The sequence below is a fragment of the Trifolium pratense genome, linkage group LG3 (genome assembly GCF_020283565.1).
Source record: "Trifolium pratense cultivar HEN17-A07 linkage group LG3, ARS_RC_1.1, whole genome shotgun sequence".
Lineage (NCBI taxonomy): Eukaryota > Viridiplantae > Streptophyta > Magnoliopsida > Fabales > Fabaceae > Trifolium > Trifolium pratense.
In genome coordinates this window covers 20,315,614-20,387,702 of record NC_060061.1, presented here as the reverse complement: position 1 = coordinate 20,387,702, position 72,089 = coordinate 20,315,614, and the positions used below count along the sequence as shown (strand labels likewise).

The following is a 72,089-nucleotide window of genomic DNA, read 5'->3' as shown; positions in this document are numbered from 1 at the left end:
AAAGATGAGGAGGAAGAATTAATAAAAGTTGAGGATGATCTAGTGGAAACTCGAAAGTTGAGACTTTTGAGTAGTGAATATGTTGAACAAGAAATTTCTCAACATAAAAACATTCCTCAAATTTTTTTTAGCAACAAGGTAGAGAAAAAAGAGGAGATTGACGAAGTTTTGGATGACATTTATGCCTTGTTCTTCAATTTCCACCTGAAAAAGTTATGGAAGAAGCATCATCTATATCTCAAGTTCATGGAGTTCCTACCCAACAAAATGAAGAAGAAGGATGATGTGTTCTTTGTGTCATATATGCCACCTTAATAGTGGTTGATGTGTCAAGCTAATGACATTAAAGAAGCGCTGCATGGGAGGCAACCCATGAGAGGTAACTTAGCTTTAATTTCAATTTTATTTTCTTGTTTATGTTAGTTCTAAAATTGCCTGTTGAGTCTGAATAAATACTTTTGAGAGAATTAGTCACGTCCCGAATTTGATCTGTTTGAAATATTGATTTTCTTGTGTGGTTTGATTTTGAACACTTAACTTGATTGAACTGTTAGTTGGTCTCTATCTTAGAAAAAACTGTTAGCTTGCACAATTGATTGCTTTTTGATTATATTAGTCTGCCGATGATTTTGATGGAATAATATCTTTTGTTTGACATGATGCCTATGCTCTTATTTCTCTCTATTATCCCAACTGTGAACTTTTGAGCCTAAACACCTGAATTTTTTTTCTTGATGTGTGATATGTCCAGACATGTGTTTTTCCTTCAGAACTTGCATTTATTCTTAACGGCATTGCATATGATTTTTGCATTACACTGAGGCATGTTGTTTGGTACCTTGAGCCTTTTCTGACCACCCTATGAATAATATTATCCTTTGCTAAACCCCTTTGAGCCTGATACCCTTTTATTGTGTTACTGAGCCACATTACAAGCCAAAGACCGAAAAAAAAATATACCCACCTTACTTGGAGTTAATTAGGGACTTCTCATTGAGTCTTGGTAAAATTTTAAGTTTGGGGTTGCTCATGGGATAGCAACCTTTAAGTTTGGGGTGACAATTGAAAGAAGAATGAATGGTTTTGGGGAAAAGAGAGCAAACACAAAAAAATTGAAGAACTGTGAAAGAGAAAGAAAAAAAAGAGAATTGAAAAAAAAATGAAAGAAAGAAAGAAAAATTGGAAGAAAAAAAAAAAGAAAAGAAAATCAAAAGCCAAAAATATGCATTTAAATTTTTGTGCTAAAGGTTGTGATTAGACAACAGTTCTCTAAGCTCTCAAGTTTTATCTTATTAAAGGTTTTGGTGTGAATTGTAACAAGTGGACATATTGAGATAGTCTATCTAACTCCAAGTCTTTAGCCTACTATCCAAAAATATATATCCCACCTTCACCTAAGCCCCGTTATAACCTGAAAAGTCCTCTAAAAGTGTATGCATAATTATTTTGTGATTGCTGTATAGAATTTTTTCAAGCTTATGGTAGGCGGATGCATGATCTAGGATTTGAGTGATATTCTTAACCCTTAAACACTTGAGAGAATTTTGTGAGATTGTGTGAAGAGAGAGATATGAGTTTGATGGATAAGTGTTGAATGAATTGCATTGCGTTCTTGATCGATTGTTTGTGGATGAAAGTGATCTTGAGTATGATATTTTTGTTTGCTGACATGTTTGCTAATATTGATTATGAAGATAGATTGACAGGAAAGTTTGGTCACGTGTTTGAAGTTTAATTGCACACTCACTTTTTGAAGTTTTGTTCCTTGAGGACAAGTAACAGAATAAGTTTGGGGTTGTGATTACGTCTCGTCAAATGTAGTTTTTAGAGTCTTTTTAATTAAGTTTTAGTTTATTGTTATTAGTTTAATAATTAATTTAAGGGAAATTTGAATAAATTGTGGTTTTGAAATATTTGTGTGACTTATATATGTTTTCTTTAGACTGATCTCTAATCCGCCAAAGTTTAGTGTTTTATTTGAATTGTCAGCAGGTAAGAAAGTTTGAATGAAAAAATAGTCAATTTAAAGTCCCATAATTTTGTACAAAACAAGTATATATCATAAGTGCAAAGTCTTTGTGGGGTGAGAATAGAAAATGTGAGCCTGGCCCATGTCACAAAGTGAAAAACATTTGGTTGATTATTGAAAAAAAGCACTACACGGAACTGGAGAGAAAAATATAGGTCTTGGCTACTTGTGTTGATATATAAGGGACGAGTACAGGAACCTAAGGGGATCCACGCACAGACTGAGAGAAGAGAAGGCAGCACAGGACGAGAGAGAGAGAGAGGAGAATCTCCTTGCACTTTGGAGAACAATTCTTTCGACCATTCAAGTGCAATTGTGTAATTCTTAATTCCTCTTTTGATTGTTATGAGTAGCTAATTTTCTATTGTTAGGGATGAGTAAATCTAGATGACTATTCTTGTTCTATGATTTGATTTATGATTATTGAAGAAGTTTATTGAATTATTTTACTTATCTCCGCGCTTAATGCTTTTATCGCTTGGCCGCCGTTAAATTGATTTGTGGTTCAACAGTATAACGCGATTCTTGAGTTCGACACTCGGTCTTACCGTTTTAAATATATTACTTGCACGATTCAGTACACTTGCTGAATTCGCCATCATTATGAAATTGGAGTAAGAAAAATCAAAGAACAAATAAAAGAGTAGAGAAGATGAAATAAGAAGGAAGTGATATGAGTGATATATATAAATATGTTTAATTTGATATTTGAAATTTGAATATTAGAATTTGGCTCCCAAAATTGATTCATTGTGACAACTTTTGACATCATTTGCCCTCATTTGGAAAACATGACAATTTCTTAAGTAAGGACAATTTTGACTTTACGAGGAGTATCACCTTTCTTATATTGTTATGGATAAAATCTTTTATTCATACAAAATACATATTTACAAATTCCTCAATAGAAATCCACGTGAAAGTCTATATTAGGGTGAAACACAATGAAGTGAATAAACCGACAGATAAACAAGATAAACATGCTCTTCAACGCAAATTTTTCCATCTACTAAACACTAAGCACAAATTTTCACACCACACACCTTATAATGAAAAGTAATTAGAGAGAATCTACCACTAACACAATGCAAAAGCTCAATTGAAAATGCAAATGTTTTTATATGAAAGTATCTGATGACTCGTTTTTTTTTTTAATTAATATTGATAAAAATTTATTTTAATTTTAAAAAATTTATATTAAAATTGGCAGAAAAATTCTTGGGAGAATACCTGTGGAGTTTTTTCCGCAGCAAAATCTGAAGGAAAATAGGAAATTTCTAGTCGTGAATTAATTTGAATTAAGAAATAAAAACATATCTTTTTTAAGGCCTCTCAGATTACTTCCTTGGATGAAGAGGACTTAATTATTACATGCACAAAAACATGAAATCACTGTCATGCATTATAACAACATTATAAGCTTCCTTTTTTGTAAGAAAATTCCACTGTGTGGTTTTGCTTCATATAAGCAATTAACCGTTAGATAATATAGTTATTATTAGTTATCATGAAGGGTAATTTAGACTTTTCTATTTCCGTATTTCCCTATTATATATTCTTATTGTAAGACTTGCATTTTGATTTTCTAATGAAACCCTAATAGTCTCTTTTGTCATTCTCTTTGTTATCTCTAGATTTAACATTAGCAACAACCCGACCTTAACCCCAACCTCAAGTCATTCAACCTCAAGTTACTAGCCAAGATAGTTCAAGTTTTCTTTGACTTATTTACGGTAATTAAATCTATTCACACCTAGCACATATTCAACTTTTCTTTGACTTATCTTTAATTTTTTTTTTTTTTTAACAGAAAACATTTACATGGCCGCCGAAACACAAAGACAAAGTGAAACGCAATTTTGAAAAAAGGGGTGCAGCTAAGATGTCTCAGATAATGCAAGAAGTTCGGAAAGATTTTGAAGATAAACCAAGTTGGATGGGAGAGGGAGTGTGGGATGACTTGACGCAAATTTGATGAAGATTTAGAAGATTTGTAACTTAATGATTAAGACATTTTAATGAAGACTCTTTATTTGTAACTTAATATTTAGGAAATTTTGGGATTTATGTTTTTTGACTATTGGCTTTGATGATTTAATGTTAGGATAATCGTAGAGAAATTCAATTAAATCGTTATTCAATATTCATTTTGATGTTTCCTGCGAATCAAAATCGTTATTTAATTACCCACAAAAGTTTTAGCTGGGAATCAAAATCGTTTCCTGCGGTGTTTTGGTCCAAATCCGAAGGAAAACATCAAATTTCTAAAAAATTAATTGATATAAAGTAAAACAATATTAATCATTTGTTAATATTTTTGTTAAAATTCTAAAAAATTATTTGTTAATATTTTTTAAATCTTAATCATAATTTTTAAATAAAAAAAAAATCAAAAGCTACCTGTGAAATTTTCTGAAGTAGTAAAATTAGCAGGAAAATTGAATGCCAAAATTCACAGGAAGATCGTTGGGAATTCCTGCGAAATTTCCTAAAACTAAAGAATCCGCAGGAAATTGCTCAGAGTGAAAAATCTACAGGAAAAATATTAGGAATACCTGCGGATTTTCCTGAAACAGAAAAAATCCGCAAAAAATTGCTCGTAGTGGCAAAATCCACTTGAAATGCCTTGGAAATACCTACAGATTATTTTCCGCAGAAAAAATAAGCAGATTTTTTATAGTGTAAAAACTTCATATTTGTATCATGGTAACAAAAATATATTTTAGAACTACTTTAAAAGATCTAGTTAAAAAATATATAAAATTAAATATTCAATCAATAGTATAAATAACTAAAATTATACTTTAACATATGAGTTCGATGAATATCCATCCATTAAAAATATAATAATAGATATGAATTTTATGTTTAATAGTTTTTTTTGTTTATGCGGAGAGCATTTAGACATTAGGGAATAAAGAAGACTTTACCACATCATTTGTCTATATGATCTTCTTGTTATAAAAAAGGAAAAAAAGTATATACAAAAACTAGGGGATATAAACCTAACATAGTGAGTCCATAAAAAATGGAGGACTATTCAAACAAATAACTTCTAGGTAATCCTAAAAGATTAATTAGAAGTCTATAATCTAGTGAATGAACCAATCATCAGTATAATCTATCCAAGAGTCAACAACTCCCTGCAGCCAGCAACAACAACAACAAGTAGAATAGCTTTTTTCGGTAGAATAGCTTTTTTCGGTCCAACACTCTAACATCGAATAATGAGGATATCAAATCATTTCGGAATCAGTCACTAGGACTGGTATGGATAATCATAACCACATAATCAAACCTGAATGGGTGATACATATGCAGAAAATGTTTAAAGCTTTTGGGAGTTCTTTTATGTTGTTTTTATTTTGTATCTTTTTTTCTTTTTTCTTTGAGTACTTCTGGTACTTTTGTACTCTGACTTCTTTTAACTATTATATATATACCTATTTGCCATTAAAAAAAGTGTATAGGTGAATGAATCAACTGCTAACACATAGACGATTTATGCAAGGTTTTAAATTGCGGTCCGCATCCGCAATTGTGGCTGCAGTATTGCTGATGCAGTAGCTACCGCAACCGCATCGCACCGCAATTGTGGTGTGATCTTAATTCACGTGTACGGCCGCATCAGAAGCCGCATCACAACCGCATCGGAAGCCTCATCAGTTGTTTTCGGCGATGTTCCTTCAAATTTTCTTACCAAAAAGTAAAATTTATGAACTTCAAATCCTAATTTGTGTCACATTAATGAAAAATCTTACTTTTAACAATCTCTCAACCGTGTATTTTAAATACATTCAAATTATTGTTTATAGAATAAACTAAGACTATGCAATGGTGGATAAATAGTGTAGTTACATATTAATTTGATTTTATATAGCTTGTGAAATTTCAAAAATCACCAAACTTCGCGCAACCAATTCACTGGGTTTGATTCACAAATCACCAAACTTCGCGCAACCACCAAATGAGCGACGAGTAGAGCACAAAGGACGAAACAACCACGGCAACAAACACCCAATCCATCTATATTTTTTAAATGAATTATATTGAATTTTTTTAAAATGAATTTTTAGAATCCATCGATTTTATACCATCTACATCTCATCCAATCCATCTCTTTTGCCACCCTAATAATACAAAATCATTATACTTTTCACGTGTTTCAATTGTACTACAGTCTACATCGTGTTTAGAATAGAGTTCACCATGTGGCATTATTGCTCTTTAGAATTGAGTTTACATTTTATGCCCTAAAGAAAATTTTGTATAGTGAAATAAAAAAATATCCCAACTTGCATGGTTAATATTGTACTAGTTACTAGTTAGTCTAGTTAGTTAGCCTATAAATAAGTCATTTCACTACGAGAAATTAGCCAGTTTGCGACGGTTCTGCAAGCGGTTAGCGGCGGTTTTGAATAATCAATCAAAACATACAAATCTACCAAAACACTCACATGAATATATAATTGGAATACCTAATTTGAATAATCAAAATATATACCTAATTACCAATTTATTAATCAGAAAGAACAAACATGTTCACAACCTGCCAAACCAGAAAACTTCGGTATTGTAAAACCAAAATGCAGCAAGCAAACCTTATTCATGATCAAGCCAGACTAATTAATAGCACAATAGCGTCAGGTAAAAAAGAGCAGCTTACCCAAAATGAAGCACTCCTTTCTCTGCATAAGTCATTGAATTCTTACGAGGTCCTATCTTTGTACTACCGCTGCTAAACTTAAGGAGTGAAATTAAAGTGAATGGAAGCTCAAAAGAAAGTATCATATGCAAAACAAAGAATCCTAGTTAGTGTTCATGTACTACAATTTAATGCAGCATGTGTGATTGCATATCCACTATTACTATTACTAATCCTTCAATGAGTACATAGACCAAGTATGACCAGCTATTGCAAATTTAGTTTCATTTCAGGGTCTGTGAAATATGATAAATCAGATGTTGCCAATTAGGAATTTGTGTCATATCCTAATTATTGGCAATGGTAATTAACATTTACAAAATTCACATTCATAAATTTTATCAGATGCTAATTATTGGCAAAAGTATAAATAATGGCATGTCATAGGATTAGGACTATTGTCTTCATGGTAGGAGCAGAGAGAGAAGTCAGACCTGTTTTGTGGTGACAATGTACATTGTACACTCTTGTGCTTGCAAATTTTAATGCATCAGTAACACCAGGATAGAATCTGGAGGTAAATCATCCACAAATTAACAATTTGAACTTTAAAATTCATAACAAGATATGTTTATTTAGTAAGAATGTGCAGATTAGCATGTAGAGCTCAAGATACTTGTGTAAGAACAAAATCTTATTTTAATGTAAGATACTTGACATTATTTTGTACTAAATAGAGTACCATTGAAGAACAACAGTTCGTGTAAAACCGCAGGCCCAAGATGAGATATTGAAGAACAACAGTTCGTGTAAAACCGCAGGCCCAAGATGAGATCCTGTTACACTAGAGCAGTAAGTATATTCAGTCTTCAGTTGTTTCAAAAGCATAATTTAAAAATTCATAGCAGTAAAACTCTAGATCATGCAGGCTCATGAACAACTCAGTGTCCTAATAATCTAACATCTTAACATCCTCATCAAACTAACATACTTCAAAACAACACAAAAATGATCAAAACAAATGCAGAAGAGTCCAAAAGAAACTGAAACATGAAATTTTGCAAAAGCAAAGTATTGATCCACAAAGTTATTGAAAAAGGTCATTGACATTCATTATAGGTATAAATTAGTCACTTGATTGGAAAGTGAAAGTGTAGAAAAGCAAAACCAAATCCAAAATACCAACATCACTTTATCTTCTATTTGCTTCATATTTGGTTCAATGTCAATAACAATACTATAATGTTAACCCATATAGCTCTTATTAGATCAAAAACTTATAGTAATGTCAACTAATGTACCTGAGCTTATGAATCTCATTTGGTACAGACCCGGAAAATTAATTTTAAGCTCAAATAATGGTCAAGTAGTGATTGAGACTAATGAGAAATCACAAAGGAAAACCATTAATTTTCACTATTAATTAATAGGAACAAAACCCCTATCCATCAAAACACAAATACAAAACCAGAATTCAAAACAAGCAAATAAGCTTTAATTTAGATGCAAACCTTTGTGTAAAGTTCGAGCTTTGATCTATGTCAAACAACACGATTCTTTATTCCACTACCTTCCTCCAAAATCTATAAAAGAAATGAATAAATGATATCATAGGTTAGTGAGATAGAACACTGATTTAAGAAACTAAGATGCAAAGAATTTAAGCCCTATCTACCTCAATATTGAAAAGCTCATTACAGTGTGAATTAATCATTTCATATTAGCTCTGTTCATATTAGCTTTGTCTCAACATTGCGGCCGTCGGAAAGTTTGAAATACCTAAGTCTTCATACTCAATCAAAACATACAACAAAGCAATAAATAAATTTTTCAAACCCCTAATTATTCATACTCAATCAAAACATATAACAAATGAATAAATAAATTTGATATACCTAATTACCAACGAAGAATTTGAAGGTTAAATGAGTGATGAACCGTGAACGATTCCGAATGAGATAACTGAAACACAATTGAACAACTCTGAAGTTGAACGATGCTGAAATGAAGGATTTCTGAGAAACTGAATCGAAGCTTTGTTGAAACTAGGGTTGAACGATTTTGAAACTCAATTGAACAATTCAAGTTGAATGATGCTGAAATGAAGGATTTCTGAGAAATTGAATCGAAGCTTTGTTGAAATGAAACTAGGGTTGAACGATTCTGAAACTCGATTGAACAATTCTGAAATGAAGGATTTCTGAGGATGATTTATTGTTGAAGGATCGAACGATTTGTGAATGGAAGCCAAATTTGTGAGTGCAAAAAAAAGAAGAGGGAACAAGGAAAGGGTAGCACGTAATATTCAGATATGACGACGACGGTTTAGAATGAACAGTCGCAAACTCATGAAAACAACATAGCGACGACGGTTTTAGTGAACCGCCCCTATCATTCTGTCGTTATTCACAATTTTTTTTGTAGTGTTTGTACCTAATTTTTTCATAATTGTAACTATACTCATTATCAGTGACGGAGCTAGCTCAAAAAATTGGGGAGGACCACTATAAATATAAATCAAATATACAAAAAAAATTACTAAAAGAAAACATCACATTGATGGTGTCTAATATGGGTATTTCAAAAATAGTCAAAAGGTGGACTATTACTATTTTTAGTAAATAAATTTTTAAAATATATAATGAAATATATTTTATGTCAATTCATGTGTAAACTTAATACTTTTAATTAGTTCTTGTAATTATATTTATAATATTATATTAATCTCTCTAACAAAAATTTAATTATTTTTAACAAAGATTGATCAAACGTGAATTTTTATAAACTAAAATTCTATTTTAAATAAAAATTTTGAGTAGTTTTTTCTCAAAATAATATACTTGAATATATACTTTGACAAAATGAATTACACATTTTAAAACATTTATAAATTATAAAACAATAAAATATTAGAAGGGACACTTCAAAAAGGCACACGAGAATTACTAATAATAGAGATTTTTTTTTTTGCAGAAATTTAAAGGAGGTTAATAACCTGGTAAATTATAATATCAACTTCCAAATAGTGGGGGTTATAATCCCCCGCAAACTGGAAAACACTAAAAGAATTCTTGGTCGTTCAATTAGAGGGGGTTTGAAAACCCCGCAAACCAAAAAGCTGTCAAACTACACATACTATTAACATCAATAAAAGTTTTCTAGCTTTTCTATAGATGCCATGTTTCTTAACACAAATTGTCTCATTTGTTATAAGATAAGGATATGGATACATTATAGTGACTTGTTGACAATTTCTTTGTGGTCCATGTTCATTTATTATTTATGAACCGTCGAGAATTTCTCTTGGACCATTTTCGTTTTATTATTTATATATAATATAATATATTTGTTATAAGAAAAATTATGAACGCAATGGATATGAATGTATGAATGGTTGGTTTTGCTAACTAAAGGCTGAGTACTTTCTTTGCAAAATAACCAAACTAATGATTTGCGTAATTTTTTTTTGTTCCACTTTCTTTCCATCATACTAAACGAATCCTAAAATTTATCTCTAATCTCTAAGTATACTTAGTTTACTTAGCATTTGTTTAATCTAATTGAATTTTTGTCTAGTTGTCTTTGATACCTTCAAATTAAAACGAGAATAACAATTAACTTATATTTCCAAATGGTTATTCATCTGTTGAAATTTTTAATATTTTTAAATATTAATTGATGTAGACCACTTGTAAAGATGATTAATATTAGAATTTGTCCACAAATAAAGTAATTAAAAAAATTAAAATTATGAGGCAGCATTGATGACACACTACTTAGATGTGTTAACGTATGACGTACAGGTCGTAATCACGCATGCTTCAGTACAATGTTGGACAGTTATTAATCCATAATTGGTAGTACTTGCATGCACCACATGCAGTGTTATACCATAATTGGTATTGTGAAGTGACTTTCCTTGATTGGTACTCCCTCCGTCCCAAAATATAAGCAAAAATTGGTCAATGAAAGTTGATGTATTTGGTTTAAAATTTAGTCCAGATACATTCACTTTTGTTGACCTCCTTTTGCTTATATTTTGGGATGGAGTAGTATACAAAATAGATATTTTACTGTGCGTTTCAAATACTAATTAACTTGTCTAATAGGTTGTTGGTTAAAACTTAAGAGCTAAAATCACCTAATTGTAATCATGCAGAACATGAATTTGAGTGAATATGCATGTGATGCTTGTGATTACAATTGTTGATCACACCCTTAGGTATTTATGCTTAAATATCTCGTGAATTGATTTCTATATAAGATTTCCAACATTTATGATTTATTCATAGTGGTTGTTGTTTAAATTTGCATGTCATACTTTAATTAGGCATCTCAATGCTCTCTTCATGTATGATGTTAAATTGCAATGTTTGCTCGCATGAAACTCCAAACACCAATGTATCCCTATTGAAGAAATGAACACACCAAAGTGGCCATGTTTTCCTCTATTTTGTTTTTAAATATGAAAAACTCTAAGCTGGAGGGTTCTAATCAAATTTATTTATTTTTTCATATCGATTCAAAGCTTCAAAGGAACAAATTGATATTGTTAAAAATTTGAACAGTACTTAAACGAGAATCACACTTTAGACACAAACCAGGAATTACTCGTTATGGTGGAGGGACATCTATACCATTGGAGGAAGGAACGAGGGTAATATCGGATGGTTTTTTTCGAATATTAATTGTGTGTTGGGAAAAGGTACTATTAATTTCTGGCAAGATAAATGGGTTGGGAGAACACCCCTTTGTATTGAGTTCCCTCATATTTTCGGTTGTGCTCGGAATAAGGAGGTAACAGTCTTTAACATAGGCAGGTGGGAGGGCGGTGAATGGGCTTGGATTTGGGATTGGACGGAGGATTTGACCACGTCAGATGCTGCCGAATTGTCAGAAATTAGAAGAAGTGCTTCAAGGCAAAAAACCGAACTCTATTGAAGATGACAGACGTAGATGGACGGCAGACCCTTCAGGTAACTTTTCGCTTAAGTCTTGTTATGATCTTATAGCTTCTAACAACCTTTCTGATACGCTGGACGACAACCTAGTGATGGCTCTAAATGAATTACGGATGAACGATATTCCATCTAAGATAAGCGTTTTTGGCTGACGTTTATTGTGTAACAAATTGGCCACGAGGGAGGAACTATTTAATAAAGGGATCATTACTGATGTTATTAATAAGTCTTGTGTGTTCTGCTGTTGCATATCGGAAAGCCACACACATCATTTTTTTTAATGTCCCTTTGCGTGTAGATTATGGAACGCTATTTATGATTGGTTCGACTTTTGTCCTCCTACGCAAGAAGCTGGATGGGCGCACTTCATTGCATTTGGTGAACCTCTTAAAGCTATCAAATTTAATAAGCTGAGACAGTTGGTTTGGGGTGCTACAACTTGGAGTATTTGGGATCTTAAAAATAATGTTATTTTTAAAGGTGCAATTCAATCATTCTAAGTAATGCAGTAGATAGAATTAAACACTTTTCTTTGTTTTGGTTTGTTAGTAGGAGTGAAAAGAATTTATGATATTCCTATACCAATTGGTGTACTAATCCTTTAGATTGCCTTCAAAGCATCTAAAATTTTCTCTTGTATTGGTTGAAATACCCTTAATACTTTCCTTTATATAATTCTATTTGCTTATAAAAAAAACACACACACCCACAAACAAATTTATCCACCCTTTAGCTACAATTGAAGTGAACTGATTCACGTGTAATACAAACAAAGCTATTTATTATTTGTTAAGCAGCAAAAAAGACAATTGATAGAGACAAGTTTCCACTTTTGCATGATTATTCATTTGTGGTTAAAAAATGTACAAACAAAGCTATTTATTATTTGTTAAGCAGCAAAAAAGAAAGAAAGAAAAAAAAAAAACACAAAAGAGTATCTTTGATCCGCTAAAAAATAAGGAGCTGAACATGACAAGTTTTGTTATACTAACTACATCATGACAGATTTTTCACAGCGGCCAAAGTTATTGGCAAATGCAAAAAATTGATCGAAAAGAACTTTGCCCAACAACCCAAAAGTTGCTTCATGTTGTTGCGATAAGTTCCGTTGCAAAAATATTTGCAACAAAATTTAGTATTGTTGTCGTTATTAATTTTACCAACAACAATATTTGTTCCCATTTTTATTGGGATAAGTTAATTTTTTCAACCAAAATTGTTGTTATATTTAACTTATCGTAGTAATTAAATTTGTTGCGATAAAATGTTTTCTCTGACAATATTTTTTATTGTTATATTTTTATTTTTCTAAAAACAAAAGTTGTATCTATAATTTGATATTTAAATATAGGGTTAAATATATATATTTTTTTTAAAAAAAACTAAAATGAGATATATTAACACAAACAGCCTTCCCAATTCTGGCTTCGGAGGTTTGATTCGGATCTTTGACGGGGCGTGGGTGCACGGTTTTGCTGGAAATATAGGCTTTTCGAATATCCTTCATGCGAAATTATTGGCAGTGTTTCATGGTTTAGTTTTGGCGTGGGAGCTGGACATTAAGGATTTGTGGTGCTATTCTGACTCCAAAATCGTGATTAAGCTGCTATCTAATCATGTAAATGAGTGGCACCACGATGCAGCGATTATCTATAACATAAAGGATCTTCTCACTAGAAACTGGAAGGTTAGATTGGTGCATACTCTTCGTGAGGGGAACACTTGTGCAGATTTCTTAGCCAAGTTTGGAGCTCGCAACCCTGAAGCTTATTCTCCTATAGTTGTTCTGCCGGATGGAATGGGTCTTCTTCTGCTAGCTGATGCTAGTGAGACTATTTTTTCTAGATAATTTTTTTTTGTCTTTTCTTTTTTTCTTCATCTTGTACATTAAAAAAAAATCTTCCCAACACAAGACATACCGAGGTAGACTACAAAAATTTAGAAAGAATCGGAGAATAGTTCCTCTAAATATATATCAAGTTTTGTTTTTTGTCCCTCTAAAATTTTCCATCTCTAAATTTGGTCTCTACCATTAATTCTTACTAATGAAATCCGACATGGCATTGACATGTAGATTGATTACAATTTAAGTTGATGATTAAAGCTATTAGGTTTTATCTAGTGGTGAGTGATTTGGATATTACGCTATAGGTTCTGGGTTCGATCCAGCTTATTGTTAAAAAAAAAATAAAAAAAAATAAAGTTGACGAGTACACATTATTTTTATTATATTTTCATTATTATTAAAACTAAATCAAGATAAATCAAATGGTTGATATCTTAAATTAATCCAATTGTTGACATTCTCCTTCATAACCTTATCTCTCTCCTCGTCATCATTCTCATCCACCATTGTTGTGGATTTGCAATTCTCTTCACTTTTTCTTACAACTTCATTTCTTTTGTTTTTTTTACCAATGTTACCTCCTCTCTAATTTCTTTCAACCATCTTTATCTATCATGGTTGCCACACTCCTCCGACACACTCTCCCACCACCACCACCACAAAAGACATTGAAAATACTGTTCGGCAGGGGACAGATGTCGTACACGTTGTCTAGGACAATTGTTCTCTTTGTATGATGTTTGGGATAACATGTATAACAATTGTGATGCAGGATATAGATAATAAAAGCAAGTAAAGGACACGATCAACTGTTAACCCAGTTTGGTGAAGACACCTACTTTGAGGATACCAATCCAGAAAAGGAGGACCACTACGTACGTCGAATTAGTACTTAGTGTTACAACGCACAACAAAGCCTATTTTTGTGCATGCCTTTTATTAATCCTAGTGCACCTTCTACTTAGAGGTTTACTCCCCCCTAAATATGAGAGCCAATTTATTTTTCCACGATCACCCTACGTGAGTAATCGCAACTCTTCTATCACGAACTAATGTTGGACAATCTGTTTTAACTTAAACAATACCTAACTCTATACCTTAGCACCTAAGTTCTAGAGAAAATAAAGTGACCTTGCACAGTGGACACAAGATCTTTGACTCGCAAATTCTAGCTTTTATCTAGAGATTTCTTCAATTGTTGCAGTTACTGAAAACGTTTATTTGAGTCTTCTATTTATAGATGATGCAGCTCCTTGAATTTGCTTGAGTTTAAGATGCACCAAAATAGATTTTTTTTTAAAAAAACAAATTTTGTTTTAAAACTAACTCTATAAGATAAAGATTTAATTAAATCCTCTCTTAACATATAGGTTTGTTAACAATCTTCTGTAACAAACCTTTTATCTTTAGGCAATCTGTAAATTGCGCCTTTTAACAATCTTTGGAGATATTCACTCGTGCTTCCTTTGTCTTTTGCCTGTACACGATGTCCTACTCAAGCTGAGACATCCTGTTCAACATGTTGTTCCTGAACATCTGTCCTTAACATGTTGATAGTGTTGTACAAGATGTCCTACTCTGAATAAGACATCTTATCCAACATGTTGCACTTTGTACAAGATGTCTTACTCTGAATAAGACATCTTATCCGGGATGGTGAGGGTGGTTTAGGGAGCACATTTCGAGAAAGGTGGGGGATGGGTCGGGCACTTTTTTCTGGACTGATCCCTGGGTGGATGGGAGGTCGTTGTGTGAGCGGTTTGAGCGGCTGTTTGACCTGGCTGAAAACAAATCGGCTTCTGTGGCTGAGATGTTTATGCAGGGGTGGGGGTCTGGAGGGGAGGCGTGGGCTTGGCGGCGTTAGTTGAGGGCGTGGGAGGAGGAGTTGTTGGGGGAGTGTCAGTCTCTACTTCTCACCATCTCCTTGCAGGATCATGTTTCAGACAGGTGGCATTGGCAGCTTGACCAGAAGGGCAGTTATACTGTTCGTGGTGCATATCAGCGGTTGACGACACATGATACAGTTATTTTGGATGCTGCGACAGGTCTTATTTGGCATTCTCAGGTTCCTTTGAAGGTGTCTATTTTCGCTTGGCAACTCCTGCAGGATAGGTTACCTACCAAAGGCAATCTGGTCTCTAGAGGGATTTTATTTGTGGAGGCCCGTCATTGTGTTTCTGGCTGTGGAGAGGTTGAGTCGACTCCGCACTTGTTCTTCTCTTGTAGCATTTTTTGTGCTCTTTGGCCCTCTTGTCAGCTCTTGGATTGGCTCTTCATTGGTGACTGCTCAGGTTCCTTCAGAGCATTTTGTTCAGTTTACTGTTTCAGCGGGTGGTCTTCGAGCTCGACGTTCCTTCATGCAACTCATATGGCTTGCTTGTGTGTGCGTTGTGTAACACCCCGAACTAACTACCCTTAAAAACGTGATCTTAAAAACTTTTTAAAAATAAGTAGCCGGAGCGCTACGGAAAAACATTTTCAAAACGATCGTGCACATGACACGAAACGTCGCAGCGGAAAACATTAAATAAAGGATTTTCAAAGCGATGAACAAAATAGTTCGAAAGATAATTCATTAACATAAAACATAAGTTAAGATGTTCGCATCGATATACGACGGAATACAAACGATCCCCGACTCGATGTTACAAAATACCAGAGCACTAATATACATCACAACCCAACTAAACTTAACAAAACTATACAAAGGTAGCCTACACTAGCTCCTCACCAAAAGTGCTCCATGTAACGACCCAATTTTCATATTATTAATTTTAAGGAGTTAAAATATTTTATTTAACGTGACATTTTAAATAAGTTAATAACTAGAGTTATTTATCGAGTACTTTAGTTATTAGGCGAGTAGTGAGAGTTAACGTGTTATTGGGCCAAGCCAATGGGCTTGAGGCCCAATGGGCCGAGTAAGCTTGAGTGGGGCGGCCATATGGCCAAGTCCAAGAGGGAACATTTCATTATGTTCTTGTTCTTGAGGTTGGAGAGAGAAGAGAGCTCAAGTGGAGCTAGGGCAAAGGAAAGTGAGGAGATTCAAGATCATTCATCGAGTTTTCTTCGAATCCAGGTATGAGAGTAGTTTGCTTAATCGTGGGTGATCCGAGGAAGGGGAGAATGTCGATTTCTCCTCACCCGAACTTCCTCCACCCCATTTTCGTTTTAGATAGGAACGGATTTTCTTGATGAAATTCGTTCCTAAGGTTCTTGTTGTGTTTAACATACTTGTAACATGGTTAATGAACGGAAATAATGGTTGAAAACGAGTTTTCTAATGGATTAAACTCAAGAACTTTATGTTCTTGAGAGTTTTGATGAAATGGTGTTAATCCTTACTTTTTCGATGATAACGATGTAGATCGGGAAAACTAACCGTCCTTTTATGCTTAAACATGTTTGTTACACTTGTATATGAACTCATTTGGGATTTATAACATAAAAATGGGATTTTTGGGTGATTTGAGATGAAAATCGCAAGGTTTGAACTGTCCTGACAGGAAGCCTTCGCCAGGCCTTCGCTCAGCGAACAAGTGGCGAATGGTTCGCCACGAGCTCGCTGCCGGTTCGCCATGCACCTGTAATACCCTGACCTAGTTCGCTACAGCGAACGGAGATTCGCTTAGCGAATAGTTCGCTACCTGTTCGCTACGGGTTCGCTTAGCGAATAGTACTGATTCTGCAATTTTTGTAGATGTTTTACAGTGCTTGTATGCAATTGTAACTTGGTTTAATGATACTCTTGCATGATTGTTGATGCTTGTTGATGATTGTTGATGCTTATATCGATTGTTAATCATGTATGAAGTTGTAAATGACGAATATTGAGGTTTTGTTAATCTTGATAATGACGTATGTTGGATAGTGTTCCACATAGTAAAATGACGAGCTTTATGCTAAATAATTGTTGGTGAATTCATGAAAAACATATACATGCATTCATGAATTTTGTTGTTGTATATTGGATATTCCAATAAAGACGGATATCGGATTATATTTATCCGATAAAGACGAATATTAGAGGTGAGATACTCTAATAAAGACGAAACGGTACCACATGCATTAGATATGTCTAGGGTGACATTGCATGAAGTTGACGCATTAGAATGCATTAGGTTATGTGTACATTTATGTGATAAGTGATATGTGACACATACTTGGCTAATTGTGATAAATGATGATTGATGTTGGATATTCGATTTTATGTGTTTATATACTTATAATTGAATGGTAGCTTGTTGATGAACATGTATGAATGTATGATATATGCATGATTATTGAAGAAGTGTTTAAGTACTCTTTTACTTGCACTTATATTTTGATTTTGTGATCTAACTCTCATGCTTTGTGTTATGTGCTGGACCGTTGGGGGTTCAGATTCTCAGGTTGAGGATCCCGATCAGAGTTAGAGGACTGTTCGTGCTCGTGCTTAGTGTAGCGCTTTTTGGTGAGGAGTTTAGCCTAGACTACTCCTTTAGATATATTTGTATATCTCTTTTGATGGGTTGTATAGAATTGCTCTGATTAGGTTTTACCGGGTCGGGTTATTCGTTTGAATTGTATTAAGCCCGTGATGGCATATTGACCTTGCTAATACTTTACTCTTTTGTTGTAAACATAATATCCTTTGTTGATATGGCCTAGAGCCTAGGGATATTGTGTGAACAATTATGATCATTGTATGATTTACACTATGATAAATTTCGCTTTTAATTCCGCTGTGCTAGCATGATTTAATTATGCCGAGGTTTTGTTTTATTAACATGTGACGCCTAGATTTTCTTAAGTGTTTTATTTATTTATATTTAATAAATACGCGTTAAGGGGTTGGGTGTTACAATAGTGGTATCAGAGCAAGGTCGGTTCATGTGGAATCAATTAGGATTAGTTGCCCATATATTCAACTTGTGTAGAGGTAACACTGTTGATATTACCTTTCTAAGTTTGTTCTTGGATTGGTTGGTTGTTCAGGATCATGGCGGCTAGGGCTAACAATCAGATGGCAGATGCGATAGCTACTTTGACTAACATCGTGGCTAGAGATCATCAACCCGGGAGGGAAGATGAGATGAGGTTGGAGCGGTTTATGAAGCATAATCCGAAGCTTTTCACTGGAGGCTATGCTCCGGAGGCTGCTGTCAAGTGGATAGAGGAAGTAGAGATTGTCTTTGAGGCTATGAGGTGTACCGAGGAGAGTAAGTTGACCTTGGGTACTTATGTACTTCGTGAAGAAGCTAACAAGTGGTGGAAGAATGCTAAGCTGAGGATGGGAGTTGGTGGTGTGGTAATCACTTGGGAGATGTTCAAGGGAGAGTTCTTGAGGAAGTACTTTCCGGCTGATATTAGGAACAAGAAAGTGGTGGAGTTCATGGAGCTCAAGCAAGGGAACATGTCTGTGGCGGAGTATTCCGTGAAGTTTGAGGAGCTATGCGCGTTTAGTCCGCACTACAACACCGTGGAAGCTGAGAATGACAAGTGTGTCAAGTTTGAAAGTGGGTTGCGCCCGGACATCAAGCATCTTATCGGATTTTCTCAAATCCGAGACTTTGCAACTTTGGTGGATAAGTGCCGTATCTGTGATGATGATGGAAAGGCCAAGACTAACTACTACAAGGCCATGAGTGACAAAAGAGGAAAAGGTCAAGACCGTGGGAAGCCCTATGGTGACAAAGGAAAGAAAGTTGTTGAGACTAGTGGTGGGAGGAAGAAAGGTAGCGGTCAATGCTATAGGTGTGGAGAAGTGGGCCATAAGTCTTATGAATGCCCAGGGAAAGGAGACAAGTGTTTCAATTGTGGAAAGTGGGGACATAGGTCCGATGTTTGTCAAGTGAAAGTGACTTGCTTCAATTGTGGTGAAGAGGGTCACAAGAGTCCTATGTGCAAGAAGCCGAAGAAGACTATGGGAAAGGTGTTTGCTTTGAGTGGAGATGATGCGGATCAGGGGGATAATCTCATTAGAGGTACGTGTTTCATCTATAACACTCCTTTAATTGCGATTATTGATACGGGAGCAACACATTCTTTTATATCCGTTGATTGCATGAAGCGTCTTAGTATACCTGTGTCTGAAATGTCTGGTCGTATGGAAATAGAAACTCCTGCTAATGGTTCTGTAACTACCCGTCTCGTATGTCGTGACTGTCCCGTAACCGTGTTTGGTAGACACTTTGGAATGGACCTAGTGTGTATCCAACTTAGTGGTATAGATGTTATCTTTGGTATGAATTGGTTGATATTTAATCAAGTCCATATCAACTGTTGCGAGAAGACTGTTGTGTTTCCTAAACCGGAGGAGAGTTTGCATTTGATGAATAAGAAGGAAGTAGTAGAATCGCTGAAGGAACCTGTAGAAGTGTATGCGTTGTTTGCATCCTTGAAGATGGAAGGTGAAGTTAAGATGGAAGAGTTACCGGTTGTTTGTGAATTTCCCGATGTATTTCCGGAAGACGTGTCAGATGTACCGCCGAAAAGAGAAGTAGAGTTTACGATCGATTTGGTACCTGGTACTAGTCCGATATCTATGGCGCCGTATCGAATGTCAGCATCAGAGTTGAATGAGTTGAAAAAACAACTAGAAGAACTACTTGAGAAGAAGTTTATTCGACCTAGTGTATCGCCGTGGGGTGCACCTGTGTTGTTGGTTAAGAAGAAAGAAGGGAGTATGAGATTGTGTATCGACTACCGACAGTTGAACAAAGTGACGATCAAGAATAAGTATCCACTTCCGAGGATAGATGATTTAATGGATCAATTGGTTGGAGCTTGCGTGTTTAGTAAGATTGATCTGAGATCTGGTTACCATCAGATTAGAGTGAAAACGAAAGATATACCAAAGACTGCTTTTAGGACGAGGTATGGTCATTACGAGTATTCGGTGATGCCTTTTGGTGTGACCAATGCACCTGGTGTTTTTATGGAGTACATGAATAGGATTTTTCATTCATTCTTGGACAAGTTTGTTGTTGTATTCATCGATGATATTTTAGTTTACTCAAAGTCCGAAGAGGAACATAAGGAGCATTTGCGGATTGTTTTACAAGTTTTGAGGGAGAAGAAGTTGTATGCCAAATTGTCGAAGTGTGAATTTTGGTTGAAAGAAGTAAGTTTTCTTGGTCATGTGATTTCAAGTGGAGGAATAGCGGTTGACCCAGCGAAAGTTGATGCCGTATTGCAATGGGGAACGCCGGAGTCTGTTTCTGAGATAAGAAGTTTTCTTGGATTGGCTGGTTATTATAGGAGATTCATTGAGGGATTTTCGAAGTTGGCTTTGCCTTTGACGCAATTGACTCGGAAGGATCAAGCGTTTGTTTGGGATGGGAAGTGCGAGGAAAGTTTTCAAGAGCTTAAGAAGAGGTTAACTACCGCGCCTGTGTTGATTTTGCCGGATGCTAAGGAATCTTTCGTCGTGTATTGTGATGCTTCGAAGATGGGACTAGGAGGTGTGCTTATGCAAAAAGGTCAAGTAGTAGCGTATGCGTCGAGACAACTGAAGGTTCATGAGAGGAATTATCCGACACACGATCTTGAGTTAGCCGCAGTTGTGTTTTCATTAAAAGTATGGAGGCATTACTTGTATGGATCGAAGTTTGAAGTCTTTAGTGATCACAAGAGTTTGAAGTATCTATTCGATCAGAAGGAGTTGAATATGAGACAAAGGAGATGGCTCGAATTTTTGAAGGATTATGACTTTGATTTGAGTTATCACCCCGGAAAAGCTAATGTGGTGGCCGATGCATTGAGTAGGAAATCATTGCACATGTCATCACTAATGGTGAAAGAGTTAGAGTTGATTGAAGAATTTCGAGACTTGAGCCTAGTGTGTGAAGTGACTCCTAAGAGTGTGAAGTTGGGAATGTTGAAGTTGACGAATCCTTTTCTAGAGAATATCAAAGAATGTCAAAAGACGGATAAGAAGTTAATGGAGAAGTTGGCAATAGTAGTTGAGGAAGGAAAAGAAGCTAATTTCAAAGTTGACGAGAATGGAGTCGTGAAATTTCATGGAAGAGTGTGCGTGCCCGATGTGCCCGAGATAAAGAAGATGATTTTGGAAGAAGGTCATAGGAGTGGAATGAGCATTCACCCTGGAGTAACCAAGATGTATCAAGATTTGAAGAAGTTATTTTGGTGGCCAGGAATGAAGAGGCAAATTTCTGAGTTTGTTTATGCTTGCCTAGTTTGTCAGAAGTCGAAGATAGAACATCAGAAACCGTCTGGTTTGTTGCAACCTTTGTTTATACCGGAATGGAAGTGGGATAGTATTGCGATGGATTTTGTGGGAGGTTTACCCAAGACTACTAAAGGTTATGAAGTGATTTGGGTGGTAGTAGATCGTTTGACGAAGTGTGCGCATTTTGTTGCTATTAAGAAAGGTACCTTGGTACCTAAGTTGGCCGAGATCTATGTGGAGCAAATTGTGAAGTTGCATGGTATTCCGTCGAGTATTGTTTCGGATCGAGATCCGAGGTTCACTTCGAGATTTTGGGAAAGTTTACAAGAGGCTTTAGGGACTAAATTGAGGTTGAGTTCGGCTTATCATCCTCAAACGGATGGCCAATCGGAAAGGACAATACAATCTTTAGAAGATTTGTTGAGAGCTTGTGTTTTGGAGCAAGGAGTAAGTTGGGATTCATGTTTGCCGTTGATCGAGTTCACGTACAACAATAGTTTTCATTCGAGTATTGGAATGGCACCTTTTGAGGCTTTGTATGGAAGGAGGTGTAGAACACCGCTTTGTTGGTTTGAATCCGGAGAGAGTGTGATTCTTGGTCCGGAGATTGTGCAAGAGACTACGGAAAAGATTAGAATGATTAGAGAGAAGATGAAAGCGTCTCAGAGTCGTCAGAAGAGTTATCACGACAAGAGGAGGAAAGACATTGAATTTCAAGAAGGTGATCATGTTTTCTTAAGAGTTACATCGACTACCGGAATTGGACGTGCTTTGAAATCGAGGAAGTTAACGTCGAAGTTTATTGGTCCTTATCAGATTTTGAAAAGAGTGGGGAAAGTGGCGTATAGGATTGCTTTACCGCCATCATTGGCAAAATTGCACGATGTGTTTCACGTGTCACAATTGAGGAAATATGTAAGAGACCCGTCACATGTGATTGAATCGGATGATGTTCAAGTGAGGGATGACTTAACGGTCGAGACTGTGCCTTTGAGGATCGAAGGTAGAGAAGTGAAGAGGTTGAGAAATAAGGATATCGCCTCGGTGAAGGTAGTATGGGGAGGACCCGCTGGTGAGAATGCGACTTGGGAATTGGAGAGCAAGATGATGAGTTCGTATCCAGAGTTATTTCCAGGTAATTTTCGAGGGCGAAAATTCTTTAAGGAGGGTAGAGTTGTAACGACCCAATTTTCATATTATTAATTTTAAGGAGTTAAAATATTTTATTTAACGTGACATTTTAAATAAGTTAATAACTAGAGTTATTTATCGAGTACTTTAGTTATTAGGCGAGTAGTGAGAGTTAACGTGTTATTGGGCCAAGCCAATGGGCTTGAGGCCCAATGGGCCGAGTAAGCTTGAGTGGGGCGGCCATATGGCCAAGTCCAAGAGGGAACATTTCATTATGTTCTTGTTCTTGAGGTTGGAGAGAGAAGAGAGCTCAAGTGGAGCTAGGGCAAAGGAAAGTGAGGAGATTCAAGATCATTCATCGAGTTTTCTTCGAATCCAGGTATGAGAGTAGTTTGCTTAATCGTGGGTGATCCGAGGAAGGGGAGAATGTCGATTTCTCCTCACCCGAACTTCCTCCACCCCATTTTCGTTTTAGATAGGAACGGATTTTCTTGATGAAATTCGTTCCTAAGGTTCTTGTTGTGTTTAACATACTTGTAACATGGTTAATGAACGGAAATAATGGTTGAAAACGAGTTTTCTAATGGATTAAACTCAAGAACTTTATGTTCTTGAGAGTTTTGATGAAATGGTGTTAATCCTTACTTTTTCGATGATAACGATGTAGATCGGGAAAACTAACCGTCCTTTTATGCTTAAACATGTTTGTTACACTTGTATATGAACTCATTTGGGATTTATAACATAAAAATGGGATTTTTGGGTGATTTGAGATGAAAATCGCAAGGTTTGAACTGTCCTGACAGGAAGCCTTCGCCAGGCCTTCGCTCAGCGAACAAGTGGCGAATGGTTCGCCACGAGCTCGCTGCCGGTTCGCCATGCACCTGTAATACCCTGACCTAGTTCGCTACAGCGAACGGAGATTCGCTTAGCGAATAGTTCGCTACCTGTTCGCTACGGGTTCGCTTAGCGAATAGTACTGATTCTGCAATTTTTGTAGATGTTTTACAGTGCTTGTATGCAATTGTAACTTGGTTTAATGATACTCTTGCATGATTGTTGATGCTTGTTGATGATTGTTGATGCTTATATCGATTGTTAATCATGTATGAAGTTGTAAATGACGAATATTGAGGTTTTGTTAATCTTGATAATGACGTATGTTGGATAGTGTTCCACATAGTAAAATGACGAGCTTTATGCTAAATAATTGTTGGTGAATTCATGAAAAACATATACATGCATTCATGAATTTTGTTGTTGTATATTGGATATTCCAATAAAGACGGATATCGGATTATATTTATCCGATAAAGACGAATATTAGAGGTGAGATACTCTAATAAAGACGAAACGGTACCACATGCATTAGATATGTCTAGGGTGACATTGCATGAAGTTGACGCATTAGAATGCATTAGGTTATGTGTACATTTATGTGATAAGTGATATGTGACACATACTTGGCTAATTGTGATAAATGATGATTGATGTTGGATATTCGATTTTATGTGTTTATATACTTATAATTGAATGGTAGCTTGTTGATGAACATGTATGAATGTATGATATATGCATGATTATTGAAGAAGTGTTTAAGTACTCTTTTACTTGCACTTATATTTTGATTTTGTGATCTAACTCTCATGCTTTGTGTTATGTGCTGGACCGTTGGGGGTTCAGATTCTCAGGTTGAGGATCCCGATCAGAGTTAGAGGACTGTTCGTGCTCGTGCTTAGTGTAGCGCTTTTTGGTGAGGAGTTTAGCCTAGACTACTCCTTTAGATATATTTGTATATCTCTTTTGATGGGTTGTATAGAATTGCTCTGATTAGGTTTTACCGGGTCGGGTTATTCGTTTGAATTGTATTAAGCCCGTGATGGCATATTGACCTTGCTAATACTTTACTCTTTTGTTGTAAACATAATATCCTTTGTTGATATGGCCTAGAGCCTAGGGATATTGTGTGAACAATTATGATCATTGTATGATTTACACTATGATAAATTTCGCTTTTAATTCCGCTGTGCTAGCATGATTTAATTATGCCGAGGTTTTGTTTTATTAACATGTGACGCCTAGATTTTCTTAAGTGTTTTATTTATTTATATTTAATAAATACGCGTTAAGGGGTTGGGTGTTACACTCCACACCAAAACGATCTGTAGCTAAAGCTCGTCGAGACCTCGACCTGAATACCTGAACCCCCAAAGGTCCAGCACATAACAATTAGGTAGAGAGTTAGTAAACATAATCACATACATACGAATATAGAAACGCACCTATATTCAACCTATCACGTATTACTAACTCACACACATGCCTCAATAAGTAATACACCAGATAATACATACTCACAAATACTCAACTAGATAGTTTCACGTCGTTTCGGACAACACAAAGAACTCACGTAACACATAACACATAATTGCACATTTACTCAAATGCGACTAATGTCAAACATTCAATGTCATGCCAACCTAGACACGACTAATGCATGTGGTACCATCTTCTTTATCAAGGAACTTACCATTGATATCCTTCTTTATTGGACAAGTCCAATATCCTTCTTTATCAGACAAGTCTGATATCCCTAAATAATGCATGAATTTATGAATGTCATGCATTTACCAAACATATGATAATCACTTAGCACGAAGCTACTGCTCGCTACATGGATAACATAATCCATTAAACTTCTTTATCAGACAATCTGATATTCTTCTTTATCGGACAACCCGATATACAAAAATACATATACTTCTTTGACATTTTATATAAATGCCATCACACAACACAATTATTAAACATACTTTAAACTGCAACTTATCGCATACACGTACAAATCATATAACGATTAACCATAAGCATTAACAGCATCAACGTGTATCAACAATCATGTAAGGATACCCTTAAACCATGTTACAAGTATCTAATTACACTTACAAACATAAAAAAAAATTGCTGTCACAGAGGCCTTCGCTAAGTGAAACCTCAGCGAGACATGGCGAACCTCACCAGGAAGTCACCTGCTCATGGCGAGCATTGGCGAGCTTCAGCGAACATGTTCGCTACAGCGAACTCCTGGTCGCTTAGTGAACTACACCAGAAAAATATATGTTCTTGAGTTTTCTAAGGCGGTTTAACATGGAATCCACTCAAAAATCCATCTAGACATGTTATAAATTCTTATAAACAGCTAATTCAAGCATATATGGTATCAAGGAACATTAATCATCCCTTCCAAACATCCAAATACATCAAACGATCAAAATCATGCCAATTTCTTGCAAAATAAGCAAAGTTGCATAAACATGCAAAACCATCATCAAACATATACATATTCCCTCCTAGATGTTCATTAAGCATACTAAGATGAAAAGGACATGTTTATGATAAAGAAATTTCACCCAAACCCCAAAGAAATTGGGTGAGAGAGTTTGGGAATGGAGGCTAGACACCTCCCCTCTCTTGGATCACCCAAGCTTATGCTTAACCACTCTCACCTTAGATTGAATGATGATTCTTGGCCTCTAAATCTCTTCTCCTTGCTCGTGTTCTTCTTCTTGCTCTCCTAGGGTTTTGCTCTTGCTTCTAAGCTTACAAACTTCTAACTTCTCATGAAAAACAAGTTGTGATACTATTCATGGGTTTAACTTGGTTACTTATACCACTTCCTTAGTCATGAACCAAGCCCAATGGCTTAGGCCCATTAAGCTCTATCACACGCCCAAGCCCACTAACATGGCAAAGGTTTCGCTCACAAACTTATGTTCGCGATAAATAATTATACGTCGCGTAAATAAATATTTAACACTAACCCAAAATATATGCAAATATATAAAATATCGATTTACTAAAAATCGGGTCGTTACAACTCTACCCCCCTTAAAAGAATTTCGCCCTCGAAATTACCTAAGAGATAAAACAGGGAACGAACTCTCAACGCGGCATCTTCGGTTTCTTGCATACCGGACTCTTGTGACCTTCCTCGCCACAATTGAAACAAAACACTTTCACCCGACAAGCATCGGCCTTGTGCCCAAACTGTCCACAGCTGAAACACTTGTCGCTTCTCCTCGGGCAATCATATGACATATGACCCCGCTCTCCACATTTGTAACAACTTCCACTTCCTTGCTTCTTCTTTCCACTTCCATTGCCCTTGTTCTCATACGGCTTGCCACGATCCAAACCTTTTCCTTTCCTATCATTCAGAGCCTTATAGTAGTTGGTCTTGGCTTTGTTATCTTCATCACAAATCCTTGCCTTGGTCATAAGGGTCGGAAAATCCCTGATTTCAGAAAATCCAATCAAAAGCTTGATATCCGGACGAAGTCCACTCTCGAACTTGACACACTTATCCTCTTCGGCTCCCACCGTGTTGTAGTGTGGACTAAACACACACAAAGCTTCAAACTTAGCCGAATACTCGGCGACCGATAAATTTCCTTGCTTGAGCTCCATGAACTCGATCACTTTCTTATTCTTCACATCAGCCGGAAAGTACTTCCTTAAAAATTCCCTTTTGAAAGTTTCCCAAACGATGGCAACACCGTCCACTCCTATCCTGAGTCTCACATTCCTCCACCAAACGATTGCCTCCTCTCTAAGGGCGTAAGTCCCCAAAGTAGTCTTGTTCTGCTCAGAACAACCCATTGCTTCAAAGATGATCTCAACCTCATCTAACCACTTGATAGCCCCCTCCGGGTTATAGCCCCCGGTAAACAGAGTTGGTTTATGCGACATAAACCTTTCCAATCTTCTCTCACTATCCCTTTCCGGGTCATTATCCCTTACCACCAATGTAGTCAAAGTAATCAAAGCTTGTGCAATCTGAGCGTTGGTCCTAGCAGCAGCCATGATTCCTGAACGAATCACAACTCGACGTTAGAATGTATTAACAGTGTACCCAACACATGCTTCATACAAGAGAAAGAAAATCCTAATGGCTCACATGAACCGACCTGCTCTGATACCACTATTGTAACACCCCGAACTAACTACCCTTAAAAACGTGATCTTAAAAACTTTTTAAAGATAAGTAGCCGGAGCGCTACGGAAAAACATTTTCAAAACGATCGTGCACATGACACGAAACGTCGCAGCGGAAAACATTAAATAAAGGATTTTCAAAGCGATGAACAAAATAGTTCGAAAGATAATTCATTAACATAAAACATAAGTTAAGATGTTCGCATCGATATACGACGGAATACAAACGATCTCCGACTCGATGTTACAAAATACCAGAGCACTAATATACATCACAACCCAACTAAACTTAACAAAACTATACAAAGGTAGCCTACACTAGCTCCTCACCAAAAGTGCTCCACACCAAAACGATCTGTAGCTAAAGCTCGTCGAGACCTCGACCTGAATACCTGAACCCCCAAAGGTCCAGCACATAACAATTAGGTAGAGAGTTAGTAAACATAATCACATACATACGAATATAGAAACGCACCTATATTCAACCTATCACGTATTACTAACTCACACACATGCCTCAATAAGTAATACACCAGATAATACATACTCACAAATACTCAACTAGATAGTTTCACGTCGTTTCGGACAACACAAAGAACTCACGTAACACATAACACATAATTGCACATTTACTCAAATGCGACTAATGCCAAACATTCAATGTCATGCCAACCTAGACACGACTAATGCATGTGGTACCATCTTCTTTATCAAGGAACTTACCATTGATATCCTTCTTTATTGGACAAGTCCAATATCCTTCTTTATCAGACAAGTCTGATATCCCTAAATAATGCATGAATTTATGAATGTCATGCATTTACCAAACATATGATAATCACTTAGCACGAAGCTACTGCTCGCTACATGGATAACATAATCCATTAAACTTCTTTATCAGACAATCTGATATTCTTCTTTATCGGACAACCCGATATACAAAAATACATATACTTCTTTGACATTTTATATAAATGCCATCACACAACACAATTATTAAACATACTTTAAACTGCAACTTATCGCATACACGTACAAATCATATAACGATTAACCATAAGCATTAACAGCATCAACGTGTATCAACAATCATGTAAGGATACCCTTAAACCATGTTACAAGTATCTAATTACACTTACAATCATCAACAAAAATTGCTGTCACAGAGGCCTTCGCTAAGCGAAGCCTCAGCGAGACATGGCGAACCTCACCAGGAAGTCACCTGCTCATGGCGAGCATTGGCGAGCTTCAGCGAACATGTTCGCTACAGCGAACTCCTGGTCGCTTAGCGAACTACACCAGAAAAATATCTGTTCTTGAGTTTTCTAAGGCGGTTTAACATGGAATCCACTCAAAAATCCATCTAGACATGTTATAAATTCTTATAAACAGCTAATTCAAGCATATATGGTATCAAGGAACATTAATCATCCCTTCCAAACATCCAAATACATCAAACGATCAAAATCATGCCAATTTCTTGCAAAATAAGCAAAGTTGCATAAACATGCAAAACCATCATCAAACATATACATATTCCCTCCTAGATGTTCATTAAGCATACTAAGATGAAAAGGACATGTTTATGATAAAGAAATTTCACCCAAACCCCAAAGAAATTGGGTGAGAGAGTTTGGGAATGGAGGCTAGACACCTCCCCTCTCTTGGATCACCCAAGCTTATGCTTAACCACTCTCACCTTAGATTGAATGATGATTCTTGGCCTCTAAATCTCTTCTCCTTGCTCGTGTTCTTCTTCTTGCTCTCCTAGGGTTTTGCTCTTGCTTCTAAGCTTACAAACTTCTAACTTCTCATGAAAAACAAGTTGTGATACTATTCATGGGTTTGACTTGGTTACTTATACCACTTCCTTAGTCATGAACCAAGCCCAATGGCTTAGGCCCATTAAGCTCTATCACACGCCCAAGCCCACTAACATGGCAAAGGTTTCGCTCACAAACTTATGTTCGCGATAAATAATTATACGTCGCGTAAATAAATATTTAACACTAACCCAAAATATATGCAAATATATAAAATATCGATTTACTAAAAATCGGGTCGTTACACGTTGTGTGGACCGAAAGAAACTACAGGTTATTCAAATGCTCAGCAAACTCTTTACATTCTATGTTGGACAAGATCAAGACTTTTTCCTACAGGTGGTTGAAAGCAACGAGTAGTTCCTTAGCTTTGAACTGCCATAGTTGGTGGTCTAGTCCTATGCTTTGCTTGAGTCTTATATAGTTTCTTTCGATTTTGTATTTTGACTCTATTGTATAGTGCTTGCAGAGAGTTTTTGCCTCCATCCCCGTCCTCACGGAGGAATATTTCTCCTCATCCCCATCCCTACGGTACCCGCGGAGATTTACAGATATCTAATATTAACAAAATTTTTATATTTTTCGATCAAATTTATGACAATAGGATGACGTTATTTTTTCCTATTTTATTTATAAAAAAAAAACAAATATTACTCAGTCTCTCTTGGCACGCCTTGTGCTGGGAAGATTTTTCTTAATATATATATATATATCATTTTGGCTTGTTAAAAAAATAAAAAAAATTAAAAAACAATTAACTCTTAGATAGAAAACTCCTAAGGCGTCCTTGAGCTAGACCGAGAGCCACGAACCCCCAAATCACATCAAACAGTTAAAAAGAGACAAATAGAAGAAAAAAAAGAAGAAAAAAAATAGTTATATATTATACCCATAAACAACAATAATTCTATGCTGAGAGTGAGAAGCAAAAAACCAGGAATTCTTTTCTTTCTTTCTTTTTTTTTTTTTTTTTTTTTTTTTTTTTATAATAAGGAATTCTATATATGTGATTACACAGTGTAATAAGATTGGAAATAGACTTTAAAGAATAATAATGATGGAATGACTACGATACTGCTTTGTATTCTTATAATTTTAATCTTACACAAGGAACAATAGAGATAAAATGAACACATCTCTTACTTGGATTCATAAAACTCCCCAAAGACCATGATTGTTGAAGTCCTTCAATAAATTGTATATATTTGGTAATATGATATTTTTATATATTAAAGTTATAATAAGGAACCAAATTAAAGTAATATATAGGGTCATGCTAAACAGTGCCCCTGGGGCACTAGTTAAGCATACTAAAAAAGGAAACAAATGATAAAGTTAATGATGAGAGAGAATAACTTTTCACATCATTAAAACATTGAATGCACAATTTACGAGATAAAACTTCTATATTTGTATCCTTAATTAGTGCCCCGGGGGCACTGTTTAGCATTTTCCTATATTATATACATTTTTTTTCAAAAAAAAAAATATTTTTTTTGGTTACGACCAAATTAAAGTATATAAATAAATGAAAGAAACAATGCAATTTAACAATGAAGGAAGCTTTCTCATTCCCCACCCCGAAGTGTTTGCGGAGAGTTTTTGCCTCCATCCCCGTTCTCACGGGGGAATATTTCTCCTCATCCCCATCCCTACGGTACCCGCGGAGATTTACAGATATCTAATATTAACAAAATTTCTATATTTTTCGGTCAAATTTATGACAATAGGATGACGTTATTTTTTCCTATTTTATTTATAAAAAAAAAACAAATATTTTGCATTTTTTTTATAAATAAAAACAACACATAACGCATTATAACCAAAAAACATTGCTGGCTACTAATAATCATACAAAACCTAATAGCCAAAATATTTCATAATGTATAGCAAAATATGCATAATCGTACAAAAATTCATAACCAAAATATCTCAAAACTGTTGGAGAAAATAATTGACACACTCATTAGTTACTTTTTTATTTTTTTAATAATAATATTAATAATAATATAGTTAAGTATATATGGACGGATTAGAGGGATCCGCGAGGACGGATGTGTCTTCCCCGATCCCCACCCCGAAGTGCCCACGAGAGAATTTTTACCTCCATCCTCGTCTCCACGAAAATCCGCTTTGACGGACGCAAATTGACATCCCTATTTTAAATGAACAATAATAAGAAATAAAAAAAAAATTGTTGTGATAAAAAAAAGAAAAAGCATAATGCTTATTATTTCATATAATAAATCAACGAAAACCCACGAATGAATTTCAACCATTCCTTGCATCTTCAATCCTTATGTGTATTCCGCCACGTTCCATAATGTTATTTGATATATCTTTTAAAGAACAATTGTTGCATTTCGTGAGCCTGAGTGTCAGTAACAAATAGCGATACCCAAAAAAGGGAAAACATTTTTCTTAAGAAAATTTAAAGAAATAGATTAAAGTGACATCATCTTTTAAAATACTATCATGTGTTAATTCTTGCATTTTTTCTTTTAAATCATTCATAACAAATAACATCTCTCCTCAAAAAATAAATATAATATTAGACATGTGCCCACCTTAAGCGCTAAGGTGCTCCCAGTTAATTTGTAGCCAAACGTTGTTGCCAAATACATCCATATTTTATGATTTGTTGGGATAACTTTATTTATCTCAACCACAAAATTGTTGTTTAAAAAAATATTATTGCTAAAACGTTTTATTTGGCAACAACATTTATATTGTTGGAAAAATATCGCTGCAAAAGCATCGTATTCTTATATTTGGCAACAACGTTTTTATTTTAAAATTGTTTTTAACATTGAACAAATTGAAGGTGGATGGACAGGACAAAAGACAAAAATTCACTAAACTACGAAACAAATTTTTATTCTCTACACAAGTTGTCTAAAAAAGAAATGATATTTCTCACGAAAGACAAACTCACGAATTCATCCCAACGTGTATTCCGTATAACCCAATTTTTATTGCGTTCAACTATTTTTTTCCAACCATCCGTGATTTCCGCTAAAAGCTTCTTTTTCATTGGCTTATTTATACTTCGGGAGAAATTCGGTAAAAAATATTCGATAAATATAGCAGCATTGTGTCTAAAATATCAAAATAACATTTTGACCATCAAACATCAAACAAGATAAAAAACAAAATTAATACCATAAACTTTATCCCGTGATGTTTTGTCAAATATTGTATTATTCAGTACTTATATTTTACGTATCAAACGAAATGCAATAAGTTCATTATTGTCTAAGGTATCGACTTGTGCTATTGTTTGGTGCAAAGACGAAAATTCTTATAACCAAATTTTAAACAAAATCTTCAAATGTTCATCCCTAAAATTATTCAATTTTAACCAAATCTTTACAAAATTGTAACCAAATCTTTAAACAATATCTTAAATCTTCAAATGTTCAACTCTAAAATTTACTTTTAAATTAAAGGAAAATGCTAAACAGTGCCCCACAGTGCCCCGGGGGCACTGTTTAAGGAACCAAATATAGTAATATCATATTGAAGTTTGTGCAGTCAATGCCTCGAAAGTCTAAAAAGTGTTATTTTCAATTTTAAAATTTCATTTTTTGGTTTCCTTAACCAGTGCCCGGGGGCACCGGTTAGCATGACCCTAAATTAAATTGTTCAATTTCTATTACCAAGTGTATTTGAGTATTTCTCTTCATCTCTCAAATTACTTTAACTCATATCACTCCTCTATCCAATGTCGTAACACAATCACAACCACAAGTACCAATGCAACCTCAATCTACGAGGTTCACCAAATTAAACATGGTCTTCCAATGTATAACACTATAATACCATCTCCAATGGTGTACTACCTATTAGGTATTTATGGTACTTATTAGGTACGATCATTGGAGTATCACCCATTTGAGTACCTATTAGGTACTACTTCTAAAATAAGAACTATCTCTCCTCTTGGACCCACCTTATTTTTCATTAAAATATTCTTTTCATGGGACCCAATTTATTTTATATATTCAATTTGAATTAATGTATATTTACACAAAAATACAATTGTTTTTTTTTTATATCACAAAAGCACAATTTTTGAATTGGCATGCCTATAAAAAAATTTAATGACAACCATATAGACTTTGGTGCTCTGTTTGTTTTTCTTTTACCGTTAGAAAAAATAAGTACATAAAATTTGGAAATATTAGTTTAAATTAAATTTCGAATTTTAATTATTTTTTCGAATTATAAAAAAAATAGTACATACTAATTTTGTAATTTTATCATTAAATCAATTTATATTCTAAAATAAATAATTAAATAATAAGTTATTGTAATGATGTGAAGTTATTGATGAGACCCATTTTAAAACTTTTTAAAAAGTGTTCCATTGGAGGAGTTGAATACCTATTAGGTACTATTATTAAAAAATAATAAATTAGTGATGTATCCATGTGAGACTCATTTAAGTACTCAAACTTAGAGTGCTCTATTGTGGAAGTTCTAACGAGTTCAACATCAATGAAGATGGAAAGTTTTGGATACATTCAAATCAAGCTTGTAACGCTAAGTTTAAGGAGTTACATTATGATCGAAGTGTAACTGGATCTTTGAATTTATGGAAACATCGATGGTTTAACCGGTTTAAAAGCTACTATATGGTCTATCTTTACGTTGGGATAGGTAACTAAATTGGTTGAACTAGTTGAACTACGGGTTAAAGGAGTTGAAGTTCTAGAATTCATGTTCCGGTAAGGTATAAAAAAAACTAACATAACAATTAACATATTCACCATTTGCCAATAAAAAAAAAATTGTATGGTCTATTTGAAACTCTAGGATTGATGTTATCTTTGCAAGGGGGACTATTTCTATAGAATCTTTGGTTAAAAAAAAGTGCCTAAAATTATGAAAAAGTCTAACAAAGGTTGATAAGTAAAAATTCATGACTCCCACTATCTTTGCGGCTAAAATATTGATATAATTGAAGTTATAGCTTGATACGAGTTAAATATTTAATTTCTATCATGTTGGTATCGATCAAGTCATTTTTTCAATCATAAAAATGAAAATGAACATTAAATCATACTTCTAAATAGCAAAATATGTCTTTGTTGAAATTTAAATATTTTTAAATAATAGTCTACGAAAAACTACTAGTAAAAATTATCCATATTAAAATTTAGCCATGAGTAATATAATTAAGAAAATTAAAATTATGAATGACTAAGTGAAACAATGAATTTTTTTTAAAAAAAAAAAAGAAGAAGAAGAAGAAAATAAGTATCGTCCAATTAATTGACTACCACATTTATATTTTGGTGGTGGGTATAGGTGAGCAATTCCTTACTGTAGAAATTCGCAGCTTTACTCACACCGAACAATTTTTTTTTAAAGACTTTCACTAAAATCAAAGAGTTTGATGCATCACTTGTCAATAACTCTATAACGAATACGAATTCTACAAAATGTATTGTTGGATTAAAAATTTATATCATATAGATCATTTATATAAATTTTAAAAAAAATTGAAAATCATTTAATATGTTATTAAGACTAATCAAAATTAACGGTTTATGAATTTTTATTGAATACAATTAATCTTGGTGGTTCTCAATAACCCATTAAATTATTTTCAATTTTTTTTTAAAATTTGTACGGATAATCTGTATGAAATAAATTTTCAATCCAACGGTGAATTTTGTAAAATTTGTATTTGTCATAGTGTTATTGACAAGTGGTGCACCGTGCACCATTTCTCCTACTTGTTCATGGTAGAACTCGCCTTTTTTAAAAGGCCAATATACATAAGTTAAAATTACACCGAAATTTTTTTATCTTATTTATTTATAACATTTAGATTCTTTTTTTTTTTTTAATTTTATATTTAGGTCCTTTATCTTTTCAAACTTACACACATTTATTTTTTACTCAGTGATTAAAAAAAGGTGACCTAAGTGGAAAAAATAAATTTGTACATATTTAAAAAGATAAATAACCTAAATAGAAAGAAAAAAAAGAAGACAAAGGACTTAAATGATAAAAATAAATAAGATAAATGACCTTCAATGTAATTTCACTTAAATATAAAGATGAAAAAATGAAATAAAAAGATGTCATCAGTTCTTGACTTTCATTGCTAAAATAGTGATATAATATGATGGTAGTTCAATACGAATTACATATTTAATTTTTGTTGTTTTAATTGAACTAATGTTAATTAAATCATTTTCTCAATCGTAAAAATAAAAATGGTCATTAAAATTTAAATCATACTTCCAAATAGAGGTGTATGCTTTTTTTTAAACGGCAAATAATTTTATTAATAGATAAGAGGAGAAGTACATGAGGTACTCTACCCACTACGGCAGGAGAAATACATGTTGTACTTTACCTAAACAAAAGACTATCCAGTCGAATACATAGCATATAATCGGAAAAAATAGAGATGTATGTCTTTGTTAAAATTTTAAGTATTTTTAAAATAATAGTTTTTTTTATTTGAAAATAGCTAAATTTTATTGAACAAAACATATACAATGAAACTAAAAACAAGAGTCATTTCTATCCAGGACTTGCAAATTTTTTAAATAATAGTCTATCAGGCATTACTTGTAAAAATTATTCATATTAAAATTTGGCCACAAGAGTGTAGTTAAGAAATTTAAAATAAGAAAAAATATATAATTATCCTCCAATGAATAAATGACAGCCAAATATATTTAATCCATACACTATTTTATTTTTTGGTGTAGGGTAGGGGAACAGGATTTCCTTACTATATAAAGGGGTAGAGGTACTCACACCGATCAACACATTCAAAATATGGATTTCATTGTAACCATGTTTGTTCTCTTTGTTGTTAGCTCATTCACAGTTACTTCCACAAATGCAGTTGAAACAGTTGAGAAAGTTGAAGTCTCAAATCTTAAGGCCTCAAATGTTCTTGACATCGGTATCCTTAAAAGGGACGATTTTCCTGATGACTTTATCTTTGGGGCGGGTTCATCCGCATACCAAGTATGGTGATATTAATAATTATTTTATAATCGTTTAAAGTGAAATATGAGCTATATTTTTTGAGATTATAAGGTTAAGTTCTTACTGTTAAATCGACAACTATTGAACATTGCTTTTATTTTCATGTTTACTTGACTTGAGATTTTGTTAATTACTTTGTTGTGTTTGTGAAATGTACATACACATGTATAGGTTGAAGGTGCAGCAAACCAAGGTGGTAAAGGACCAAGTATTTGGGATACCTACACCAATGATCATCCAGGTTTCTTCCTTCACCATACAATTTTCAGTTTTAAAAATATACAAGTTTAAAGTTTTGAGGGTACATTTATAAATTAAAGAAGGGTCATATTAACTAGTCTTCTTAAAATTGACTACACAAATTCTAAATATCTCTTGCCATTAAAGAATTTCATTATATTTGGCAAACTTCCACAGCATATTCAAATGTGGAATTGACAAATATACTGTATAAAATCACTTGTATCACATCAAACATTTAAAACTAGTTATTAGTTAATTATGGGGAGATACATATGTCTAACCCAATTGCTAATAAAATGCATTTTTTGATACATAAGCGAAATAATAAAGTTATCATAAATTAACACACAAATGAAGAGCTAGAGTTTGAACTCTGGTCGTGACATCCGACCTAAAAATTTCAATATTTATACCAGTTGAACTTGAACTTTGGACTTGTAGACTAATAAAATACATTTTAATCTATTAAAAGTAAAATAAATTTAACCTTTTACAACCTTAACCATTCTCATTCAAGATTTGGGTAATTGGCACTTTAAAATTGCAAGCCTACTTTGAAAAGTTCATAAACGAAAAAGGAACAGGACTTTCATAAATTTTAAAAAATAATTTAATTAGTATGCATCATTAGGACAAATATATTTTACATTGCCAAATAATCATAAAATAATTTAAAATATTCAAATTAAACAATTTTAATGATGGTAGAAATTTACAATTGACACGGTGTAACAATCTTTAAAAATAAATTGGTTAAACATGATATCATGCGGTTGGTACGGGAGACTTAAAAATTTCATTGATAAAGAAATTAATGGTTTGATCCCCACCTTCAGATTTAAAATTAACAAGATTACTAAAATTTTCCGTTTCAAAAAATAAATGATAATATATATATATATATATATATATATATATATATGGGATGGATCAAATTACACCGGTGTAACATTTGAGTAATGTTACACCGCTCAATAACGCTTCAACAAATACAAATTTTACAAAATTCACCGTTGGATTGAAAATTTATATCATATAGATCATTCATGTTCAATTCTATAAAAATCTAAGGGCCCGTTTGGTGCACAGGATAAAAGACAGGATAGGATAACTGTATCATATCCTGCCGCAATCCAGTGTTTGGTGATACAGCAGGATATGATAAGTTAATCCTGAAGCTTATCCTATCCTGTCTCTCTAGTTATAATTCTTATCCTGAATTTGAGCTGGGTTACCAGCAGGATAGGATAAGAAAAAAAAATTATTGATTTATTTTATAAAATATATTTTAAAACACATAAAATAAAATTAATAAAATATAAATAATAAAATAATTAATTTTTAAATATATATGTGATTTTCTCACTGGAGTAATTTTGTAATTTATATATTCTAAAAAATCAAAATTTTACTAAAATTATAATATTTTAAAGTAAAATGATTATTGAAAAATTGACAAATAGGAAACTGATTTATATTTCTTATTTTAAAGTAAAATGATTATTATATAAAGTTATTTGATTACTTATTTATATTTTTTATTTATAAAATTTAAATATTACAAAATAATTTTAAAAAAATAACAATTGTTTTATAAGAGTAATTTTGTCTATTGAATATGTTATATATCTTATCATATTATTATGAGCAAGTATGTATTAAAAACAAAATATAATAGTTATCATGTTTGTTATCCTGTGTGCACCAAACACAGGATATGATAACTGAGTATAACTGTTATCCTGTTGTTATCATATCCTATCCTTATCCTGTTTTATATCCTATCCTGTCACTATGCTATCCTGCGCACCAAACGGGCCCTAAAATCATTTGATATGTTATTGAGATTGATCAAACTTAACGGTATTCAATAAAAACACATAAAGCGTTAATCTTGATCGGTCTCAATAACATATCAAACGATTTTAGAATTTTATAAAATTGAACATGGATGATCTAAATGATATAAACTTTCAATTCAACGGTGGATTTTGTAAAATTTGTATTCGTTGAAGCGTCATTGAGCGGTGTAACATTACTCAAATGTTACACCGGTGTAATTTGATCATTCCCCTATATATATATATATATATATATATATATATATATATATATATATATATATAATGTATAAATCAAAATAAAAGTAACATTTAAATTAAATTTGAAATTCAATAAAGCTTTTTTTTGTTAGTATATTACAATCTTGGGTTAGGTTTTCTTTTTTTGAACTGTTATGTTAGTTTTTCTCTTTGCTAGGACTTGAATGCTGAACCTCCAACTTCATAACTCTTAGCTCAACTAGCTTAAGCTACCTATCCCACCCGAAATTCAATAAAGCTTAAACATATAATTTTATCCTTCCTTATTTGATATAAATTGTATATATATACGTAATTTCTATACAATAAATGATTTGAAATGCAGAAAGAATAAAGGATGGAAGCAATGCAGACATCACCGTTGACCAATATCACCGTTACAAGGTACTCCCTCGATATATATGGTTAAGACACTCACCTTCAAATTAGAAGGTGTCTTTTAGTAAGCTACACCTTTGTTATTTGACAAAAATATCCAACTTTTTTTCTTAAACAACAAAAAAAGGAGGGGTATGACCGTAATTAACATATAATTATAAAAAATAAAAATCCCAATTTTTCGGAGCTACTTGCAATTTGTTTAGATCTTTTTCATTATCTCCGGCAAGTCCAAGGTTGACATAGAATTCATCTTTTGGAAGCTGCTCTTGATGTTTATCTTCAACACTTTAGTTTTTTTTTTTATAAGCAAAAAATGAATTATAAGGAGTATAAGGGGTACTCAACTCTTACAATTCAGAATAGATTACTTTAGATGCGTTGAAAACAATCTAAAGGATTATTACGTCATTCAGAAAAAACTAAAGTGTAGCTAAGGGAGAAGAAGAATTTGATGAAGTGGAAAATATAAGAAAATGTGAAGTGGGTTTTGATTGTGAAAGAGTTTGATGAAAGGGTTTGGATTGAGTTTGGAGATTTGGTAGAAGAAAAGCCATAACTTTTTAAATGCTACAATTGTTTTTCAAAGATATTATTAATTTTAGCTTTTTTGAGAGTTGAAATTAACCGATCTCAAAGATATTATTTTTTTTAGCTTTTTTGGTTCGGGGGCAACTCGAAGGGGTGGAGGAGAGGTGAGATAATATTTTAAATTTTATATGTTTGATTCAATATTTATGAGGGATGAGGAGGGCAGGGGAGTAAAATCCCTCCTAAACCCACTTTTTGCTTTCCCCCAAATTGGAAGGATTTGAAGGGGAGGGGAGGTAAGCTATTTAATACTTAATTAAAATGTCATAATTATCTTCATTTATTTATTTTAATTCCAAAATTATCCTCATGATCATCATCAATCACAGTATCACTTTGCCAATTTTTTTATTTTTTATAATCACTTCGCCAATCCTAATTATCCTTTTTTTCTTTTCCAAATCGTAATTTTAAATCTATTACATTGCTATTTTGTATATCAATTTGTTATTTTTTTAGAACAAGTTATGTATTCTGTTATTGTGTTTTAACTTTATTCTTTTACGATACAATTCTTTTTTTTTCTTTTTTCTTTACAAGTTATCAACTTATCATTATTTTTTACACCTTACATATAATTCTTATTAGGCTTAATTAGTAAAATGGTCCCTTAAATATATTTTTGGTTTCACATTGGTTCCTTAAAGAAAAAAAAAGGACCGAATAGGTCCCTTAAAGAAAAAAAAATGTCCGAATAGGTCCCTTAAAGACATTTCTGTTTATCAGTTTGGTCCCTTAAAAACATCTCTGTTAATCAGTTTGGTCCTCGAAAAAATGGACGGAAAAGACCAAACTGATTAACGAAGATGTCTTTAAGGGACCTATTCGAACCGTTTTTTTTCTTTAAGGGATTTATTCAGATCTTTTTTTCTTTAAGGGACCAATGTGAAACCAAAAATATCTTTAAGGGACTATTTACTAATTAAACCTTCTTATTATTTTTTTAATAATGCACACATTAATACACACAAACAATAATGTACCTATATTTTTTAACAGTACAATTTATTATAAGGATAAATTTGTAAATTAATTATAAAATTCCTCCCCTCCCTTCGTGAACCAAACACATATTTAGTTAAAATGTCTTCCTCCCCTTCCCACTTTTGAACCAAACACATAATAAATAAAATTCATTACCTCCCTTCCCATCTCCTCTATTAAAAACCCTCCCCTCCCCTCCACTCTTTTTGAACCAAACAATAAGTTCAAAAATAACACAAGCTAAACGGATCCTTGATAAAGGAGAGATGAAAGTCATTCAGACTCATACTCGACCTGGTTACTCGTCAGCTACCTAATGAGAGAAATAATTGATAATCTCCAAACAAATATTTTAAGATTTTTCTCTAACATGTAAGCATAAAATAATAATTGAGCCTCATAATGCTTTGAAATAACCTTAGAATAGAAAAATATGAATTGAAAATAATTCTTAATTTTGGCAGCGTGATAGTGTTTCATTCCATTCCATTTTAATTAATTTGATTTTATGAGTGTGAATTAAAACAAATATATTAAATTTATTACTATAGGAAGATGTTGAGATTGTGAAGGATCAAAATATGGATTCGTATAGATTCTCAATCTCTTGGCCAAGAATACTTCCAAGTAAGTCAAACTTTGATCATCGACAATTTTGTAACACAATGTTTTCTCGTATTTGGATTCCATATATATATGTAACCATTTGAACATCATTTCTTTTTATTACTTTGTACCAATAGAGGGAAGGTTGAGTGGAGGCATAAATCAAGAAGGGATCACATATTACCACAACCTCATCGATGAACTATTGAAGAAGGGTAATTAACATTCAAAATTCACAGTCCCAAAATATTATTTATCATATTAATTTTAATAATCAAGTTGTTATTAGTAAAAATGACTTAATTTTAATAATTTATCGTAAAATTGCAGATATAACACCATTTGTAACTCTTTTCCACTGGGATCTTCCCCAAGTCTTAGAAACTGAGTATGGTGGTTTCTTAAGTCCCCAAATAATGTGAGTCTTAATATTATAAATTTTGCTTTTAATGACCAATTAATTTTTCGGTCACTATAGCATTAAAATTGGCCTATATGCAATTTAATAACCAAATTGAAGATCAATTTATATCAGTCAATAATGCAATAGTAACTAGTTGTTGGCGACAAAAATATTTCTATTTTATAATCGATTTCCTAGCATAATAATTTAATATGTAGATAACGATAATATTAGTTTGGTTAATTCCATATTAATGTTTCAGAGATGATTTTCACGACTATGCGGATCTTTGTTTCAAGGAATTTGGAAATAAAGTGATATATTGGGTTACATTGAACGAGCCTCAGATGTTTACCAAAGGTGGATATGCACTTGGAACATATGCACCAGGTCGATGTTCAAATCCTCCGTGTCAGGATGGTAATTCTGGCACAGAACCTTATAAAGTGACACACAATCTAATTCTTGCTCATACAAAAGTTGTACATTTATATAAGTCAACATATCAGGTTGGTTTCTTTATTATATCAACTTCAAACCATCTCTAGCTTAATTTTTTTTAATATATTAACTTTTTAAAAAGTCAATTTAAAAAATAATAATAATCTTAGAATGGATGTCTTGTTACTATTAAATAGTTTTTATTTTTAAGTAACATAGTATATGATATGTACAGAAGAAACATCAAAAGGGAAAGATCGGCATAACGTTGAACACTAACTGGTACATGCCATTTGGAGACAATAACATACCAGATAAAAAGGCTGCCGATAGAGCACTTGACTTCCAATTTGGATGGTAACTAATTAATACTCCCTCCGGTCCTTTTTATAAGGAACACTTAGGAAAAAAAATTTAGTCCTTTTTTATAAGAAACTTTGACCAATTTTCAAATGTTTTAAATGTTCAATTTCACTTATGCCCTTATTTATTATGAGAGAGAATTTAAAAATAATTAAGTTAAAGAGTAATTAATTAAGGGTATACATGGAATAAATTTAAATTTGTAAGAGTATTAAATGAAAATAACTATGTTAAATGTGTTTCATTGGTCTATGTGATTTTTTCAAAGTCTTCCTTATAAAAAGGACCGGAGGAATTACTTAAGCATTCCCCTTGTTTCAATCTCAAAGGTAATTATATCTACACTAAATCTACATAATGAGAGACCACTAAAAATGAATTAAGCAAATGTCATATTAACCAATTGTACAAATATTAGTGATAAATTTAAATTGCGTGGTTGAAAAAAAGTTCAGTTGAAAGGGGAAAATTTAAATTGCATGTCCTACAAGATTTTTGATAGAGATTAGTCATTTTTAAACATTTGTGAAAATTTTGTAACTATATTATAGTAACAAAAAAAAATCATATATGTTAATGAGAATAATTAAGGACAAATAAAGAGTAAACAAAATATAACAAAAAAAAAAAAAATCATTTTTTATTTGTTTGATTGGTTTTAGGTATATGGAACCCTTAACAACCGGAGATTATTCTAAAAGCATGCGAGCCATAGTGAAAGATCGATTGCCTAAGTTCACTGAATTGCAATCAAGGGAAGTCAACGGTTCATTTGATTTTATTGGTATAAACTATTACACTTCTAACTATGTTAAAAATACTCCTCTGCAAGACAATGCCAAACCAAGTTACACAACAGATCCTATGACCGAGTTATCATGTAAGGACACTTACCTAATCTACTTGTTATTTATTTATTTATTTTTTTTTTTTTTTATTATTACAATAAATTGAATCTCACAATTTTGTCTTTATTTTCACAATTGCAGTTAATAAAAATGGGATACCCCTAGGACCAAGGGTAAGTGTTTTGTAACTTAAAATAATTTTGTTTTTCTTGAAACGAATTATGTGTTTTACAATTAGAGGACATTGTAAATAATAAATATTTATAATTGTTTCAGGCTGCTGCAGTTTGGTTATACGTTTATCCAAAGGGACTTCGGGATCTTTTGATTCACATTAAGGATAAATATAATAATCCTGCGGTTTACATCACTGAAAATGGTAAATATAGAAATAACTCATCAATTTTCTTGAATGTCGTCTTAGTTAATCGAAACAATTCCTTTTCAAAAAATAAAAATTAATTGAACAATCATATTATATAAAGTTTAAATGACATTTTTCATATCCTAACTTATTTGAAAGAATATGTATATGACATTTTTGTTTGTTTACTATATCCCTCATTAATTTATTGTATAGGTATGAATGAATTGAACGATCCAACACTGTCATTAGAAGAAGCTATTCTAGATACTTACAGAATCGATTATTATTATCGTCATTTCCACTACATTCATTCTGCCATCAAGTGAGTTATTGCTATTATCCCAACTCATGATCCTTTTGATTGTATTATTGTTATTCTAGCTTCTTTTGTTGGTCTAGTATTTTTGTATCTAGACACACACACATAAGTGTGGAGAAATGAGGAATTTAAAGCTTCAACTCCGGCCTTTCAATAATATCCCCAATACTTACCAACTAAGGTACAAAGAATGATTCTAAATCCTCCCATACAATATTCTAAATTGTACAAATAATAACTTAGGCTAAAAATTGTAAAAATAAAATACACTTAGGCTATATTTTTTCCAATTCAACTAGTGGCTAAAATTTCACTTTTAAGGTGAATAAGTGGAGTGTTCGAAATTCGAACTCCGACTTCAACATATAAAATGTGATGTCTTTACTAACCGAGTTATGGTAACGGGTTAGACTAAAACTGAAAAAAAAAAAAAAAATTAACTTGGGCTGAACAAGATTATTGAAAAATTATTTTTGCTTATAAAAAAAAAATTATTGAAAAATTAACTGAGTTTGATTAAAGCATAATCCAACCCCTTTTCTTGGAAAAACGTCTTCTAATTATTGAAAAAAGAAAGTATTTACATATTAATCTAGTAATTTTTTTTTTTATAAAGTAACAACAAGATTATTACTATTTTATTTTTTACTACTAAAGGATTTTTTACTATGCTACAAATTAAATTATGAAATTTGATTTTTTTTTTTAAAAAGGGTGAATTTTTATTATTTTCTTGGCTTTTTTCGATAAAATTTTTTTGCAGGAGCGGCTCGAATGTAAAGGGATTTTTTGCATGGTCACTTTTGGACTCTTTTGAATGGGTTGATGGCTTTACTTCTCGTTTTGGATTAATCTTTGTAGATTACAAAAATGGATTGAAAAGACACCCTAAGCTTTCTGCCCAATGGCTCAAGAACTTTCTCCATATACCTGGCTGGCTGGGTTGATTTCGTTTGATGCTGGTGTGGTGCACATCCTAAATAAATGTGGTTAATCATAATTAACAGCTTTATAGTACTCACTATTCGATATAAATTTAGGCTGTTATATTTCGATTATACGCATACATGTAATAATAAGTGCCTTATTGCACCAGAAGCTATATGATCATATATTATTCCATTATGTATCATTTTGATTTCATTAATAATAAAACTCTTATCTTTTCAAAATATGTGAATGATCCAACATTTGTTAAAATTTGTATTAATTAGTTTTTTTTTATAAGCAAAATATATTATAAAAGAGTACACGGGGTACTCAATCCCTTACAATAAGAGTACAAAATCAAGTGTTTTGAATACATGACAAGGGATCTAAACACTAACTAGAAAAAGGATAACAAGCTTTACAACCATAACAATTAGAAAACCACACCCAAGAAGTAAGCTTGATTTCTTCCAATAACGACGATGCATCCGGTATGACACCTTTGAAAATAACATGATAACGAAGTTTCCACATATTCCAAGTGGTTGCCAACCAAACCAAGTGACGGACGCGCCCTTTGTCTTTCACTTTAAACAAGTCACCAAACAACAAAAAGTGATTCCTTCCTTCAATCCCAAAGGTAAAGACTTGCCTAACCAATTAAGAACATTGCTCCACGCTCCTTTGCTAAAAGAGCACGAAAAGAAGAGGTGTGCAGCATCCTCAAGATACCTCTACGATTAAGTGTCACCCTTGTTGGAAATTTGTTTAGCAGTAACCGCCAACCGAAAACATTGATTTTCGAAGGAACATCGGTTCTCCATAACCTTTTAATGGCTTCTAACACATTATCCTCCAAAAAGCTCGACCTAACTTGACACTTGTAAGCTAGTGTAACAAGATTTTACCGAAAATACCCTGTTAGTATCCAGTATCCAACGTCAATGATCTGGATCAGTAAGATTTAATGAAAAACCGTCGAACAATCATTGAAGGTTTAACACCTGCTGCACTTCATTCGCTTCCAAGGGTATTGATTGTAAAGAACCAAAACATAAGCACCTCAAGTCAAGCCCAAATTGTGGCAATTGACAAAGTCAAACATTACAAGAAATCATGGAATGAATTCAAACCGTTGGAAGAAAATCTTCTTAAATGGTCAGCATTAATTCATGGAGTAAAACAAAATCAATCATGTCCAACTATGATTTGTTTAGAACCTTAATTCATGCTAATATACTTTCCTTTCCTAACACACTAAAAGTATACGTTGGAGTTTATTGTATAAGTACAAACATGCTTTTGTAAAGTTGTAACAATATAGAAATATAAATCATATATTACTTATCAATCAATATTATTATTATAATAGTGTTCCTTCATTTTCATTATTGATGACTATTTTGCAAGTGTACAAAATCGTTCAAGTAATAAAGTAGTAAGTAAGATTGTCTCCATAGGGATTGTGTGTGCAAAGGGGGGGGGGGGGGGGGGGGGGTTCAAGTCTGTTTGTATCAAAAGCATAAAAGAAACACTACAAGAAGGATAGTTAGTTGTTTCGAATCCCTTCTGTTTCCCTACTTGTTAACCTGTTATTATATATCACAATTCAAATTAAGTTTCGTTCATTAGGATGAATTATTCTTTAAGTTAGTAATAATCACTCCTGTGTCTTATATTACCCTATTCACTATTAACAATCACTAAAGAAATTATGAAAGCATTAAAAAACGTTAATTCAAAAGTCACAACCGCAAACTACATATCCCTACAATAGCCGCAAGTTGTGTATCCCTACAATAACCCTGTTAATAATTATCGTCAATTCGAATATTAAAATAATCTCCCGAAAACAATCGATATCTAGATCAATTTCACTAATACGTATACTAATGAAAAACATTAACCATAGATGATAATTAAATAATTAATAAGGACGGAATTTCCATAATATAATAACCAATTACATGATCAAGTAGTTCTAGGGAAGTTCATCTACTCAACCTAACCTAAGGAAATTAGTTACTCATAAGCATAATTATAACAAAACAATTAGAAAATTACACATACGAAATAACCTCGTTGAAGCGCGAGGAAAACTACTCCCGATGATGGGAGATTGCCTTCCTAGAGAGCTTTTGGCTCTCGTTCCTTCTCCTCCTTTGCTCCTTAGAGACTTGTAGTTCTCTAAACTTCTGAATGAATAATTGTGAAGGAGGAAAACTCTATTTATAGTTTTTTTTGGTACATAACATATTAAATTTATTGGAAAGAGAAAGTGTGTGTAAAAAAATAAGAATTTATTGGTGGATTAAAATAAGTGTATAATATAGGAAGATAAATTGCAGAAATACACTTTGTTAATTTTGTGTTACTATTCTAAAAAGACACTTAAAAAAAAGGAACGGATGGAGTAATATTTTTCATTCCTACTTTCTTTTTCACTTCTCTTCCATCACCACACTATTCCATTCACCTTTACTTCTTTATCACGTTATTTTTATATTGCTATTGTTATATTATTAGTCCATTTAATTGCACTTTTGTCTCTTAATTATGATACTGTGATTTTGATCTTTTTATATTTTTCCTCTTTGTTATTAGGTAGTCCTCTCAATAAATTTCTTCACATTAACACTATGGTGCTTGATTTTTGACGTGAGATTCCTTTAAATTTATAAAAATAGTTCTTGGATGCAATGTTATTTGGGTGCTGACAAATTAATGATGAAAACTTACCTATCCATGAGATGTTCTCAATAGTAAATTCATTGAAACCAACATACAAGAAGCTTAGGTTCGCAAGATTTGCCAAACAAATTTGTTATATCGAAAGTTTATTTTCTTGAGTTGTGTGAGGTTGCCAATCGAAGAAGGAATATAACCAGAAAAATGGCAATTTGGAATTGTCAGTGCATATAAAGAATTAAGATTTCCAATGGAAACTGGTAATGTGCCATAAAAACCTGTTACATCAAGTGCTAATATGGTGAGTGAACTTGAATGAAACTCAGGCAACCTACCATTGAGATTTGGATTATATCTCAAATTCAAAATTTTCAAGTTTGGAAGATGAAATACTCCAATTGGATATTCACCATATAAGTCCGAATTTTGAAAACTCGAAACTCGCAATGAGGTTAGATTTGTGAGTCTCTCAGGTAAAGTAGATGAAATAGTCACAAGAGGGGTGATTCTGTATCAAAATCGATCATAAATCACATCTCTCTAATAGATGAACCAAGAAAAAAAAAACAAAAGAAAAATTAGGGTGAATGTGAATGATTAACATTTGTTAAATTGTATCAGTATTTTAATTTTAATTTTTTTTTTGAATTCAAACTACTAGTGATTTCAACTAGACATAATATATAGAACATTATCTTCAACCAATCAAACTACTAGTAATTTTTTTAAAATCACAATTATACACATGACAAATTGTTGCCAATAAAAAATTTAAATTAACTATTATCATGGAAATTGCGACGGAAATGCCAGTACCTTATAAACTGTTGTTCGCTTTATTAATTGTATGACTTTGCGGCATTTCTCTTCAAACCCTCGTGGCTCAGGTTTGAAAAAAAAAAAAAACGCAACACATTTCATTTTTCCCTTTCCTCTTTTTGCAATCACAAGTCTCAAGTTTCGACTCATCATTCATAATCGTTCAGTCCTTTTTTCCCTCTTCTTTTCTTAGATCTGAAAAAATTAAGTCTCCTTTTTCTTTGAAAATTGTTCCACCCTAGTTTCATTTCAGCAAAGTTAATTTGATTCAAAATTGTTCACTCATTTTGAAAATCGGTCAACTTCAAAACTGTTCAATTTCGATTCAGTCAACTCTCACTCATAATCGTTCAGTTAAGATGTGGATATGGAAGTCTGAAAATCGTTCAACCCTAGTTTCATTTTAGCAAAGGTTCGATTCAGTTCAACTTCCGAATTGTTCAACTTCGACTCTGTTCTGTCATTCAGAAAAGTAAGCTTCAGATTCTCCTCAGATTATTCCTTCAGCTTCAATCAACCATCATTCAACCTTCATGTTCAGCTTCTCATTTTATTACCGTTAACTTTTTTATTTATTGTTTCCTGTTTTTTCATCATTTGGTTTCTTAAATTGGTAATTAGATATTTGAAATATTTAAGAATTATTTAGGTATTTCATATATATATTTATGTAATTTTATCTGAGCTCAATAGGGAAAACAAGGTAAAATGGTAGGTTAATGTTACTTAAGTCCTTAATCACAGAGTCCACTTAAGACACACTAATGTTATTTAATCCTTAATCACAAATTGATCTTAGTTATCTTTTACGAAGCTATTTGATTGACCATAATAAGTTGTTTGAAGTTGATTTATTGATCTTAGTTAACTTTTAGGAAGGTGTTTGATTATGCATCTAGTTTTTAATTATGCTTATTTTCACCTCATAATAATAGTTTTGAAGTAATGGATAAGTAGTAGAGTACAAATTAAATTATTTTTAACCAAACTACTTAATAGAATAACCAAAATAAACCGGATTTAGTCCTTAAGTTTATTTTAGGTTTCAACTTAGTCCCTTATATTTAAAAAGTTTCAAGTTAGTCCTTTTATAGACAAATTTCTAATTAAATTGTCCACGTAACTAACATTATTGCATATAAGTGGACAACTTACACTACTAGAAAAACTGGATTTAGAATCTGCCTTAAGCCCACGCTAAAGGCTAAACTACGTCCGCTATAAGCCATCCAACTTTATATTATCCGACTCTATATTAGAGTTGGCCGAGCCGAGTCTAACTCCGACTCTATTGTTGGCTGACGCTTTATATGTGAATCTCAAAAAAGTCAACCAAGTGATATAGCATCGGTCTTTCCGACTCTAAAGTCAACTTTTTAAAGTAAACAATATAATACAAGTTGACGCTAAAATGCAATATTTTGGTTCAAAATTTGCTCTTTTTAACAAACAAGGGATGACAACAACACAATCATCGCATTAACTTAAACAAAATGAAACTACTAATAGCCTAATACACCAACGTAAAAAAGTATGAATAAATAAAGCTTATTTCAAATGAATGTAAATTGTCTTCAAATTAGAAAAACTAAATAATTTAAATAAACAGCAACATAAGAAGACAATGAATGGTTTCATTAAAAAAAAAAAACAGATTTATATTTTTCACTAAAACCCTAGCAATAGAGTTTACTAACCAATAAATAGCTAAGATAAAGGATGTTTGAATCAGAAGACTTTTTTACCAAAAGGGTGTATTTTTTACATGATATTACCAAACTAGTGCAGTTTTTTCAAAATTTACCAAAAGGGTGTAAGTCGTCGTTGCCATGTACGACTTACACCCCACTCAATTTTATTTTTTTTAGCTTATAAGCAAAGTTGTGGATGACAGTCACGACTTTGATTTTTTTCCATATTTTAATGAAAGTCGTCACTACCATTGACGACTTTCAATTTTTAAATTTTTTTTTATGAAAAATAGGGTAAGTCGTATATAAGAAGGACGATTTACTTTTTTTTTTTAAAAAAAAAAAACTAAGAGAATAATAGATATAAACATTACAAACATTAATAATTTTTAATACATATATTTAAACATTTACTCTTTATTGGGACAATTAGTTCTTTTATGTCCCTCAGTGCCACGTAAACCACATTTTTTTTATTGTATCAGATGCATATCATGCTTCAACTTCAATGCTAAGTCTTATATATATATATATATATATATATATATATATATATATATATATATATATATATATATATATATATATATATATATATATATAGGCTTAATTAATAAAATAGTCCCTTAAAGACATTTTTGGTTTCACATAGGTTCCTTAAAGAAAAAAAGGTCCGAATAGGTCCCTTAAAGAAAAAAAAGTCCGAATAGGTCCCTTAAAGACATCTCCGTTAATCAGTTTGGTCATTTCCGTCCATTTTTTCAAGGACCAAACTGATTAACGGATATGTCTTTAAGGGACCAAACTGATTAATGAAGATGTCTTTAAGGGACCTATTCGGACCTTTTTTTCTTTAAGGGACCTATTTGGTCCTTTTTTTCTTTAAGGGACCAATGTGAAACCAAAAATATCTTTAAGGGACCATTTTACTAATATATATATATATACACACACGTACATACCACACACGACTTCAATGCTAAGTCTTAGAATTATTATTTTTCATTTTGTCCACTTAATTAACTTATATATGGAACACATTGGACCAGGGCCTATTGATGGCTCATTGTTGAGATTGCAACAACATCACAGATCAACTTCAGTGTGGGATGGTAACATTGAAAATGTGATCCATCCTAGATATAATGTTTTCATTACTGGTGAATTAGATGATAGAGTAGTTAATTAACTTAATAAAGCAAGCAGGTTTGGTCCAACTTTATCAATTAAACAAATACCCATCAATGCTCATCTCATCACGGCATTGGTTGAACGATGGAGATCGGAAACATACACTTTTCACTTTTCATCCGGAGAAGCCACCATTACACTAGAAGATGTGTGGCTCCAACTTGGTGTTCTCGTTGATGGAGATGATGTCACCGGTGTTTCATCTCGTAATTGGAGAGTCGATTGCGAGGAATTATTGGGAAAAGTCCCACCTCAATTTAAAGGAGGTTGTATAAATTTAAGTTGGCTAGACACTGAATTCAACCATATACTTGATGAGGAGACTGAAGTTATCATTGCACAACATGCTAGAGCACATATCATTAGGATGATTGGTGGTTTGTTGATGCCGGACACATCAGGTGCACGAGTGCACTTGTTGTATTTGTTGTTACTACGCTACCTTTCAGATTCAAATAAGTTTAGTTGGGGCTCTACTGTCCTTGCGTGCTTGTTTCGTGGATTGGATTGAGCAACTAGTCCCGACCAACAAGACATGGTGTTGGGGTTGATTGCAATGTAAGTTCCATATTGCTAATGAAGAAGAAAAAAAAGATCAAAGAAATTATATTGAAGAAGTCCCACATCGCTTAGAATTGTGAAGCAAGGGGGAAATCAAAGCTATATAATGGACCTAAGTTCTTTGTTTGTAATTGCACCAAGTAGTAACACTTGTAAACACTTTAAGAGTATTTGAGATGTAGTTCAAATATTTACTTTGGAGAGTGTGGGTGTATTGGGGCATGGGGTGATTGAGAGTGAAATCTATGTGTTGTAACAATTTTCACATAGTGTTTATTTTCTGGTTGTCGGTTTTGACAACGACCGTGATTTTTTCTCCGATTTGGAGTTTCCACGTTATATTCTTGTGTTGTTGATTGCGTTCTTTTATTTTCTCTATGCCGGTTTTTCCCAATAACTGGTATCAGAGCTCTTGGTTTGATTCAGGAGGAGGGAGTTCCGCTGTGAAGTTTAGGCTAGAGAAAATTGATGTTTAGCTTGTAGAAAATCAAGTCAAGGATGTGTTGATGCAATCAGGGTTACACAAGGTCAGCTTGGAGAGGCGGTGGTAATAATACTCAACATCAGCCTGGAGAGGCGGTGATAATAATACTCAACATCAGTCTGAAGAGGCGGTGATAAGAATACTCGGGTTACGTCTGAAACAACAACTTATTATGATGCAGAGGTGCTAGTGGAAGTTGGGAATTGGTGGAGTGTTGAGTCATGGACTTTGGAAGCTCCTATCACATGTATTTGAAGAAGAAATACTTTTGAATCCCTAGAGCTAGTTGAAGGTGGAGTTGTTCATCTTGGTGACGGAAAGCTTGTAAGGTTCAAGGTATGGGTGAGTTTCTTTTAACATAATAATGCGAGGTATTTTCTTGAACTTTGATGCATAGATAGTAGGTAGATACTTGTTAGATAGTTCTACTATTATTGGTTATGCATCTGTTACTAGTGGTGATTCTCATGTTTTGGTTAAGTTGTGGATCTTCGGGTGGATACTTGTTGTGGATACTTGTTAGGTGATGTAACTAAACTGGAATTGTTGGAGCCTAACAATGGCCTGAAGGTGGTTTCATGGATGTTTGAAGTTGTTCAAGTGACACATGGGCATCGGTTGACATGGATGCAAGGTGTGTGATGATAGCGTGCGGGCATTGGTTGGCATTGATGCAAGGTACGCGGTTATCTCGATGGCTGATGAACTTCCAGAGAAAGCCAACATGGAAGTTGCACCATAAATTTTCAGCGAGGTTTCGAGATGAAATTCTTGGGATGGCTTGGTTCCAAGTGAAGAAAAATCTTGGGATGATTTAGTTTCAAGTGAAGAAAATTCTTGGGATGGTTTAGTTCCAAGTGGAGTGTACTCTTTATGGTGGAGTATGATAATTTAATTTGTCGGTATAGACAATGAGAATTATGATTGTCGGTGAAGACAATGATTGTCGGTATAGACAATGGAAACAGAAGATAATGATTGTCGGTGTAGACAATGAAGATTGAAGACCATTACAATCAAGGTGGAGATTGTTGGGGTTGATTGCAATGTAAGTTCCATATTGCTAATGAAGAAGAAAAAAAAGGTCAAAGAAATTATATTGAAGAAGTCCCACATCGCTTAGAATTGTGAAGCAAGGGGAAAATCAAAGTTATATAATGGACCTAAGTTCTTTGTTTGTAATTGCACCAAGAAGTAACACTTGTAAACACTTTAAGTTTATATTTGTGTCTTTTTTGCTTTTCTCTTATGCTCTTGTTTAAGAGTATTTGAGATGTAGTTCAAATATTTACTTTGGAGAGTGTGGGTGTATTGGGGCATGGGGTGATTGAGAGTGAAATCTATGTGCTGTAACAATTTTCACATAGTGTTTATTTTCTGGTTGTCGGTTTTGACAACGACCGTGGTTTTTTCTCCGATTTGGAGTTTCCACGTTATATTCTTGTGTTGTTGATTGCGTTCTTTTATTTTCTCTATGCCGGTTTTTCCCAACACATGGATGGGTGTTTACTACTACTTCAATCATGGGCTTGGGACCGAATTCCCTCTATTTCACCACGTATACATCATATACCGGACATAGAGGTCGAACAAGTAGGGGTGTGCATGGTCGGTTTTTCTCCAAAACCAAAACCAAACCATTTATAAACCATTTTTTTGGATTAATATCCATAACCAAATCCACATTTTATTTAAAACCGGTTATCAAACTAGTTATAAATATGATTATGGTTACGTAACCGGTTAAATTTGTAAATCCAATTTTTAAATTGGTTATTTATCAAATTTAGTTTAAAACCGGATATTTCTTAAATTCAATTTTAAATCTAGTTACTAGTTATTTTTTGGTTTGGGACCAATTATCCTCCAAATTCATTTTTTTTTCTTTATTAAATCTCTTCACGTGCTTATTGTCAAAAAAAAAATTTAAAAAAAAAATGCATATAAAAAAATATAAATGCAAATTTTTTTAAAAAATAAAAAAGAAGGAAGGAATATATAAAAATATAAATATATAAACTGGGAAAAATATATAAATATAATGATGAAAAAAAAACTGAAACACCAAAACGGAGAAAGAAAGAACGGGGATCGCCGTTGCGGCGCCGGCCACGACCGCCGTGAGCGCTATGTTCATCTTTTTCGGCATAGTTGCGCCTCCACCGTCTCATTCTCTCTCTCTCTCTCTCTCACTCTGCGTGTGTTTCTTCCTCTCTAGTATTTCAGATCTGCGTTTTGTACATGATTGGAAATCGAATCGAAGAAGAATATGAAAGGGATGGAAGCTTGCCGCCGTGACTCCGGCCACGTCCGTCGGCGCGTTTTGATCACTTTCCGTTCTCCTTCACTCTCTTGCTCTCACTTTCTCTCTGTTTCTCTCTCCCTCTCTCTCTGTCTCTCTAATTTTGCAGGTTATATCAATTTTTTGTTGTGTATTTTCAAATCTCATGGAATGAATCTATATTTTTTTTCCAATTTTGTGAAATCTCCAAATGAATGAAATTGGGGTTGTTGATTTTGATTTATGCAGATAACATTAACAGAGAATAAACTAAGATATTGGTTTATTGATTTTTTTTAAAAAAAAATAATAAAATTGGTTTTGGATATGGATATCCGGTTAAATAATCGGTTTTCATATTTGGATAACCAACCATATGTAAATGGATTGGTTAAATTTCATTTTAGAATTAACTGGATTTTTAAGATTGGATTTGGATGTGGTTGTGGATTTTGCATTATAACCGATTATTCTGTGCACCCCTACGAACAAGGATTATCATGACCACTTTTGTTAAGGTTTGTTAATGAATTTACTTTTCAATATTTTAAACTTATTCAATTTATAACGACAACCTTGTTCTTTTTAATATAAATATCAGGTGGTCTCGTCCTATGAACACAACTAACACTTCTGGCCACTCAATTAAAAAAATTAGGATAATATTCGACAGATTATCGCATAATGAGGTTTTTTTTTTCTTTAAAAAAATATTTAATACATCTACTCACTTTTAATTTAAAAATAATATACCAAAAGTAAGACAATTGTTTTAATCTGGTGCGGTTTGTGATCGCGATTTAAGTGCGTGACTGTAAGTATACAGTCTTGTTACGTAGTTTTAAAAGATTATCGAACCCAAAAGACCAATAGTCGAACTACCGTTATCTAATGTTACTTTGTAAATCTAAGGCTATAATTTAAATAGGGGTTTTTATGAAACTAATTTGTTTTATATCCTCAATTGAATTAAAATTGAAGTCTCTTATTTTTCCGCTGCATAAATTATTTATTTATTAGATTGAGTTGACTGTTTGACACTAATAATCTCTTATGAGTTGATTGTTTAGCAGTAATGATCTCTCTCCTCAAATACTATTTTGCCGCATTGAATGAACCAAAATATGTTGAGAATGCGAATTAAAATAATGAATGATCAGTTTAGATGCATTTAAATAATGCATATTTTTACTGAGTCGTGTTCTGACAAGAGATATTGATTCCTATGCAAGAGATTTCATGCATTATTGATAGGCCGTTACCATCAAAGTGGGACCGCTTATATTATTGATTTGATGAAATTTTCTTTGTAGCTTGAGGAATGTTTTTAATTGTGACGTGTGATTTTCTGCCTAAAGGTGATGATTATATGTTATAATTAAAAATTAATTTAAGATGAAGTTATTGGAGGATGTATTGATCGGAGGAATTTTCCTGCCTAAAGGTGACAAATTTCAAAGTTCAATGTATACTCATTGATTAACTCATCTGAGGTTTTTACTAAGATTCTGACCTTAGTTGGTGCATTCTGCCTAAAGGCGATTGTACTATTATATTGGCCTCGTTATGATAACTCTAATACAATTTGGTTTTGATTCAAAAATGAATTTCTCCAGTTATGTTTCCATTGAAATGTTGAGCATCAAAAATCACTTGATTAGTGGGAGATAACTTATATTCTTTTAATATGCTTGATTAGTGGGAGTTTAAAATTTTATATTAACCCCTTCATAATGTTGAAATTATTTTAATCAAATATAAATAAATATTATAGCTGAGTGTTGTTGGGATCACTATGCCGGTGATCAACACTATTTTGGAGCTGAGGCATTATGTGTAAATATAAATAAATATTATAGCTTAGTGTTGTTGGAATCACTATGCCGGTAATCAACACTATTTTGGAGCTAAGACATATTATGTGTAAACATAAATAAATTTAAGTTCAGTGTTGTCGGGATCACTTAGCCGGTGATCAACGCTATTTTGGAGCTGAGGCATTATGGTATCTTAAGGACCATTGAATTTCTCTGGCTTTAATGCATTTGAGAGAAATTGAGGAATGACAAAGAAAATGATAGTATGGTTGAGATCACAGACATATCATTTTCTCGCTACACTCAGTGGCGGCTTAACTACATGTGCGAGATGTGCGACGGCATTGGGCCTCAAAATTTTGAGGGCCTCAACTCAAAATTTTGAGGTCATATAATATTAATTATATATTATTTATACCTATAAAATATCAGATGTATATTAATAGATTAATTTTTAGGCCCTAACATAATAGTTATATATTGTTAATGTTCATAAAATATCATGAGTATCAATATATTTTGTATTTCTTGTCCATTTGATTTAATGCAATTGGTTTAATATTGATAATTTATATGTTTGCAAGAATAAAATTGATTTTTTTATATATATTATATGCAATTTAAATTGACAAAAAGCTTTTTTTTTAAAAAATTATATTTTTTTTATTAAGGGTCCACTTTTATATTTTGCACAGAGCCTCCTAAAACTCGGAGACGCCCCTGGCTACACTCTACACAAATGACTAGTCGACGGAGTTTGGTGCTATTTGTAACCATGGAAGGTGTTGTATCGATAATGATATAATTACCGCTATGATTCGATATCATTTAACTTTGTTGGACGAAGTCTTAATTAGGTGTTGCATCTTGGGATCAATGTGGCCACGTTAAAATATGTTATCAACCCGAGAGTCGTTTTCGAAATGTTTTCTAATATTAGAATATTTTCTAATATTTTGTGGGCTGCGATCAATTTTGGGTTTTGGTTTTAATAAAAGGGTTGATGTTATTGTGATGCAATTAATAATGCTTAAGCCCGATAATTGTGATCAAGAATAATGGGCTTTGGATACTTATTCTGATTTGTGTAGAAACAAAGTGTAGGCCCAACCTTTAGGGTCCATGATGGGTGGTATTAGGGTTGAAATCTTTTATATATAAAGTTGGCTAAGTTTCATTTTCCGTCACACACAGAAAAACAACAGTAAGCTCATTTGTGGTTTTCCCCATCAAAAACCTCAAAGACTGGAGCATGTGATAAGCAAAGGGAGACCTTGTCTAACATATCGGTGATTCTGATATCTGCTATTCCAGTAAACATGATCGTTGATTCACAAGTAAATGTGTTATAATTTCATATAATATATCGATCTCTAATTATTAAATTTTACAAAATAACCAACAAATCAAAAATAAGAAACAAAGGAAGGAAGAAGGAAAATGAGAAAGAAGATCTTCATTTCCCCTTTTATTGTCCATTCTGTATTGATATTATAACACCCTGTATCGATTTATCTAGTCTAGAATAACGACAAGAGTGTACATAACTGAATCGGGAAACATTAAATTTTCTTTACACATCGTCCCGATACATAAATAGGATTACAAAATCCAAGAGATTACTACAAAATCGAGCTAACAACTGAAAACATAAAGAAACTAAATCCTATTCAAAATATAAGATAACTTGACATCAGCTCAACTAGCATAATCCAAGTATCTGAACTCCATGCTTGCAGGCCATGATATCTCGATCATAATTGATTGGCTTTCTTAAATTAACTTAATAATCCTGATTGTTATCCTGCCCATGAATTCCCTCCCAGGGTATTTCTAAATTGTCCTGATTCCTGATACTTAATTTCCTGAGGTGTGATTAATGACTACCAATTTGCAAGTGTACAAATATAGTCGAAGTAATAAAAGAATATCGATCCACAGGGATTGCGTGATTATACAAGGGAATTGTGTCTATGAACATAATTGAAATTAACAAACATGTTTGGGGGTTTAGTTGAGTAGTTTGATGGTAAGAAAATGTGCTTAATTCGATGGTGTGAAAGTGAGGTAGAATCATCGGAATCACCTAGACTATAGTTTATCGCATGTCAAAATTCACCCCATCCGTTGTCGATACTCCTCCGATCTCTCGGATGTGAGCTACCGACTACGAAGTATTTGAAAACGCGTTGATCGTTCGCTACACTCTATGTTTCAATCTCTCGACCGGAAACACTCCAGTGCTTAATGCAATCAGTTCGAAAATTAAATCAATATTCTCATACGTGATTTAAATCTAAATTCATTATAAAACTGATCAAGAATCATAAAGCATTAAACATAGATTTGCATTAAGTGAATACTATTACAAGAGTAATTTCACGGATACATTAGATTACACAACAACACACTACATTCTAAGCTATCCTAGATCCTACCTCGATGAAGAATCTAGCTCCTCATCTTGATCTGATCAGCCTCTATCTTCAACTTCATGGTTCTTGACTCCATTGTGTTGAAGATGTTGCAGCTGTACACTTCGTTCCAGGACCAGGCCTTCGTTCTTGCTCAAAATCTCAGAAAATATGAACCAGTGCAGAAAAATTCGAACCCAGGTGCAGAAAATCAAATTTGCTTATATAGGAATTGCAACCACGCCGCGCGTCAGATCCATCACGCCGCGCGTGGTTGCTGATCTTCATCCTGCGCCGCGCGTGTAACGTCCCACGCCCCCGGTGTAGTTCATTTTCCTATCCATCACGCCGCGCGTGATCAATGCTACGTCGCGCGTGGCACTAGTTAGGGAGCAATCCTTTCTTGATCAAAGCTTCACGCCGCGCGTGGTCAGAGTGAAAACTTGGGCTCTCTGAGACCCTCATCACGCAGCGCGTGATGGGCTCTGCCCCCAGCATAGTGCAAATGAGAATTTTCCTGCATATTTTCCTGCTTTCTTGTGTATCAAGCAATCTTGTTTCCGAGTCGATTTTCTCTAGATTTATTGCTTAAAAACTCTAAAATAAGTCTAATGTTCCTCAAATAAGTATGGATTATGAGAGTGTGACGATACGTCATCAATTAACATTCTAAATATGTAACGATGTTACACTGTCCACAGAAATACATTAGGAAGAATAAGAATATAAAACGAGTGATTTGGCAATTAAAGTAAAATTTTGCTGTGTTCTATGATGAGATGCACGAAATTTATGTCCTTTAGGCTATAAATACGACTTCAAACTCATGTATTCAGAGGATAATCTCTCTTGTAAACATTATAATGTTCTAAATAAAGTTTTCTCTTTTATTTTATGTTTTTGTTCTTTGTTCATAGTTTTTAGTTTAGTTTATGCTTGTGGTTTCTCATAATGATCAAAGGTGAGTAATCCTCTTTATTTTTGAGTTGCAAAGAGTCCCTTGAATGGATCCTTCTTGATTATGTCTCTGTTGTTTACTAAAATAATAAGAAAATTAAAAATCACTGTTATAAAACTAATCTAAACATAACTAAGAATATAGAAGAATAGAGATGAAGGAGATAAGAGAGAAAGATTAGAGTTTGTATATTCTCTTCAATGTGTGCATTACATTGTAACAATAATGGACATTCATTACATATTATTATTCATAACACTCCCCCTTGAATGTCCATTAAGGATATGCCTCGTTAAAACCTTACTAGAGAAAAAACCATTAGAAAAAAAATCCTAGTAAAGGAAAAAGAGTACATATCATCCTTTATATGTGAACTGCCTCGTTAAAAACTCTACCAGGAAAACCCAGTGGGACAAAATCACGGTGAAGGGAAAAAGAGTGCAGAACATATATATTTATGTCTCCCCCTCATAAAAACAGTTATATATGAGATAAAAAAAAATCAAATAATCTTCTGTGCTAGTTTCTCAAAAGATTTGCTTGAAGTTGATTTTGTAGAAAGATTTGACATATTTTCTTTATTATGTTCTTCTCCAAATTAGCAGCGTGTCTGATATTATCTTCATATTGAATTGTTGCATGAACCATCCTTTTGTAATAAAAAGATCAAGTTTCTTGTATGTGTTGAATTATAGACCTCGACAAAAATGCCTTCTCAACTTGCTTGATGTAGTGCTGAAATCTTCACATGATTGGATGATATTGGTGTTTCTTTAAGGTATAAATATTATGCTTGACTTTGTTCCAATATCTGTGTTAGCTGAATAAAATACCACGACATGTATAACTATATATAGTAAAGTATATAAGTGTCCTTAATTAAATTAAGATATGGTACTTCAGGACCAATTCAAATTGTTCATCATTTTTCTTGAGGCATTACACGATCTTTGCTCAGATCAAATGACATCGCATCCATGTCAAACTATTTTAATACCTTTGCTATATAATTTTATTATAAATTTGCGATTCCAAATAAACTTTGCGCATCCAACATATTTCTTTAATCTACAAATTTCAAAATCTCTTAAGGAGTTCTGATAATATTTATAGCAAATGATATTTCTCAACAAATATATTAGCATTTGATATATGGTACTTCAGGACCAATTAGTAATTCACTATTGATGAAATTACAACAATTTCATATAGAATCATGTTTTATATAAGGTTCATGATTCACGAAGCATTCTTCAAATACTTATTTTGTAAAAAATGACAAAATCTCAAGCTCTTCAAGGGTCTCTTGATCATATTTTTATCATCGACATAAATATTAAATATATCAAATTTATTGCCAAATATTTTCTTAAAATGAACAAATTGTCATTTTCATATTTCTCAGTTGAAAATATTCAACAAGAATATTATACAACATGCATATAAATTGCTCGAGTATATAAAGAGACTTATTTATGTTTATTAAGTCATCTCTTCAATTTAATATGATTTATGTGTCTCACGCAAGTGACTCATTCAAATATAATATCAAAACTAAATCCTTTAGGGATTTTCATATAATCATCATTATCAAGTGAGTCATTCAAACACATTGTAATACATATGTGCAACTAAACTTAATCAATTATAAAGAAGTTCTGAATTCACTTCAGGTGAATACGTCTCTTGAAAATTAATGGTAGACGTTTATCATTATTTTCTTTCCGCGCGAAAACTAATTTGTACTAATTATTTTTATCTTCGGGTGTATGGACTGCTGGTCCAACAACCTTTTGCTTTGCAAAGCTAATTTTAATATTGTATCAATCACGTCTACCTATTTACTCAATAATTTCATTGTCTATAATCTTTAATAGACTTTGATACATGATCCTCATTGTCGTTTATCACATATAGCGCTTTACTTTGTGCAAAAATATTGTCAACGTTGACTTCATCTCGGTTCCATCGTATTCCATTCATGACATAGTTTGTCGAGATCTCAATATTTTCGTAAATTACAGGTACCTGATAAGTTCTCCTGGAACTGGAAAATTAATTATGTCAAATACTATTTTCATATCCTCACTCGGGTCATCTTTGTTTTTAGCTCCTTTTCTTATTTGAGGATTTTTATCTTTGGAACCGATTTGCTTACCATGCTTCACGCGTGGTTAGGAATCATTTGCAATATTAGATTGTCCAACAAAGACATTCATTTTTATTGGAGCATTAACAGTTGTTGATTGATTTTATAAACTTTGCAAATGAGTTATTTTTTTGAACTTCTCCTTCATATTGATTTCTAAGAGGATCAACATAATAATAACAATAATTTATTTCAAATATTTCATTTGAACTTCTAATTCATATTTTCAGCTGCTTATTATCTCCCCCTAATATTGGGAAAACCAATTCACCAATTGATAATCAGTCTACTGGGGTGTAAAAAAAAAAAAAACAGGGTCCTATTTATAGGACACATTTAGGGGACAAAAAACCCACACAATAATGAACATTCATTACATATTATTATTCATAACAATCACCAAGTTATAAGTTTATTTAATCAGAGTATAGAAGCATATACAGTGCATCGAGAGATAGAAAGAGAAAAAAACAATGCATTTAGTAGTAGTATAATTTTCTCTCTTTCTTGTAACAAGATTCAAGATAATACGAACCAAAATATTGAACTCAAGTGGTTAATGACCTCTTTTTATGATGAATTGTTTGGAAGAATCTGAATTTAATTTTAAGTATGAATAATTTTTTCCAAAATTTACTTATGTCGTGGCCGAACCGTGAATTATGGAACTTGCTTCTCTTGAAAATCAGAAGGTTAATAAAAAAAATTCTAAGAGAATGGCAATATATGTTATGTTTAAAAAAAGAGTGTACAGTGTGTTGTTCCTATAAGCTATACGTATACTCAAAGTGTTGTACTCAAGGTTATCAAAACCGGACCGGACCGGCCGGTCGGACAGGTCGGACCGTGAACCGGTCATGAAAACGGTTCGGTTTTGAGCAAAAAAAGAATAGGAAATCGACCGACAAAAAAACGCGTGAACCGGGACGAACCGGCGAACCGGCCGGACGGTTCAAGCGGTTTTCGAGTTTTTTTTTTTGAAAAAAAAAACAGGGCAAGACGACGTCGTTTTAACTTTTTTTTTTAAAAAAAAAATCAGAAACAAAACAACGACGTCGTAGGAATATAATTTTTTTTTGTTTTTCATCTGTTTTTCATTTGATTTGAATTATAAATTTTATTTTATTTTGACTTGTGATATTTTATCTTTTTAATGTGTAAAATTATGAAATATTGAGCAATTATTCATATATTTTTATTTATATATTAATTAAAATATATATTTAATTAAAAACGGTTCGACCCCGGTTGAACCTGGTCCGACAAATTGAACCTTGAACCGGTGAGCTCGCCGGTTCGATGACCGGTCCGGTTCTGACAACATTGGTTGTACTTTTCCTTTATTAGAAAAAAAAAACCTGCACTTTTTCAAAGCTATCAGAAAAATTCTCTACTTACTACAACAAGTTGGATGAGGATTCCCTGCAATTTGATTTTGGTGCAGTTTCCTGCATTTCACACACAAAGCATCTCTCACAGTGACATTGAATGCACCAATTAAACTCCACAGGTTTTAAACTGCAGCAAATCCAAACTGCAACAAGTTCCCCTTGTAGAATCATTACCAATGAAATTTAAAATTATAAATCAATGACTAGTGTTACTTTTGAGTATAGTACACAAATGTTGTTGTTTGTGTATTTATAAACATCCAAATAACAATTCAAAATAAGATGATTCGGTTTTTAACTTAATTATATTTTCCTACAAGACTACAACATCATCTTCATCGTTGTATTGATCTCCAACATCATGAAATTCTTCTCCAGATGATAAAGGATCATCAAATGTTAATTAACACTCCAACGCTCAAGCCAATATCTTAAGGTGAGAGAGTGTAAATTGGGTGAGAATGTTTGTACCTTGAGGGTATATGCATGTGCGCATATCTAGTGGAGATGACGTGCATAACCGTTTTGTGGGTCCCTCCATGTGATTGGAATGAGTCACAAAATATCTTGTGAAGGGTCATTTATCAGTCACTGATGATGATACACCTTAATGACTTTTGGCCTTGGATGATGGGCTTTTAGCCGGTCCGTAACAGTTGCCCCCAAGTCTTTGCTATGAGATATAGTTATGATTTAAATCTTGTGATATTAGAGCGGGAATGACGTTTGTTGTTACTCAAAGTTGAAGGTGTGAAAACACAAGAAGGGGGGGGGGGGGGGGGGGGGGTTGAATTGTGTTTTAGTCAAGTTTAAAACTTTTTCAAGTTCTTAACTTAACTACAACAGCAGCGGATAAATAACACAATAAAACAGGTTAAGAGAGAGAGAGAGAGATCACACAAGCAATTTATACTGCTTCCTCTCACAAAACGAGAGTAGTCCAGTCCCCTTGCACTTCCAAGGGATTTCACTATAATCACACAAGATTACAACTGCTCAAGCACACAAGCAAGAGACTTCTCAACACTGCTCAAGCACACAAGCTTAAGACTTCACACTTAAGCACACAAGCTTAAGTTATCTCAAGTACAAGATATAATAAAGTAATGGAAAGTATACAACAGCTCTTAGTCAGAACCTAGAAGAACAAATACTAAATATTTGAACTTAAAGTGCAACAACACAGTTCAGAGGTTCAGAGCTTTGTATGAGGAATTCAGAGTTTGTTCGTGCGTGTTAATAATCCTTGATGTTAATATATATGTAATACAGCTGATCCTTCTTGTATATATATGACTAGAAAAGAGTCGTTGCAAAGAAGACCGTTGAAGTAGATAATCTTTTGTCTTCAAGCAGCCTGTCTAGATGCAGTTTGGTTGTATCCAAAACTAAGAAAGAGTTTCAGGTACTTTGACTACTGCAGAGAAGACTTTCCTTATTCAGCTAACACCACTGATGACCCACGTTCTCAAAAGAGGACAGACAAAAGGAGATTAGCTGTTCTGATCAGGCTTGAAAGGTCCTTTTCTTCATTGGTAGAAGAGTTGACTTGCAAAAGAGAATCTTTACAAACTTCAAGAAGATCATCAGAGCTTGATGAAGTTAAGACCTTAAGAAGTTCTGAAGACTTCATCGTCTGAAGATCACAACTTCTGAGTCTCACAATCTTCTGATCGCTTACAAACTTCTGAAGTCCTTATCTTCTGATCATTGATCAGAGCTTAATTGAATCTAAGTCCTGCACACTTAAATTAAATTTTTAGTCCTTCCAATTGTTTATTAATACTTTGTTATCATCAAAACCTTAATAGATTTAGGGGCAAACATTTTTAAATCAATTTTGTTCCAACAATCTCCCCCTTTTTGATGATGACAAACATAAGTATTAATTGACAATTGTTGTTAAATTAACTTATCATGTTTCTCTTAGGTTTGTGAGGTTTGCAAGCTCCCCCTAAGATTGATACTCCTTAAAGCCTAAGCTTTAAGTTTTATCCATGATATTTTAATTTAGTGTAAGATTAAGATAATTTGAAATAAAGTAAATTTCATATCTTTCTTCAGAGTGAGAGGTTTGCAAGCTCTCCCCCTAAGTCTCATAAGGCTAAGTTAAAATTGCACTCTTAACTTATCCTTACTTATGAAATTTATTTCAGTTTCAACTAACTTAGTCTCCACATTGAAATACGTAAAACAACTTAAAAGTAACAACTTTTAACTTAACGGATAAAAGTGAGATAAAAGCGTGGTTTCAGCTTTGAAACTTATCACTTATCAATTAATGCGTAACTACTCCCCCTTTTGTCATTATCAAAAAGTAAAAAAGTTTAGATAACCAAGACAGTCAAAGAAGAAGAGTGGTTGTTACAAAGGTGAATTTATTTCAAAAACAACAAACAACGCGCTAAAGGGTTTATAAAAGGTGAACGAGTTAACATACAGGTTTCACAAAAAAATATCAAGAAAAAATCAAGAAGAATGAGAAGATTCAGTTCACGCATTGCAGAGGTTCGGAGAAAGAAAGAAGAAGAACGACGCGAAAAAGATGAGAAGGATAAAGAAGACGACAAGAAGCCACAAGATGCTGAGATAATAATCATTTCATCAGATTCTGAGACTGAAGAAAATGAAGATGATGCTGACTATGTTGAGTTCTTGGCTGGCTATGTTCCAGAAGAGGAACAAGAAGAAGAAGAAGAGCAGAACCCAGATCCCATAGAAATTTCATCAGAGGATGCTGAGGAGAGATCTGAGATTTCTTCTGAGTTTTATCCATCTGACTAGGATTAGGTTGTCTTTTTCTTTTTACCAATGTACTCAACATTGTTAGATCATTAATAAAGGTTTCTTTTAAATTCATCTTGTGTTCTTATGTTCTTGTTTATCAAAGAAAAATAAAAGTAAACATCACACAAAAAATATTAAACCAATAAATAAGTAAAAAGAAATAAAATAAGATTGTTCAGAAGATAAATAACATGAAAGGCATAAAGTGCAAAGAATCCTAAGGTTTCTTAAGAAAGGCTAAGAGCTGGTCAAATTTGTCATTCAGAGACCCGACGTTGGAAACTAGACCATCCACTTTAGATTCCAAATTGAGGTGAGCTGTCCTTTGCCTTTCCAAACCTTCTTGTTGCTCCCTCAGAGCTTCTTGAAAAATCTGCAGCTGATCTACAACCAAAGGTGCCTGTTCTTCAACCAAGGGTGCCTGTTCTTCAACCAAAGGTGCCTTGCCTTTATCAGAGGAGGGTTCACCATCCTCTGGATAATCAATCATCAGAATATCAGTATCTGGATCATCCTCTTGGTTCATCTCAGGGATTTCTTCAGCAAGTCTTGCAGCAACTTCAGTCAGACGTTCATTCTCAATCCTTTGATCCTCAAGGCTCTTGAACAGCTTGGAATCAATCCAGCATTCCTTAAAAACAGACATATGCCTTGCAGTAGCAGCAATAGCAGCAAGCTTAGCACGCTCATGCTCTTCATGATTAAACCCAGTCAGTCGTTTCAAACTAGCTCTTGCTAAGCTGTCCTTCAGAAGATACACCAAATCCAAATCCCGTTGTCCAATCACAGTCTTAATCTCATCACCCATTGCATCCAGAGCTTTGCAGATTCTAGCCTTGATTAGTGACACCTCCATATCCACATCAGAGGGACACACCAGAAACTTATCCTGAATATGGGATAACCTAAGTAGATCATCATACAGCTGATTGGAAAGGTTACCAAAAGGGTCAGAGGATGAGGGTGAGATATTGGGAATGGTAGAGAGTTTTGTTGGGTCATTAGCAGGGTTGTCAATGATAACAACTTCTGCTTCTGAAGGGTTAGGGGCACAAGTATGAATGCATGGATTAGGATTGGGTTCAGGAGTTGATTCAGATGATGAGATGTCAGAGGTTGATTCAGGATAAATATGTTCAGGTGAAGGTTCAGGAGATTTGTGTTCAGGGGTTGGTTCAGAGGGTTGTTCAGTAGTTGGAATATCTGGTTGAGGTTCAGATGGTGGAATGTCAGGTGATTGTTTTTGTGGTTGAGGTGGAGGTTGAGGTGATTTTGTTTTAGAAGGTGATGAAGATTTGTGGGTTTCATGAGTAAGAGGCTGATTATTGAGGGGGTCAGGGCTCAGGTGTTTTTCTAGTTCAGAAAGAGGGTTATCAGAAGGTGAAATGTTGGGAAGAATAGTTCTAAGTGGTTTGGTAAACCCTATTACAATTTCAGCTTCATTAAAGATGTACTTAGGAGTCTTACCTTTGGAATCAGGAACTTGTTTCTGATGCATCCTAGTACTCAGAGTTTCTTCATCAGACTCAGTTTCTGAATCAGACTGAATTTCAGAGGAGTCACTGTCTTCACTTTCCTCTTCATCATCAACAATAATAGGCTCCTTTGATGATGTTGCAGCAGCTTTCTTAGAAATAGCTTCATGTTTCCTTTTCGTTCTCTGCTCAGCAACAGCTTCTTCTACTTTAACCTTCTTCTGAGCCAGAAGATCTGGTTTTTCTTGTTCAGCTTTCCTCTTAGGTTTCCTCTTAGGATTATACAAGTTTGCAGGAGCTTTTGGAACCATACTCCTATCAACAGTATATCCTTCTTTTCTAAGAACTTCCAGATAGTCTTGGATGATGTGCTCAGCATCCATTTCAGAGATTACTGGATATCCATCCACATACAGACGATCTTCAAGACTGGCTGTAAACTCTTGTGGAGGTGGAACCACTTTTGATGAGATGAGACGCATCTTGGTTAGAAAGCTAGCATTCAGAATCTCAGGAGTGAACTTCTTTTCCACAAGTTCTGGATGGAACTTCTTCAGATTTTGAACAACATGACCTTGATAAAGAAGGTCGGAGAGTAATCTTGGATAAGCTATAGCTGTCTTCCTCTGAGATTTGCTTAAGAAGATTGCCTCACAGATCCTCTCGAAGAAGTATTCTCCCAGATTCACTTTCATTTCTTTCAGAAGAAAGTAGATCAGATGACGATGAGTCCAGGAGATTGTATCAGTACCACCAACTCTTGGACTGATAGCAGCTAGTATGATCTTGAATAGCACTCTGCAGACGTCAGTCAAACCCTTGACTTTACCCTTCAGTTTCAAGTCTGTACACATCAGAGCCAGAAGATCATCTCTGTACCTTGTGTCCTTCTCAAAAACATCCAACTCTATCCCAGAGTTATCCAAACCAAGCAAAGCATTGAAATGAATAGGAGAGAAAGCTAGATTCATACCACAGATATTTGACCTAATCTGTTTTCCAGTGAATTCCAATAAACCCATTTCTTTCCTAGATTTACCTTTTAAACTAGGATCTCTTTCAATAGCCGCACGTTCTTCCTGTTTAGCTTCAGCCTTATCAAAAACCTTAGCTTTCATCCAGAATTTCTTCAAGAGATCTGGGTAAATAGGACCATTAAGCATGTTGAAGTACTTATCCCATCCTTGAGTGGAAAAGTAATGTTTCACATCGAACCCATTTGCCTTCAAACTATCAAAGTCGATCATCTTCTCAGAAAGAAAGATGAGCTCAGATTCTGGGAACTCCATTTCGTTCCCAACGATTTGAAGATTTCTAAACATGAACGGTGGAATCTTTGTTGTTGAAGAAGATGAAGAACCAGCCATGATGGAGTTTTAGGTAAGGGTAGGAACTAATGAGAGAGAAAGAAATTTTTGTTGAAGGTTTAGAGAGAAAAGAAAGTGTAGGTTGTGAAAGTGAGAAGTGTGCAAGTGTATTGTGTAAGTTTTATTTAAATGCACACAGTTAACACGAAAATAGCAAATTTGGGAAGTTACGCTAATTGACAGAAAGTTGAATACCAAAAATCATCATTAACCACCCACTACCTGACACACGTAGACCACGTGCAGAAATTTACTCGATAACTGCTATTTTCATGGACAGCTGTTCAGTAGCGAATACTAAACGTTTTCCACTTAAATAGTTCAGAGCCTCTGAGATTTTTAAAATTCTCTATCAGAGTTAAGTACCTCAGAGCTTGTGTTTCAGATGTTCTGAATCATAAGTTCTGATATACATAACCTCTTACACTTTAATAGCCAAATAAAATTTTCATTCAGAGATTGAAAACATGTTCAGATGTTTCTTAATAAAATCAAATCTTTCAACAGATAAAGCTTTAGTAAATATATCAGCCCATTGATTTTCAGTATCAACAAACTTAATATCTATAATGCCTCTCTGAACATAATCTCTGATAAAATGGTGTTTGATTTCAATATGTTTGGCTCTAGAGTGTAGGATAGGATTTTTAGATAAATGAATGGCTGCAGTGTTATCACAATATAAAGGAATATTGTGACTGCTTACCTGATAATCTTCTAACTGATATTTTAGCCAGAGTAGTTGTGTGCAACACTTAGCTGCTGAAATGTATTCTGCTTCTGCTGTAGACAAAGCTATAGTAGTTTGTCTTTTACTAGCCCAGGAGATAAGGTTTTCACCAACAAATTGACAATTGCCACTTGTGGATTTTCTTTCAATTTTATCTCCAGCATAGTCAGCATCACAGAATCCATTTAGCACATAATCATTGGATTTCTTATAGAGAAGTCCAAGATTAGTTGTTCCTTTCAGATACCTAAAGATTCTCTTTACAGCAGTAAGATGAGATTCTCTAGGATCTGACTGGAATCTTGCACACAAGCAGACACTGAATAAAATATCTGGTCTAGAGGCTGTCAGATAGAGTAAGGAACCAATCATACCTCTGTAGACCTTTTGATCTACTTTTCCATCTTCTTCTGACTTGCTCATGTTGGTAGTTGGATGCATAGGAGTGTTCATTATCTTGCAATCATCTAGGTTGAATTTCTTCAGAAGTTCCTTGGTATACTTTGATTGATGAACATAAGTTCCTTCCTTCTTCTGATTGATTTGAATTCCAAGAAAGAAATTCAATTCTCCCATCATGCTCATTTCAAATTCATCCTGCATTATCTGATTGCTTCAAGTCTAGCAACTGGTGCAAAGGTTTCAGTATAGTCAATCCCCTCTTGCTGACTATAACCTTGTGCGACCAATCTAGCCTTGTTTCTTACCACTTCACCTTGCTCATTCAGCTTGTTTCTGAATACCCATTTTGTTCCAATAATGTTCTTGTGTGAAGGTTTTGGCACTAGAGTCCATACATCATTCCTTTGAAATTGATTCAGCTCTTCTTGCATTGCTACAATCCAAGCATCATCTTTCAGAGCTTCATCAATCTTTGAAGGTGATAAGTGCCCAATTTTAGTTATAATGTTTGATAAATATGAGCACTTACCAATACTTTTATGAAGAAATCTTGATTAAAACCCCTTTTGGTGTAAATATAAACATTAAATCAAAGAGGAATTGATCCCAAGGCATTTTTGTTAGGAATGGCTAGAAAAGCAGGTTTTGAAGCCTTCGCTCAGCGAAGCCATAGCGAGCTACAGCGAACTAAACCAGTAGACAAAGGGTCCATGGCGAGCTTCAGCGAGATTCAGCGAACAGGACAGCAAACTCAACGTTCGCTCAGCGAAAGATAGCGAGAGATGGCGAGCACAACCCGGGAGGAAGGGTCTGTTAGCGAGACATAGCGAGCATCGGCGAACAAAGTGATGAGTCAAGCCTTTTGCTACGTGTCAAGAAACCCCTTGCTTAAGTAACTAGTTCGCTCAGCGAACATCATTTCGCTTAGCGAACTCCTCTGTCCTGAAAATCTATAAATAGAGCTCAGAAGCCATTTTCTTAGATATAGAGTTTTGTAATAGTTAAAAAATACGAGTAATATTAGTTTTAAGAGTTCTTGAAGGTGGATTCATCATTATACTTGAGAAATCAAGAGATGTTCTTCATCCCTTTTTCTTGTAAGTTTACTTTTATCATGTCTAGCTAAATTCCTTTGTTGTTGGGATTAGATGTAGTTATTTTGTGAACATGTAGTCAATTTAATCTTAATATATGTGTTTTCTTTATCAATCATTATAAGTGTTATCTTGTTTTAATTGTCTATTTCTAAAAAGATTTGAACAACATAGACATATATTGTTTGAATCAAGAGTAAAAGATAATCACTTATTAAACTTCAATGTTTAGACATAGATGTTGAGTTTAGTAATCACGTCAAATATCAGATCTTAATGCTATTATGTCGATTAATGATTCGAGGCATCGAACGTTGGTAGATATAATAGATCTCACGGCGTAATCCGGATACGGATACGTTCAATGTGTGATATGTGATAATAATGATTGGTAAATGAAATATATATAGTGAGGTTGATTGATACATGCTAACGAGATAATGAATCTAGTTCCGACAACCTTTTATTATCCGAAAGTTTAAATCCTTTTATCCATTCGAATTCTTATGTTTTCAAAACTAAATCTTACAAAAACCCGTACTTAAAATCATGGAAATTGCAAATCAACGTTTGATATCACACTAGTCTCTGT

The 72,089-nt window shown here is 33.6% G+C and overlaps 1 protein-coding gene and 1 long non-coding RNA gene across 4 annotated transcripts; one reads left to right on the top strand and one right to left on the bottom strand.

Moving 5' to 3' along the window:
• Window positions 1-6,165: 6,165 nt before the first annotated feature.
• On the bottom strand, window positions 6,166-9,098 carry LOC123912703. Of its 3 annotated transcripts, none has more exons than XR_006811445.1 (5): window positions 8,570-9,098; window positions 8,350-8,459; window positions 8,186-8,257; window positions 7,417-7,518; window positions 6,166-7,245 (listed from the first exon to the last, which is right to left on the bottom strand). It is a non-coding gene; the product is annotated as an uncharacterized LOC123912703 (long non-coding RNA). The 3 variants fall into 3 exon arrangements; XR_006811446.1 differs by having other exon boundaries at window positions 6,472-7,245; window positions 7,417-7,510; XR_006811444.1 differs by lacking the exon at window positions 8,350-8,459 and having other exon boundaries at window positions 6,585-7,245.
• A 27,300-nt stretch (window positions 9,099-36,398) lies between these two features.
• Window positions 36,399-45,440, top strand: LOC123913742 (non-cyanogenic beta-glucosidase-like). The gene is made up of 13 exons (XM_045964585.1): window positions 36,399-36,602; window positions 36,795-36,864; window positions 39,294-39,352; window positions 41,473-41,548; window positions 41,665-41,742; window positions 41,858-41,945; window positions 42,193-42,439; window positions 42,607-42,728; window positions 43,397-43,614; window positions 43,724-43,755; window positions 43,859-43,961; window positions 44,163-44,271; window positions 45,032-45,440. Exons 1-13 carry the CDS (start codon window positions 36,408-36,410, stop codon window positions 45,213-45,215), a joined length of 1,581 nt encoding a protein of 526 aa, XP_045820541.1. The 5' UTR covers window positions 36,399-36,407; the 3' UTR covers window positions 45,216-45,440.
• The last annotated feature ends 26,649 nt before the right edge of the window (window positions 45,441-72,089 follow it).

Coding starts and splice junctions, on each gene's coding strand:
- LOC123913742 (XM_045964585.1), top strand. CDS start 36,408: ATGGATTTCATTGTAACCATGTTTGTTCTCTTTGTTGTTAGCTCATTC. Junction 36,603..36,794: donor CGGGTTCATCCGCATACCAA/GTATGGTGATAT, acceptor ACACATGTATAG/GTTGAAGGTGCAGCAAACCA. Junction 43,615..43,723: donor TCCTATGACCGAGTTATCAT/GTAAGGACACTT, acceptor TCACAATTGCAG/TTAATAAAAATGGGATACCC.